The sequence below is a fragment of the Protopterus annectens genome, chromosome 7.part0, assembly GCF_019279795.1.
Source record: "Protopterus annectens isolate FY-2018-M chromosome 7.part0, PAN1.0, whole genome shotgun sequence".
NCBI classification, from domain to species: domain Eukaryota; kingdom Metazoa; phylum Chordata; order Ceratodontiformes; family Protopteridae; genus Protopterus; species Protopterus annectens.
The window spans coordinates 470,837,458-470,909,546 of record NC_056739.1 but is presented as its reverse complement, the minus strand read 5'-3'; positions in this window follow the sequence as shown (position 1 = coordinate 470,909,546).

Sequence of the window (72,089 nt, the reverse complement as noted above, 5' to 3'; positions counted from 1 at the left end):
CATTTATTCCTGACGTTTACAATGCAATTACATATACAGGCAGTACTACCATTACTGTATTTTTGATTTCTTACTGCTAATATTAGGAGGAATTCTGTACTCACCATAATTCTGATGCAGCCAGGCCAGTCACTGGGCATGAGCCTTGACATTCTGGGACCTCTCTGCAGCAGCTGTATGGGGAGACATGACACATTAATCACACCCTCACAGTCGCAAGTTGAACTTTTTCCATACTTAGAGATACATAAGACTGCATACTTACAGACATGTGGTACATCCTGTGCTCGGGCTTCTTGGATCCACTGGTCCAAGAGTACACCCCTCCTCTGCTTCAGGTTGTTATGGTGGTGACATACATGCTCACCAGTCTGGGGTATGCTAGTGGCACTGGTGAGATTGCATGCAAGCTGGTCCCAGGCCTCAGTTTTGTACTGGGAGCCCTGGTACTGGCCCTGCAGCAGCCTGGCATCATGTTTTTTTTACTAGGAGCCCAACCATGACCCTGGACTCCTGGATGCCCCAACGTTGTGCTCGGAAGTGAACACCTTCACCTACATCAGACATTTTGGTCCTGCTGTGAGCAATTCCAAATGGTTATGGATTATTCCTACCTGTGCAGTTTAAATAGGGCAGTTTTCCTGCACTTTTTCTTGATTGACTGGTTTTAAAATGCTGAACTATGCTTAGCTCAGCACAAATCCGCATAGCAATGCTTAACCCAGATAAGCACAGCTGAAAGCCAGTAAGCAATGCTTACACTAGCAAAGCCTTGCTTAAATTTTTTTTTTTTTCATTAAATTTATAAAGTATTTTTTACATTTATATTTTACATATTCCCACCCCTACTGTGCTATGCATGAGCCATATGATTGACATCTATCATTCAAATTCCTTAAAAGTTTATTAAATAAATTGGCAGAGGGGGTATTAGAACTGAGCATGTTTTACATGCTAAAGCATGGCAGTAGCACTATGCTACAGCAGCTTGATGATGTTTTTTATCACAGTAGCACTTGTCTATCATTTTTTAGGATTTCAGCCAGACTAAGCATAGCGGCGTGCCATGCAAACAAGCTGTGCACCACTTAAATTTCAGATTTATTTAATGAAAAAAAATGTTTTTGTATTTTTATTGCTTTCCTCTTGCCCTACTGCTTTCATGCATGTAGGGCAAGCGTGCATACATTTGGGGGTGTGCACTTGAAGGCTGCTGCCTTCTAGGTGTGTTTGTGTTTTGTTTTCTTTTTATTTCAGTGTCTGCAGACACTAAAATGTTAGCTACTTACATTTCAGTGTCTGTGGACACTGGTTTAGTGCATAATATTAGAGCCAGGCTCTAATATTATGTACATTGACATTCATCTGTGGCACAAAGTGCAGTACGGCACTTTCTGAGCGAAGGGGGCATGTTACATGTGCAGGCACTGCTGACACATGCCCCCTGTACCCGTGCATGATTCGTGTTCGTTTAGATTAAACAGCAGTGTGCCTTCATGCATATGCAAGGTGCGCTGCTATTCTAAACAGACACTAACTACTCAGTGCAAGAATAGTCTTATTCTTGCATGGAGCTTCGTGATTCCCAGGGATAGTGTTTAATATGGATAGACCTATTGTTTTTAGTTAATTATTATAGCTGAATGAAGCCTCAGGATGAAAAAGTTGAAGTTTCTAATAAATAATTCCTTGTTTTAACTTTCTCCACAGGGCAGAATTTCCCAACTCCAAACAACAGGCAAACAGAAAGAAAACACCAGCAGGTCTTCCTCAGAGAGGCTGGGGAGATTTCCAACTCCTATTAAGTCTCAGATTAAAAAAAAGACATCTTAATGAATCTTTTTTTTTAACTCCCACCCAAAACATATAAAGAGACCCATGAAGCACCTATCTAATGCATAATCTCTGAGACAACCAAGCCTCAGAAAAAGTTGTGTTTGCTATCAAAGAGTTTCTCATTTTGTCAAGCAGTTCTGACCAAAATATATTTTCAGACCCAGACTAAGTTCAACCAACAGGTTGCAAGATACATTAACAGTTGGACACATATTATGCTTCAGATGCAACCATAAAGGGTTAGTGACTCTGGTCTTTTCATTAAAATGATTGATTCACCTGCTTGTTCTGTATTAAGCTGCTCAGATACTTTTTAAAATAATTTTACTCACCTTCTTTGTTTGTATTAGTACACCTAAAGTTGTTTACTTTCTATTTATAAGATATCTAGTTTGACTGTGCATAACTTTTATTAGCCGTATCTGAACTACCTTTAGCCCATGTATATATTTACATATTTCCAAACATGAGATCTCCACAAAAATTTAAAAAATATATATATTCCACATGGAGACTTATGAACCTTTTCTATAAAAGGATAATAACATTTAGTACCACTATGTTTTCTCATGATGTATTTCCCAAAGTATTCATGGATTCTACCAGCATTTCATGTTGTTATCCTTTTATTACTTGTTTATCTTAGGTCACCTGATATAAGTTCCCAAAATCCCTTTTCACCACTGATGTTATTGTTTGTTTGCCTCCACAGTTCACTGCTAAATATTTTTTGCATCAGATTTTAAGCTGTTGTGTTTTAGATCACTCCTCCTCAAATATTGCTAAGTCTTTTTTTTTTCATTTGTTCTCTGAGTTATTGAGTAGAAGCCTTTTTCAATATATTTATGCAATCACAAATCCATTTTTCACTTCTGCATCATATGTGGTGTTGTTTATAAAGACATTGAAAAGGACACAGTCCATTAAAAGAACTCTACTGTAACAGTCCACTGTTAAATAATCTTTCATAAAAGGAGTACATGTTCTATTACACTCTGAATCCTGCAGCCAGGTCTATATTTTATGCAGTTTTCCACCTTATGACACTTTCCCAGGCAGTTTAATATGTTTGCTAGTTTTCTGTATAGTATTTTCTTAAATGTACAGCAAAAGATTATCTACGTCACAAGTACAGCCCCCTTCTACTAAACCACCCTGGCCAACTGGACCAGGAGTTCTTTATGATTTGATTGGCATGAACTGCCCCCTCTGATGCCTTGGGTTGCATAACACACAGGTGTCTAGAAATGTATTTTTCCCCCATTAGCATGAATTTGAAGATTTTATTTACACCTGGGGTCAGACTGTCTGGTTAGTAATTTCAAGCACCTATGTCACTTTCACTGTATTGTGTCTTTGCTGTAAGAATTCTGCACAGGAATTTATTTGTAATCATTCAACTTAATTAGATGAACAGCAGTAAGACATAGAAACAATGCCCATTGGTATAAATAATAGCATTGTATATCAAAAGTCATGTCTTAGTAGGTTCAACAAGACATGGATAAGTAGATGAATTGAAGAGCAGCTTTGCAACTGACAATTTATTATACTTATTTTTTCAAAAATAAATTTTATATGTCGATACTCACCAGTTTGGTTGGTGATTTCTCCTTTGGAACAGGTTAAGCAGAAAAAACAACAGAGGGGCTGCCCTCGACGAGAAACCTTCTGGTATCCAGGTTGGCAGCTTTCAGTGCAGACAGACTGTGGTAGCTGTGAAAAAATAAAAATAAAACTTTTCATTTTGAAGTCTTGGATCTGGTCCAAACACTAAAGACTGATCAGTAATACAATTTGAACAGACTTTGCTATGCAGTATAATCTAGATAGCATCAGTGTAAGAGTGAATGAATCAGAATGTCGAGGTTAACATTTAAATACTTCAAAGACACGTATTACATTCTGACAAGCACCACAGTCCAGAGACTACAATTACAGAATGGCTGAAATTCTATTGCATCAGAGAAATTTTGATGTATCACTTCTCCAATTTGATCACTGACACATTATTGACTGATAAAAATGCTCTGTCTGTGGAGGAATATGTCTCCCAATCATACCTTTCAACCATACCGAATCACTCGGTTATTTCCAGGTTTTGAGTTCCAAATAATGGGGTGCCATGATTCCAGAGTGGCACCCCCTAATTGCTGAGTTTCCCAGCCTTTTTTTTTTTTTTAAAAAAATTTTTCTGTGTTTTTAGGACTGACATCATTGCACAGAGGCATGCACAGTGACATCAGCTTCGTGAGCAGCCTGTCGGAATTTGGCTGAGGGCTGCTCTGGGCTGATGATAGCCTTAATCCCCAATTCTCCATCCCCAGCCAGCACCAACACTATCAGTCACATTATTCATATAGTAGTACTAAGCAAGCACAGCACCACACACTGCTGCATAATAACTATGTTGTTAATCTTGCGTGGGTGCAGACTAGGAATAGTGAACAATGAACATACATAACACAGTCAAATTTGAGAGTAGTACCTAAGTGCACAACCACAAAGTTAAGTTCTGTGCATCTGCTACTACAACTACTCAATGAGTCTGAAGGCTTGCTCTGTTTAATGTTTTATAAAAACTTCTTCTTTCATTCTCTCTCTCAACATTCATCCATCCATTTATTATTTCTCATACACATGTTTTAATGGTCATGGGCAAGTCTGCACTCTGTGTCTATCCTTGATTCCTAATGGTCAACAACAACAACAATGAGGGGGCAAGTGCCAAGTGGGCAAGATAAATACACCACTATTTGAAGAATTCACAGAACGCATGCACCATAGCCAGGGTAGGACATAAATCTGGAGAATGCAATTTGGGTGTTTGGGGACTGAGGAGTGAATAAAAGCACACAATGAGAGAGTCTGCTGGCTTTGCACAAAAGGCACAGAACATGCCAACAATGTTTTGTTGAAACATTATCTTGGTGTGCCAGCCTGAGTGAGTGAGTGATAGGCGAGTTTGTTTACTTTTACAGCAGTGCACGTGGTGTGCTTGTCTCGTCCTCACTCACAGCCTGTCTGGGAAAGGGGAATAAAGAGAGAGAGGGGTGGGACAGATGCAGAAGTTGAACACAACTGAGGGAAGGGGACCGTTACCAAGCCAACCAACTAAGTCAGTATAATGGACTTGGAGCAGTGTGGCAATTAGACAGAGATAGATAATAGTCATACTAGGCTAGCAGACTATAGTGTGTTTTTTTATTATTTAAAATAAGAATAAGTGTGTGTTACAACTTACAACTATGTCTGTCTGTGTTGTCCTGGACTCCTGGTTGAAACTCCTTATCCAGTGATCCTGTCCTGAGTCCTGAACCAAAACCAACCTGTCCCCCGGCACCGGCAGCATTCAGAGCAGCAAAACAAGAGAACAGAACACAATACACGAGTGTAACAGACTCGAGCTATGCGCCATGATCTGATCAATTATGAAAAAAAATATTTCCCCCAGCTCCTCCACCAGCAGCACCGGCAGGTAAAAAAAGTAAAATAAATAATATAAAAAGCTGAAAAAGATAAGAAAGAAAATGAAAAGTTTTGAGTCATAGTAGTAGACTCACTGAGCCCCTGCACTAGAATGTGTGGATAAAGGAAAACTGAAGTCAGGAAAAGATTTCTGGCAGACAGGCACTGAGATGATACGTAGCTCACTTTATATGAGTGTAGGTTACCTTTAAGGTAGGAAGAAATAATGAGATTTTTAAGAAGTGGTTGAGATGTTCTGCACACAGTTTAGAGCTTTTTGTCTGTATGTGTCTAAGAAAGAATCTGCAGCATGTAACCCAGGTTATGTGGTAGATAGGTGTTTTTTCTAGATAGAAATATAGACTTCCAAACTGGTTGTAGCATATGCTAGTCCATTTTTAGAAACATCATTCTCCCACCCACCTGAACTACGATGTGGATATTAAAAATAAATTGCAGTTTAAAGTCAAAGTGCTGATGTTTATAATCTTAGATTGTATACTGGAGTTGACTTCCAATCACATTTTCAAATATTTTATAAAGCATGGCTGGCACACTATTCTGTTAATTGGACTCCACTAACACAAAACTACAAAATAAGCATATACCTACATATTCTAACTTACTGAGGTGAGCTTCATACAGTCCATCAATAATCCATGTACTACATGTGTATGTATTTTATACTGTTGCCATCCTTGCAGAATAAAATTTAAATTCCTTTCTAAAATGCACACTGACAGCTCACAAAGAAAAAAACAAATGATTTGTGCATTATTTGCTATTAGCTAAAGATTAATTTGTAATTAGTCAGTTTTCTGAGTCAGTATCTGTGCAGTCACAAAATAAACAGTGCAGTTTTCCCTTGGAAACAAAACTACTATTTGCCTTCTGTCTCACTGGAAGCAAGATCAAGAATCCCAATGACAGGGTGGATCAAATGCGTATGTACTGTACTTCTTAGTTTATGCATTTGAAGAAAAATGTGTCTGGAGAGCCTCTTCCATTCCATTAACTCATATTGTCCCTTTTTATTAGGATACATCTTCAAGCTGGTTATTGCAGGATTTCAATAAATTAAACCACTAATACAGAAATAATAAATTGCTAAATCTTATTGCAAAATCATAATAGCTGGGAAAGCTTTAATAAAATATTGTTGAAATATACCTAATTAATTTTAGTGCCAGATTGGGCCAAAGGGCAAGGAAAAGAATGTGCATAATACATTTATGTGTAAATCAGTACTTGTTAGAATTTCTTTGTTTTATACGTGTGCAGTAGTAAGAAAGTAGACTAGTTAGTACAAGACAGTAAATTTTATTTTTATATAAGATAGCTTTATTTTAGTTTTATACAAGTTCAAAGTTCTGTGTTAATTAATAATATATAAATATTTTATTCTCTGCTTTATATTTTATGATATTTAAAGAAGGCTGAAGGCAAGCACAGCCTCACCCAATGTTATTTTTCTAAAGAAATATTGCATTTTAGTTTTGCACAAGTTCAAATATTAATATAAATAAAACACTATTGCTCTTCTTATTTTGTATTTCATGATCATATTTTGGTTTTCTGTTCTTCAGTTTGCATTTAAAAGTTGGTATCCCACAATTCCACTGGAGTGGGTGGGGCTACATAATTATATATGCAAATTTTATGTTAATAAGTGTACAGATTTGTACCTATTTTTCATGGGCTTTGTCCATATTTTTGATGTTTTCAGGTTGAGAGGTATGGTCCCAGCCCTTACAGACCATGGCCATGGTCAAAAGAACACAAACATAAATCCTCTAGCACTTCTGAAAACTTTCAATGATTTAAAATTTCCTGAAGCTGTAATCCTGACAAACACTCTAGTCAAAGTTTTATCTCAAAGAAACATCAAAAATATTTGTAATGTGGGATGCCAGTACCCCCCCCCCCCCCATTTAGGGAACTTCACCCTCATGCACCCTGCTTTATACCTCTGAACTCATCAGTCACACAACTTTAGAGAAAACAGAAAAACCCACACATTGTGTCATGGCTGACAGGCAAATCAAAACCATGCCAGCAGTGACTTCCTGTGGGAAACAGCAACCGGGAAGCTCATCATTAGAGAATTGCCCTCATTAAGTTTAAGCCTCATAACCAGTGCGTAATCAACCATGTATAGGGTAACACCTATAACACTACATTACCCACTCTTCATTGTTTTCCTGATCCCTTGATTTTCTGCAGATCTTCTAGAAACTCAGCATATTAAAACATTCCACATCAACCCCGATATAATTCTCCTGTAATATATCCATACTGCTTCTCTGAGATTCAGAACAAATTCAAAGGCTGTTAACTAGTGGTCTACTCACAGAAACAACACTGCCTGCTTTTTGCCCTAATAAATCTAATGCTGAGTTATAAGACATGTCAGCTACATATACAATGACTAGTAACACAGCTGCCATGTGCACAGACACCGCTAAATGGGACACATTTCATAAAACTATCATAAGAATTAGGAACATATTGTCTCATGAAGTAGAATGTTATGGAGTTATTCATCACTAAAGGTGACTTAAAATGTGAAATATCCTGATACATATAATAGCACAGTAGCTTGTTTTGCTGTGAACTATTTAAAATTATTCCAAACACTGATAGTAGCAAATATCAGAAAACCAAAGCAAGCATTTTTGTTCAGCTACAGTTTTCTATGGAAGCTCTGCCTCCACTACAGCCCCCCCCCCCCCAATCAACTAAATATATCCCTCTTGGGTTACATTATTGTCTCACTTAGCAACAACCCATGGATGGGTGTGTGTAATGCTTTGTTTATTCATGGTTGGAGTGGCTTGATCATGAAGGCAAAGCCTGTAACCAAACAAAGTGTTATGGCTATTATATTATTCTATTAGGTTTATGTGATATTGTGTTTTCTATTTGTTTATTTATGCACACTTCCAGTTTATTGTGTAGAAAATAGCTCTACACTCTATTGCTGTCATGTATGGGGAAATTGTAAATGTAGATATATATTTAGGCTGTTTTTATTTTACTATCTTTTTATTATGTTTATGCATAATTGTGTTAAACTTACTGCTTTACATTCTGTGGATAAGCTGTTGTAGTCGGCTTCCACAGACTGTAAACCAGCTAATAGTTCATGTTGATGGACTAATGTAATTCTCTTAGATTAGTAGTATACTTCATAGTTTATGCTTAACGTTTACATCTAATATTTCTTAGTTTTCATGTGAGAAGTATAACTTTTTGCCAGTGTTAGTAGTGGAAGCACCATTAAGTTGTCTGAGGTTCAAAAAAAAACATGATTCTCTGAATCTGATGAGCGAAACTGTCTAAAATCCTTCTCTGAACTGGCTTAAACATTGTTCTGTTTCTGTTTCGGATAAATAGAACACTAACAAGTCCGTTCTTAAATAGCAAAACGTCACATAATAAAATATGTCACATGGTAAATTGCAACGTATCAAACCAAGACAAACCCACCTACTTAAAAATATACCACATATTAAAAAAATATTGTATCAAAGAAGTATATAACCCAAATACTATACATAATAAATGTCACTAGTTAATATCCATCATTTATAGAGGAAATAAACTATAAATAATTCAGTATACATATAAATGTAAAAGATGACAAAAGTCATCTTTTTAAACTCCTTAACTTCAGTAAGCATGAAATATTACAAGCCTCATTGAGCCCTGGACTAGTGAAAGCATTCAGCCTTAACTGCCATACTAGTTCACATTCTTCTAATAACAAATTAACAGGACCCCCCCTAGTATCCAGGTTTATCTGATCAATTGCCTTAAATAAAAACATATGGCCTACATTGAAGCAAGAATGTTAAGCTAGAGAGTTATCACCCTTATTCTTATCAACTGCATTAATATGCTCATAGACTTGTTCACGGAGTCTGCGTTCCATTTTACCTATATAGTAAGCTGTGCAGGATGTGCAAAAAGCGATATACACCACTAATTTCGAATTACAATTGAGTTTTGACTTCAACTCATATTTATTCCCTCTAATGGTAAAAGTTTTACCAATATCTATATGTTTGCACATTCTGCACATACCACAAGTAGACATACCTGCCAATCTAGTTGTGGGTGTACTCATATTTCTTTCAAGGAGATTTTTAAGATTCGAACCCTTTCAGAATACCATTCTGGGACTACAACCTAATTTTTCTACTAAGTATTTATCGTTGTTAATAAACTCTCAATTTTTGTATAGTATCAACATTACCACTTCACTATCACTACTAAATGTAGTTATAAAACTACTTCTAAAATTAGAATTAGAATTTAAGGAAAGTGACACTAGAGATGGACATACATCCATAGTATCCAAACTAGTATTACTCATCTCCATCACATTCATTACAGCAGGTACACTCAAAATGGGCTTAATAAATCCATTTTGTCTTTTAGATTGAACTTCATCAATAAGTGTATTTATAAGTCTAATAGGGTACCCCCACTGTTGGAACATTCCACTTAAAAAAACTACATTCATCAATGAATTCATTGTTCAAAGTAACCATTTTAGCCGCTCTAATTAACTGTCCTTTAACTATAGAACGTTTTTGTGAAAAAGGGTGGCAGCTGGAAAAATGAAGAAATGAATTACAGTATGTAACTTTTCTAAAACTTTTTGACACATATCTATTATGTTCTATATCTTTATTTAATCTGATATCCAAGTAGTCAATAGTGTTGTGGTCAAAGTTGAAAGTAAACTCAAAAAATTCAGTTGGATTATTCAAGTAGTTAACAAACATGTCTGCCTGGTTTCTATCACCTCTAAACACATAGTAGGTGATTAAGTGCATTACCATCTTCTTTCCTCTGTATTCTACTTTTTGATTTGGTGTGTCTTTGCTCTCATCCTTTCTGTCTGGAGTCTTTCTTGTTCTGAAATTTTTTAATGTAATGCCCTGTTTGCATATTCTACCTCTTTATTGTCACTCACCAAGTACAGAACTTTACACTTGGATGGATTCAAATGTCACCATAAGACCATGCCTCCAGTCTTCTTAAGACATTCTTCAGTTTTTTTCTGATCTGCTACCATCCATAGCCCTAGTGTCATCCACAGAGATTAATTCCATTTTCCATGTCCTGTATGAGGTCAGAGATGAATACATTAAATAACCCAGTGGTCAAAAACATGGGAAGAGCATCCATTACAAATTCAAGTACTATAGCAGTGATCCCCATAACAGTCAATATTTAACTGCAAATAGGGAGTGATATATGCTAATCCAGAGAGTCTGATGTCTCAGATTTTTCTCATGCTCCATGGTAGAAACAAAACACTATTTTGCCAGAATCTCACTTAATTTTGTTCCCATCGGGAGCTTCATGGGAAACCTCTCCCCAGTCATCCTGTGTTTCTACTGGTCAGCCATTTCTCCTCTGACCCTCATTGTTTTCTGCCCAGTGTTATCCCTCTGATCTTTGAAAAGAACATGAAGTGTGGAAAAAAAATAAAGACGTTGCAGTACTCCAGGTAGCTAATATTAGGAGAGTTATGTCTGTTTATTGCTCTTGTGGCATACTTACAGATCTGAGTCAAAATAGTCTCACAGGACCCACCTATTCTTAATTTATGTTGGAAAACATTAATAATGTTATTCAGTACCAGTAACCTTATATAATTTGACTGCAGGACTGCTTCTGTCTTTTTTTCTCGAAACTGTTAGTTTCATACACCTGCTGTTCTCTGATCTGTTCCTTGTTCTGCCATTGCAGAAAAGCACCATAGCTATTTTCTTTTACTTGTCTGGGATTACTTCTCCCAAAGACACCTGTTAAATCATTGTATTAGAGGATATATCAAAATCCTAGGCACCTACATTAGGATCTGCACTGGAATCTAGTTATGTCTCTCAGCATATTCTCCTTCATACTCCTCAGTGACATTCTTAGCCTCAGTCCCATTATAGCCTCATCTCTCCTTCCTTCCCCTCCCCTGCCCCACCTTGGCCAGTTGGTAACATCCTGTCTTCCCCTTACATTAATAATGTTATGAAACCTTTTTGTTAAGAATTTTCATTTGTTTCTTAGTTTCTTAATGACTTTGTTATTTTCAGGTTAATTCACCCATTTCTCTTGATACTTCGCTGCTTACCACTCTGTACATGAAGGCTATTGTTAAATATTTCTCCATTTCTTCCTTAATCTTCTTGACTTATTTTAATAACCTGTTTCTAAAATACATGTAAACCTCCCAGTTCTCTCTCCATTGTCCAATAAATGTATATCGCCTGTCCTTTTCCTTCATAGGTATTCAGTTGAAATGGAGTTTCTTTTTAGCTTAAGAAGCATCTTCTTTTCAGCATTTCCCACAATTGTCTTTTATGGTATATTAGAGTTCTTCAGCACCTTTGGTTACCTCAGCTTTATAGGCCCGTGTCTGTGTACCCACTAGGTATTTGATTTTCTGCCCTCTATAATTGCTGACCTTTGTGACTCTTTCTAGCTCCTTCATGCTAATGCAAACCTTGTCTGTCATCACTATTAACCAGTGGAGCTCAAGCCTGAAGACTGTTCACTTCACTCCCCCTTATATATGGAATGAGATTGATGAATCTTCCTTTCCTCTGCCCAGTCAGAATAATTTCTTGAAATGTTGCTCAAAAACTTAAGAGAGTCTGCTTTGTCTGGTCACTTAAGATGTTATAATTCTCTATTCTCTCTGACTGAGGTCTCCCTTTACATCCATTCTTATTCTTCCGGTCCCTCCATTATTTCTGATCATGTCTAATTTATCATACATCATGCTTGATTAGGTGGCACATATATGGTGCTGATATAGTACATTTGGTCTTTTGTTCCAACCAGTTTTAATAATAGAAAGTTTACCTTTGACTCTTTGCCCTCATCAAATGTTTCCTATCATCTTGTTTGATCTTTTACTGTATCACATTGGCTCACTTTCTCATCTTCTACCATCTCCCTTTCTAGCCATTCCTTTAGCTGTGCTGTCACACTTATCATACTATATGTCCCAAATCTCCATTATCTCAACATCATTTGCCAACTTTCCATTATTTGTGCTACCATTTCAGCTGCTTTGTTGTATCTGCACAAAGTAAATTAACTGATATCTAATTAGAGCAGATTAACAATAATGGTATGCAAAAAGCCATGTCACATGCATACATGCATTTAATTTCACCATAAGATGATATAAGGATTATGCATCAAACAAGCAGGGTGCAGCGACAATGCAGGTTTTGTAAAAGTCACAGCCTTGTCCTTGAGCAACTTATGAGATGTTACATTGTCAATGGAGTCAAAGGACAATCATCCTATATCACACATATCCCGCATTACAGGCATAATGGGATCTTACAAGACATTCAGGATGTACTATTCCAATGGGGAAAAAGATGTCTCAGTCTGCATCCTAGAAAAAAGACATTCTATTGACCTTCAGGGATACTGAAAGTATGTCACTGATACGTTCCCCCAAGGTACTAGAGTCACCCTTTGACATGTTACATTTAAAACTCCTTTATAATTCCCAAAATGTTATGCCACCACCATGCTAGCATTCTGCTCCATGTATCAGGACTACCCATATAATCAGTACAACGCACTGCATAAATGTAGGCATAAGGCCCCATCTAGCATTCTGTCCCATGTATCAGGACTACACACAGTAATTAGTACAGCAGACTGTACAAATATAGGCAGTAAGGCCCTGTCTAGACACCAGAGGACGGCATATATAAAAAATAAGAAATACTCCATCTTCCAGCTTATACATACAGCCAATGGAATCATCAGGAACTCCTACCTGAAACACATTGGAAACCAGCTTGATGTTCACAGCTAGTAAATACCTTAACGCTGCCAGTCATTTGTCCAGGGAATGATGATGCAGGGAAGTTTTACTACTGTGCACACACATAAGGAAGAGTGTATCACCATGTGCTAACAGAGATGTTTGTACAGGAGCATGCAAATACAGTTTTGTGGGAACACATACAAGAAGAACACCACAAAGATGGCAGACTAATAAAGTATGCCATAGTGAGCATGTTCTGTTCCATAAGAGATGTACCCCTGGATTCAATAAACTCCTTACAGGAATAGTGCTATTCCTACATGGAGTGAACCTTGTCTGTTTACCCTTAGCTTAAACAGCAGCACACCTTGCATATTCATGAAGGCGCACTGCTGCTAAGGCTAAATGGACACAAACACTACTGAGTGCAGGGGATGTGTTTATGTAGTGCACACACATCTAACACTCCTGCTGCACTCAGAAAGTGATGTGCTGAGCTTTTTAAAATTATTTCAGTGTCCGCTGACACTGAAATGAAATAAAATCAGTAAAACAGTGTCCGTGGACACTGAAATAGATAGGGGAGGAAGAAAGCAATGCAGGGAGTGTGTGACAGGTTCTGTCACACACCCCCTTCGTTATCAAAGTGCCGTATGGCACTTTGCAAGTGCTTTCAGTGACCGCGGACACTGAAATCACTCATCTCAATAGGAAGCAATGCAGGGGGTGTGTGACAGGTGCTGTCACACACACCCTGCATTATGGCCATAGTCCTCAACTGTAAAGGTTTAAGCAGAATGCCCAGATGCCTACCTCACATACCTCTCAATCCCCTAGAGCAAGAAAGCTGTACAAAGCCATAAATAATGGGGGCCCAAGGCCCAAAAATAGGGACACTTTTTAAATATTGCACTTACAAACTTGGAAAGTTGATGGAATAAAAGGTTTGCATTAGCACAGATTTCCTGAAGGGTATGAAGTCTGAAACCCAAATGTCTGTCAGTATGTTCTGACTTAAACCCCAATTGATTTGCCAATGATTTTCTAGAAAACCACAGTCACACTTTGTAAGTTTGTAAGAGCAATAATTAAAAATTTATCCCTATATGTCCCTTACAATTTACCTTAATCTGACTGACAAGGAGTACGGATACCTGTAAATAAACTGGGTTGATTAATTTATTTTTTTTTCATTCTCAGGTATGTTTAAGCATAGCTGAGTGGGTGTGCGCGTTATGGCCCTCTGCTCAACATTGATTAAACATCCCATAGGAGATAAATAAAAATAGACAGCTAAAATCTTAACGCCGAGATAGATGGTTAGAGTCCCGGCTTTGCATGCAGGTGTTCCAGTACCAAGACAGGCACTTTATTTTTTACATGGGAAAGGAGTGTTAAAAGTATTATTTTGATTTTTAAATTATGTAGTAATTGATATTTATCAACCAGGGAAGTGTAGCTAATCTACAATGGAAGTGTGAGTGCATATAACATGTGAAATCACCTATGTATACACAAGTGTCCCATACAGTATAGTCACACCCCATGGTAATGTAATGAAAGCACATAGAGGGACGTCATGTAAAATAAATTATATACACTTACTAATATGTCAGTAATGATTAATTAAAAGTCATTATTCTGATATTCCCTCCCTTAAAAATGAAACGTGAGCAATGGGAAGCAGTGCTCAACAATGCCTAGCTGGTTTAAGCATTGCTTAGACATAAATGCTAAGCAGCAGTCAGCTCAGCTAAGTGGATTTCTGCACTGTTAAGCAATGCTCAGCAATTACCCCTTTAAGCACTGTTCAACCCAGCTTAGCAGATTTGTGCACTGCTTAGCTGAACATAGCCTTTTCAAAATGGTTCAATGATGGCAAAGGGCAGGAATATAGCCTTATTTAAATGGCACAGGGGGAATACAGCCAGAATCTGTTGTAGCTTTCTCTGAGTAGGAACTATATCAGGTGTTGGTGAGGGCTTGCACTTTTGGGTGTAGCGCTGGGGCATTTTGGAGTCCAGAAGCATGGCTGGGCTCCTTGAGCAAACCATGATGACAGACTGCTGTAGGGCCAGTATCAGGGCTCACAGTATAGACCAGAGGCCTAGGACCATCTGGCACATGAGCTCACCAGTGCCACTGGCATCCCTCGAACTGTTGAGCAGGTACAGCATCACTATGCTGACCTAAAGTGGAGGAAGGGGGTGCTCTTGGACCAGTAGATCCAAGATGCTCAGGATAACCATGCGCTAGCAGTTTGTAAGTATCCCAGATATAGATGTACCACATTATAGCCTAAGTATGTGATAGACAGGTATGCATAATGTTTGTTTGTTTTCTCCCCCTACAGCTGCAGCAGAAAGGGCTAGCAATGCTGAGGCCCATGCAGACAGACTGACAAGGCTGTGCCGACAGGTTGGTGACTACAGATCTACCTTGAAGTATATAGTTAAATAAATAAGGAATAAATTGTTTACTGAGTTCTCTGTCTTAACGATTAAAGAAATGTTTGATAGACTAAAAGTCATCTACAGCATATTATGCAGTAGTAGAGGACTGTGTCATATAAGTACAATTAAAACCTAAACCACCAATTGTTATATTTATTCTGATATGTTGTTGTTGAAATAGAATGTGTACAGGTTCTGCACAGGAAATATGGGTTTGACAGCATGAATTAACAGAGGTTGTTCTGAGAACCAGCTAGTATGCAAAGCAGTAGATTGTGGAGCTGTAAATCAAGATATGCATGAAATATGACATATGTTATGCACTAAGACCCAAACCCTGAATACTAATGTCAAATGTATTATGGTGTGTCCCCTGCTGAAGTGCCTTGTGTTAACCTTTGCTTTCCAGATCGTGTAATTTCAAAGGATGACTACACAGTACACTAACTATTTGTCATGCATGAATCTCAGGATTACAAGGTCAGACTGTCTAACCCACAATGTATTAGGCAGAAAACAGTCAAACAAGACACAACACTTCCCCAGTAGCTCAGTGTGATGAGAAACAGCCTTGTAGTTCATTTTAGCACACCCAGACACAGTTCGAATCCAGGGAGTGATACTGAGATATGTGCATATATACACTCAAGAAATCTTGAATATCTGTAGAAACAGTCAGATAGTGGTAACAGACATTTTCTCCACAGGTCTTACAGGTAATGAAATGATTGTAGTAGCTGTTTGAAGGGTATAACAATACACCATATACAACTGTCCCATTGTCTAACCCCATGCCTGCAAATGACATCAGGATAGGTGCATACACCGTGCCCTCTTCCCAATACATGTCTCTCAAGTGTCACACTGTTATGGCTAGTAGTCACTGCTGCCAATCACCTTGGACATAGATAGGAATCCAGGTGAACTATGCTAGTAGCAGACTCACACAAGATCATTGCAGGGTACCCCTTCTTTGTCAAGTATGTAACCTGACATGTACAAGCCCCCTCCAGTAAAGTAACCACAGTGTATTCAGTCTACCCCATACCATTAGAGGCTGACAGTCTAACAGGTATGTATGTGTCACAGAAGCTATGGGGCATAGGTAGATGTAAAGTGAGGGTAGACCTGTAGATTTTTGAGCAGTACTGTTGTGAAAAATATAAACCAATATAGTTGTTAATGGGCTTTTTATTCTCTCCCCCACCCGTAATCTGCATCAGTAATTATTATTCATGTACTATGGATATGTTGTTCTCAAAACCTATTGTTGGGACATGTGTTCTATTATTGTTCATATATTTCATTGGTTGCATATTAACATACCTTGTTCAAATACCATTATTAGTGGCCTGTTGCCATCAATGTAACTTGCATGCTGTTAAATTTCTTACTGTTGTTCCATTTATGCATGTAGTCTGTTTGCTATGCAACTGTTTCAGATCTGTTGGTTTGGGTTAATGGGAACACCCACACATACTGTTATAACTAATTTTGAAATGTGTTGTTCATGCCTAACCAATATATCTTGGAAAACTACAACACCATAGCATGTTTGGGAAGGCAGAACCCAGTGGATCCGCTGTCCCACCCCATCTGATGTGGCACCAGGACCCAGCATGTCTGGGATTCAGCCCAGAATATCCTCCTCTGCTGGTCCTGCACCACCTTTGGGTGGAACTGCCTCAGGGGATGGAGCCCATCCCCCTCAGGCATGGAGAGGAGCCTGTCACTTGCAGAATGTTCCAGGGTATGGTGCACAGCATCATCCACTCCAAGTTGGGTGGGCAGCTGCGCCAGATGGAGGGCCACCTGGTGCACCCCTCTTGTCCAGCCCCCAGCACAGCCACCTTCAGGGCCGTGAAGGTGCAGTGGTGACTGACCATGGGTGGGGACCTCACTCCCATTGTATGCATTTAGGGGCTCATGGGCCTCTGATTCCCAACCACCCTCCCTGTTCAAGGTGTTTACCCCCTCATGTGTCATATACTGTCCCATCTAATGTATTGTGTGTCTTGTCTGTCTGCAAATGTTACCTAGCCTACCCAACCTACCTCCCCAAACATACCTACAGCCCTTCCCCAACATCCCACTCTCACCCCCAAAAAAAGGGCATCTGTCCAGCATAAAAAAACATTGCCCCATACATAGCTCTACATTTTGTACATGTACAGTGAAATTAATTAATCTACCCACAAATTATTCTACAAATGTCTGTCATCAACACCCCTCCCTGTGGGGTGTAAGGCTATAAATTCCAAATTCTACACATTATCCACATCTGTTACTGCAGAAGAAATGTAGAGCTATGGTCCTTTTCTACAGCCATCCTGCACATCCCTAGTTGGCTTACCTAATGTTTTACCCCCCTGCTTGCTTCCGTTTCACCACTTTTCTATCACCCTTTTATCTTTTCTATAATTAAAATTAGTGTGGGTGTAAGCGGGAATAAACACTGCTAAGTGAATCTAAGAGGACTTAACTGTCTCTTGGCATCACTTAGCTTCATGAAAAACAATGCAAACCAGCTTACAACTGCTTAAAAGTGCTTTAATTACTCTGTCGCCATCAGGCCTTGTTCTACCCAGCAACAAAACAATCAGCGCTGCCAAGTCTTGAACCCAGGACCCTGTATACTATAGTCAGAGCAATGTAATACTATGCCATTTGTGCTGTAAGACTTTCTGATGCTTTTTCAAACATATCATTCAGTAGAGTCATTCAACAGTAGGGAAAAAAACTCTGTGGAATCAGTCAAGTCTTGTAAATATACATACACACACACACACACACACACACACACACACACACACACACACACATATATGTATGGAAATACATATATATGAAAACATATATACATACCATATATAGATGGATAAATAGATAAGTATATAACATGCAATGCAGTCATACCTCAGAACCATACCTCTCAACCTCTTTATGCAGGAAATCTGGACAAAGGCTATCAAAATGGTTGGATAATGGACAGAAAATAGGGACATAATTTAAATAATGCTCTTATAAACTTAGAAAGTTGCTAGAGTAACAAGGTTTGTTGCAGCATACATTTTCCAAAAGATATGAGGTCAGACACTGAAATGTATGTCATTATTTACTGATAGAAATTCTGAGATCATCACAGTGATTTACCAGAAAAATACAAATAATTTGTGGAACTGAACAGAAATATGAGCCAAAACCCCGGACATTCTGTGAAATTCTGGGCATGTGGGAGGTATGCTCAGACCCCCTTAGTGCAACAAATCTGGACCAAGCCTGACAAAGTAGGGGGATGAAGGCATGAAAATAGGGACATATCTGAAATACTTGAGTAGATAGGCTGAGAAAGTTGCTGCAGTAACACCATCTGTTCTAACATATATTGTCTGAAATCTCACAAGTCCGGGACTCAATTGCTTCTCATTAGTTAGTGACTTCAATCTGCACATCATCCCACTGATTTGTCAGAAATACACAATAGTTATAGGGACCAGACCAAAGATATGAGCCAGACAACTGGACATCCTATGAATATGTGGACATAACATAAAATTAGGGAAAGTTGGGAGGGTGCAGCAAAAACAACAGCAAAGCAGCAAAGCAACAGCAGGAAATACAATGAAGAACAAAGACCAAGAACCCAGTGAATAAAATGTATTCCTCTCTGACGTCACAGCAAACACTGCTGGAATACACAGTTACTTCACAACACACACTTGTTTTAAATATACTACTACATAGGCAATTAAACAATAAAGGCATCAGTTAATACCATGAAACTCTTAAAAAGCATTTAAAGTAATACATGCCAATTAAAATCAACATTCATACCCTTTGGAAACAAAGTATCAAACATTAATATATACACTGCTTCTTTATACAGAAGTTTATTCTTACTGATGCCCCCCCCAAAAAAAAAGGGAAAGTTGGGAGGGTGCCCTAATGGTTAAGGTGTTTGCCTTACAAACACAAGGTGCAGGGTTTGAGTCTCACAAGGGATAATTGGCTAGGTTTAAAATGGCTCATAAGGGCAGTTAGCTTAATACTAATCTATAAACCTATGAACCTACACTGAGCTGCCAAGCATGTCACCAAGCACCATCCAAACTACAGTCAGACTGGCACAACACTACTCAAACTCAGCTATGGGGAATTGCACATACATTTGTAAATATATCAGGCACTACAGGGATGTAACAATAGTTAAAAAAAAACAGACAGCGGTATGAAAGTGCATACCCACAACCAATTGCACTGCAGTCACAGTGACATACTGGTAAGCCAACTGAATACTACAGTATAATGACTGTGTAAACAAATATATCCTATCCCTACAAATACTGTCCAAATTCACAGTGTAGTAGGAATCCTGAGATGGTATGGGACATGTCTCAGTCTGTCCCTACAAACATATGCAGCTGATAGACCACCAGAAACTGGAGAAATAGATAAAAAAGGACTCACGACACTCACATCTACCCCTCTCCTTACACAGCCCAACTAACATTTACACACTACTCTGCTACACAATCCTGTCAGCCTGTTAACAATGTCCAGACATACACAGACCTCTCAACTGTACAGATTCCCACAGAATGTCCAGGCTTTGACCTTATATATATATATATATATATATATATATATATATATATATATATATATATATCTATGGCCTCTTCCTCATAACAAGTCTGGGATTCTGCTACATCACTGGGACAATATCAGGAATGAAGGCACTAAATAATGATATACCATACCTCTCAACCTCTTAGTGCATGACATCTGGACAAAGTCTGACATAATTGGGGACAGAGACCCAAAAGCAGGGGCATATTTGAAATATTGTTGTTATAAACAGAGAAAGTTGCTGGTGTAACAGGATTTGTTGTAGCATATTTTATCTGAGGGATATGAAGTCAGAAACACAAATGGATGTTAGCATTTACTGACTGCAATCTCCACAGTATCCTACTGATTTGCCAAGGACAAAAACTGTCTGAGGAACAGACCAAACATAAGAGTCAAACCTTTGGCTACTCTGTGGATAGCCCTACAGTTGAGAGTTATGTCATCCACATAACACTGTCAGACCTGAAATCATGCAGAAAATGCATGTGCACACAAACCCTGTTAATCTAGCATTATTCCAACTGTATAACAGCAATACTTACATTCTGTCCCTAAGTCTGGAACCTTCTCCCCTATTTTGTTGGGCTGTTTCCGCATGTCGTGTTTAAAGAGGTATTTCCACATACCCTCTGTGATGCTGTAGTTCACACACCTTCATGATGTCCACCTCACAGGCAAGGAAAAGGGGCAATGCCTACATGAAGTACTCAATTATAGGAGTGTGCTGTCATTCCATTGACAATTGCAATAACAACACAGCTGTTCTGCATGCAATTAGCAAGTGAGGGACACCAATTGGTGCACAGGCCATCACCTGCTCATGAGCATTACCTACAAAAGGCAAGCTGCTGCCTATGCAAAACAGGTCTATACCTCTACATCTGTAGAGAGAGAGAGAGTGAGAGAGGAAAACAAACAAACAAATTAAATACAGGAATACTTGGAAAAAAATATGTATGTCATACAAATAAGCATGTAATGGAATGCAGTAGGGTGTGTGCAATAATGGGAAATGGAAAGTTAAATAAATATGTCTCAGAAAGACTTGCTGTACTGATATATTGCTGAACAGCATTTATGGCCATAGCATCTGGCTCTGTCTGCAGTGACATACATCACAGCTCAGGCCCCTGAGTCACCCCAGGAAAGGATAGCTCACATATGAGTACTACTGGAGCGTCTGTTGAACAATACTGACTGTGACACTGCTAGGCCAGCTACTGAGATGTCATAAATATCCATGTGTTAATTGTGAATACAACTATGATACACATTTGTCTTACAAATCTAAGAGACTTATACAGGGTATGTGCGTAGTAAACTACTGTCATAGGAGTGTGTGTTGAACTGCATGTCATATACTGAGCTCATACCATTCAACTGTCCAGTGTTCTGCACACTGACCACATGTGTGTCTCATAGTTGTAGTAATTTCCTCATAGAGTTGTGTCATGCCTGGCAAATCACTGGCACATCTGTGAAGACTGACATCAGCATATAATAGCATACATATGAATGTTAGACATTCTTCAGGGCATTTATGTGAATGCAAAGCCTACTGCGCTATCAACTGACTTAAGTGTGTTACAGCAATATTAATAAGATGTCACTAATTTTGGCCCATCGTCCCCCATTCATGTGTGCTGTTGCCAGATGTCCTGCTCTAACAGGTTGAGAGGTATGACTGAGAAGCAAGTGTGCAAATACAGTGTGCCATACTGACATAGAACAGAAATGTATATCAGGTATTACCTGTGCACATGTATGTATGTGTAGGTGTTGCTTGAAGCCTCAAAACAATAGACATGAGATGCAAAACATCAGGTAATTAAGCTGTACATGTTGTACATGTGTGTAATCATAGTTTCAGTGCATCTAACATACATAAATGTCTACAGCTGCTGGTTGTTGCATTGCCCTGACACAGAAATGGGTACTAGAATAAGCATGATTATCAGGTTAAAATTGGAGAAATGTCCAACCGTGTTATGACCTCATGTCCATGCCTAATACAAACAGCTATATGAGCACCTACAAAGCTGTATGGGATCAGCAATGCCTGACTCATAAAACCCACCTCCACCAAGGTAGAGTAATCCCCTTTAGTAGACAGCAGCAATACACAAACCACAGGATAGGTTGCTATATTGGCTGTACAGGGCCAAGTAGGAGCAGGCACCAACCTGGAAGCAAGTCCACCTATGTCTGAACAAGCATATAAGGTCACAGGTGAATTACTGTAAGGCTAACTATGAGTACTAATTGGACACATCCACCAAGGCCAATCATAAGACCATCATCACATATGTCTTCAATCTCAGAAGCAACAACCCAAACCACCCTGTACTGGTGTGCAATCACGCCACATACACAGACAGTATAGCTATAGCCAACCCGCTGCAGACAAGTTAAATGAAAACATCATCTGTCTGTCCCCCCATCAGTATAGGTGGTTATGCACAGCACCCACACCCCTCTCCTCATCAGCAAGGAGCAGGTCCATAATGCCTACTCAAAGGCAACAAAATTAAGTCTTCGTGAGACCTGATAACATCCCTGTTTGCATCCTACATGAACTCAGGCATGTGCTCCCAGATCCATTACACACTGTAATCAAACAAAGCCTGAGCACCATTGACATGACATCTGCATGGATGACACCCACTGTCATCCCTCTATACAAAAGTGAATGATGAATGGAGCAGTATGCAATTTACTGGCCCTCATTGGGGGGAGCATGACACATCAGGTCCAGGAGTACAATGCAAGCTCATACTGTGCTGATAGATGACAGGGGTATGATGTAGTCATAAGTGGTGGCTAGTGCTAGTCAATGTTGATGTGCAGGCTCTGTAAATAATGTTGACCAATGTACGAGGTCCTGTGATGTGTTTCCCTGTTTATGTCTTCCAGGTGACATGCAGCATGCCAGACAGCTGCCATACTCAGACACAGAGACATCAGCTATCATTGACACAATAGTGCAGTACTATGGGGTGATGTTTGGCCATAGCCAAATGCATCTGTGATAGCGGACTGCCCTGTGGGACGACCTTGTCCACAGGGTAAACAATGTGGGTCAGCACGCACAGACTTACGAACAGGTCAGGCATCGTGCGACTGACCTCATCCATCATGCCAGCCAAAGGGCTGCTGCTGTGTCCAGGGACCACACAGCCACAGGTGGGGGTCCTGCTGTGCAGGCCCCACTTGGACCTATGGAAAAGCTCCTTGCCAATTTTGGGGTACCCACCACACAACAACAGCAGAGTCAAGACACCCACATTGTGGAGGTGGGTGGCACCCGGACACCAAGTGAGGAGCTTGCAAATACGGTCCCAGTGGATATCAGTCTACTACTGTAGCAGCCATACTGGCATCCATAGAGTATCTAGATGCATATGTCAGGTCAATATGCAGTTATAGGTGGGGTTTGTAATGCACAGAAGTGCACATGTATGGTGAAGGACAGCAAATTGTGTAGTATCAGAGCTTGTACTGTACATGTGCAGAAAATCAGCATTCATCTTGTACCAATGCCACATGTCAGTCTGCTGACAACATTTTTCTCCCACAACTACATATGTCTCTCTGATCTGGATGTGGGACAGCAGCCTGAAGCTAGTGAGTATGGAATTGTCCTGTTATGGCTCACCAATACCCCAGGCATGTCAACGGCATGCATTTTACTATGCACACAACTGTCACTCTTAGCCATATTGCGATATGTGCATGTTCACTTGTGGTGGGGTTAACTGAATGGCATCACAGACGTCATCACAGGGGCCTGTTTGCAGGAGATGTAACATAGCTGTAGCATACCTCACAACCTGTCAGCACAAGAAATATGGACAAAGACTGACAAAATGGGGGGACAAAGGCCCAAACCTAGGGACATGTTTTAAATAATACTCTTATACAGTGGATAGAAATGGTTACATACCCCTGTTAAAATGGCAGGTTCTTGTGATATACAAAAATGAGACCACAATGAATAATTTCAAAACCCTTCCTACCTTTAATGTGACCTATAACCTTTACAATTCAATTGAAAACCAAACCAATCTGTTAGGGGAACAAATATGAAAATAAGTAATGTACAATAAGCTGGATGCATAAGTGTGCATAGCCTTAAACTAATACTTTGCTGAAGCACTTTTTGATCTATTTACAGCATCCAGTCTTCTTGAGTACACCCCTGCCATCAATTAGAGACACTCTGATTAACACCTAATAATGGTCAGCTGTCCTAGTAAGATTTCCCTGACATTTACTCAGTTGCCTGCTACAGCTAAAGCCATGGTTCACAGAGAGCTTACAAAGCATCATAGGGATCTTTTTGTTGAAATGTATCAGCCAGGAGAAGGGTACAAAAACATTTTCACAGCATTGCATATACCATGGAACACAGTGAAGACAGTCATCAAAAAGGGGAGAAAATATGGGGCAACAGTGATGTTGCAAAGAACTGGACATCCTTCCAAATCTGATGAAAAGACACAACAAACACTGGTCAGGGAGGCTGCCAGGGGACCTACAGCAACACTGCAGGAGCTGGAGGAATCTCTGGCAAGTACTTGCTGTGTACTACATGTGACAACAATCTCCCATAGTCTCCATATGTCAGGCCTATGGGGTAGGGTTGGAAGATGAAGCCTTTTATCACATAGAACAACATCCAGGCCTTGCTAAAATGTGAAAACAATACATCAAGTCCCCCAAAAGCATGTGGGAACAATCTGTTATGGTCTAATGAGACCAAGGTTGAACTGTCTGGCCACAATTCCAAAAGGTACATTTTGCACAAAAACACTTTGTATCACCAAAAGAACCCCATCCCCATGGTGAAGCATGGTGGTGGCAGCGTCCTGCTTTGGGGTTGCTGTTCATAACCTGGAACTGGAGCATTAGTCAAGGTGGAGGGAATCATGACCAGTTCCATATACCAATCACATTTGGCCCAGAACCTTCAAGCGTCTGCTAGAAAGCTGAAGATGAAGAGGACTTTCATCTGTCGACACAACAATGAACCAAAGCATACATCCAAATCAACAAATGAATGGCTTCACCATAAGAGAATCAAAGTTTTGGAATGGCCCAGCCACAGCCCAGACATGAGTCCAATAGAAAATCTGTGGGGTGACCTAAAGAGGGCTCTGCACAAGAAATGCCCTCAGAATTTGACAGAGGTGGAGGGCTTTAGCAAGGAATAGTGGGCAAATATTGTCAAGTCAAGATGTACCATGCTGATAGACTCATTCCCAAGAAGACTGAATGCTATAATTAAATCAAAACCTGCTTCAACAAAGTATTAGTTTAAGGGTGTGCACACTTAGGCAACCAGCCTATTGTACGTATTTAATTTGTTATATTTTACCCCTAACAGATTTGTTTGTTTTTCAATTGGATTGCACAAGTTATAGCTCACATCAAAGGTGGGAGAGTTTTTGAAATTATTTATTGTGGTCTTATTTTATATATCACAAAAACCTAGCATGTTAACAGGGGTATGTACACTTATTATATCCACTGTAAGCTTAGAAAGTTGTTAGAGTAACCGGATTTGTTTTAAGATACATTTACTGCAGGCTTTGAAGTCTGAAAATGAATGTATGTCATTAATTAGTGATGTCAATCCCCAGATTATCGCAGTAATGTGTTAGACAAACTCAGGATTTATATGGAACAGACCAAAAATCTTCTTCTTTCGGCTTTTCCCAGTTATGGGTCACCACAGCAAAACTCTGGTCCGCTAATGATTGGCAGTGGATTTTTACGGTGCCGAGTTGCCAGCCTGATGCCCAACCTTCAAAGAAGGCACACCCATTCACGCACACTCCTACCTGCATGTCTTTAGATGTCAATCGACTGTGGGGAGGACATGCAGACTCCACACAGAAGGCGCTCCAGCCGATAATAGAACGGGAGAACCTCTTGCTGTGAGGTGACAAAGCTAACCGCTGCACCTCTGCAACATGGAACAGACCAAAAATATGAGCCAGAAATGTAGACATCCCGAGAAAGTCTGTACAGTTGAGAGGTATGTTCTGTAGGAGTTGCCACTGTGCTATACAGGTGAACAACAATAATGTGTACATGGGTGCAGTGTGTGCTTGGTGAGGCCCATCACCTACTAACACTACTCACCTATCCCAGAGGTGTATATTAGTAGTGATATTAAGTGGAACTGCCTGCACTGCATGATGTTTAGGGTCTCTCCAGAGTAAGTATGTTGTGGTCTGACTGTGTGTCGTGCATGTTACCATTTGGATATTGTGAAGATGAAGAGGACTGTGTAATGCCTTTGTGCCACCTCACCTGTATGTGTCTGTGCATGTGTGTGTGTGTGTGTGTGTGTATGTGTGTCTGTGTGTACCAGCACATCTTATTGTGCAAGTATTAATTTGCATATGTTGTTTTTCCCTCACAGGAGGACATGATGGTCATGGTCCCTCCCACTCAGAACCTGACGTCAGTGTTTGTGCAGATTCTGATGATGATGGTAGTCATAGTGAGGCACAGGTGGGGTTGTCAGGGGTTTAATCTGTGTCATCTGTTGGCATTCCACTGTTGCCCACAATGTCCCTGCACACACTCACAATGCCGACACATACCCCATCCCTAGCAGCCACAGATAATGGACACTTGGTGGGTGGAGGCATGAAACAGGCTAGTGTGGAGACTATGGCAACTGTTAGTGTAGACATTAGCCATAGCCAGAGAGCAGATGAGGTCCCACACAGGTGGATGGACAGGGGTGCTCGAAGGAGGACTGCTGCCCATCAAGCCCCTGTCACAAGTACCACAGCAGGTGTCACCAGATGCATGTTTTGGTCCATCATGGAGGCACAAGCACATATGGAACACAACACCAGACAAATACTCAGGATATTGGATACAACTCTTCCTGGCATCCGTGATGACCTATGTGTCCTTGTGGATGTCAGACGTCACAATACCTAGGTCATGAATAGACTGTGGGGTGAGGCCTTGGCAATCCCCAACCATAGAATTGCTGTGCTGGAGTGTGTGGTGAGGGATTGGCGTCAGCCATGTTGATGTAGGTCAGCACCAAGATCAGCTGAGAGTCTATGGGGCCATGCACCTTCACACTCCCATAGCGACAGTACCACCAGCACTACCGAAGGGGGCTGCTATCCACATCACATTGGAGTAGACCATGGGCACATTGTCCTGCATGGTCCCATCAGGGACATGGATCCAGCAGACAGCAGTCACCATCAGGGAGTAGTACTGCATCTGGCCTTGGGCCTGGTGGTGCCAGTGATACCCCTGGCAGGACCAGTTCCCATGTCCGTGGACAGAGACAGTGAACTGTATATCCTGCCATGTATAGTCCACAGCTCATAGGTTCATAGGTTCATACTAGGCTATCTGCCCTAGGGCATTTATAAGCCTAGCCAGAATGTGTTTGGCTTTCACCACCCATTTTAAATTAATTTTGCTATGCCCTTTTTCGAGGTTAGTATACTGTGCCTCTGTCTAACAGTGACACAGAAGTGATACCCGGGGTAAACCTACGATCTCCCATCCACTCATAAAGATTCCTCTTGAAGAGAGTCAATGAGGGACTCTGCCTAACCTGGACTGGGATTTTATTCCAGAGTGAAGGGAGCCTCTGGGTTATGAATCTGTCCCTACAGCATGTCCTATTTATTTCAGTGCTGAGGTTCAAGTCTCTCGAACGAGTGGCTCGATGGGATTTGGATTTTCTGAGGTGCAGCATGTCCATTAATTCCGGGTTGGACATTGCTTTATACATCAGGCACAGATCGCCTCTGAGCAGGCGGTATGCCACTGAGTAGAGCTGGAGTTTCTTTAACAGGGCAGCATATGGCATCTATTTGAGCCCTTTGATCCTCTTGGTGAGGTACTTTTGGGGTCTTTCCAGTTGCTGCAGGTGTCTGGTAAGGTACATCCCAAAAGGGGCATTGTACTCAATTATGGGCCTGATGAGGGATGAGTAAAGAGGCACAATGACCTCCCCTGAGCTAGATGTGAATCCCTTCATGATTAGGTGGGCTATATAAAATATTCTTCTAACCACTTTGGCCACGTGGTTGTCAAATGAGAGATTGCTATCAACTTGGGTCCCCAGGTCCCTAATTACTTCTTCTGTACTTAATGGATTACCACCTATGTGGTAATTTGTGGGCACTTTGTTTTTGCCAAAGGGGATGACTATACACTTTTTGGCGTTTAGCTTGAGGCCATGGCTCTGGCACCAGTTGTCTGTTTCTATGAGGCATTTTTGGAGGATGCTTGTGTCGGCTGGAGAGTCGATTATGGTGCCCAGTTTGCAGTCATCTGCGAACTTGGTCAGCCACAGTCCTTCCATGTTGGCCTGTACCTCCGAGAAATATATACCGAACAAGAGAGGTCCCAGGACTGAGCCTTGTGGGATGACACTTGTAACTGGTTTGGAGTCTAACATGGCTCCAGCAATTCTAACCATGTGGGTTCTGTCCTTGAGCCAGTTTGCAACCCATCTAGTGACATAGGGGTTTATATTTAAGCTGGTGAGCTTATCTATAATGCCCAAGTGGGGTATTGTATCAAAGGCTTTTGCGAGGTCCAGGTAGGCTGTGTGGACCACCTTCCCCTCGTCAATGGCCTTGGTGACTGTTTCAAAGAAATTGACCAGGTTTAAGAGGCAGGATCTGCCCTTAACAAAGCCGAACTGGGTAGGATCCAGTGTCTGTAGGGCCCCAATATCTTTATTTATGAGGTCCATGATGATCCTTTCCATAGCTTTTCAGACCAAGCTAGTCAGGCTTATGGGGCGATAGTTTCCAGGATCCGTTGAGACACCACCTTTGTGGAGAGGGTCCACTGTTGCTGTACGCCACTCTTTGGGTACATATCCTGTAGTAAGGCTGAGATTGAACAGTAGTTTTATGTTTGAGTTTAGCTCTTCTTGGAGTTCATGTAGGATGCAGCCCTGGATACCGTCTGGTCCCATTGATGCTGTGTTTTTTGCTTTGGAGAGGGCGGCTCTTACCTGAGCATCTGAGATGTCGGGGGCAGCACTCTGCTGGGATAGATATTTGCCCTTTTGGTGGGGAGGGGGGGAGAAGTTTGTGCTGAACCTGTCAGCTAGGATGTTGGCAATGTCTGTGGGTTCGGTGTATTTTTTGTCATTTTGGACTAATTCTGAGCATATCTGGAAATTCCCACCCAGGTTCCTAACATAACTAAAGACAGCCTTGTGATTATCCTTAGTGTCCTGTGCAATTTTTCTCTCGAAGCTGGCCTTAGATGATTTTATGAGTGCCCGTAGTTTTTTGATAATACTGATCAGAGATGCCTTCCCTTTTTGGGATTTTGCTCTATCATGTAGTAGTTTCCTCCTTCTATTGTATAGTTTGCTTATGGCTGGGATCCACCAGACAGGACGTCTGCCTTTGGAGGATTGGGTCTTGGTTTTATTTGGGATTGCATGATCCATGCATTCCTGAAGGTGTTCATAGAATGCTGTCCAACATACCCTTGTGTAGGGCAGCCATATGGTGTGATTGTGTGCATACAAACTCACACACATCTCTATCACATGCAGGTCACCTCCAGACACATACAGTACCTCTGCACAGCCCATTTCTAGGACACCCCTCCAAACACACACACACACACACACACACACACACACACACACACACACACACATACACACACACACACACACACACACACACACACACACACACACACACACACACACACACACACACACAAATTATGTCAACCTGATGGCCCAGCCTAGGCCTCTGGCAAACCCACTCCGCACCCTATGCATATGATGATACCTGTGCCACATACCTGTTATCCATACAATCGATGCAGGGACATGCTAATATGGGTCTGATACACAGGATGAATATAGTACAGTGTAGCTATGTAATGCTGTGTAAGATGCTGTCTGCTTGCATTTGTTATAGGTACACATCAATGTGTATGTACCTTATTAACCATGATGCATTATTGCTGTTAGCACCACTGACTGAGTGTAGTCTGACATGATGTATTCTGTTTGTGTTCCAGGTGTCTGTGTATCTGCAGACTGTGACCCTGCAGACATTACCAATGTGGAGTATGGCAGAGTCGAAATACATAGACCATTTCATAGCCAAGGTACAGCTGTATATGTACATGTTTACCAGGTGTGTATGCATGCAACAGTGTGTGAAGAACACTGTTGGCAGACAGTGTGACCTTGCATACATACCCTTTGTCACAGACAGCTAGCCTTCATACATGTCACCTCAGTGTTCTGTAGTACCACAGGCTCATACATACAGAGGAGGTTACCGGAGTACTGGCACTAGGTCCCTCAGAAGCCCAGCCATGACCGTAACACCAACAGATTCACCTATCTTGTGAGCACACAGTAGTCACAGGGCCTTCTCATGTCTACATATTGCACACACATGGGCAACTCTCAGTGTGTGTGTGTGTGTGACAGTATCAGTTGTGGAGTATGGGACACAAGTTGTAGTAATGTGACAGTTGGCAGCACATTGCATGCCCAAGGCAAATACAACATACAGGATATCCTCTGGTATGCTAGTATGACACCTTCTTTGTGTGACATTGTATTCACTTACAGTATTTCTTATTACAATAAGGTGCTTTAGATGTGCAATCACGTCTCTATGCAAGCAGTACAGACCTGTATGACATGTCTCTTGTTCCACAGTTCTGGGACCTCTTTGTTTCAGTTGTCAGCAGAGGTACACCCTGCCAAACATGGACTGCAACCTGCAGGGCGGTTCAAACATACCTGTCAACCATACAATTTGCACAGACTGTCCTGATGTATGCCACATATCAGTAGTCCATTTTATCATACACCAGTGTCTGTCTGGCATATTGTTGCCAAACCATTGCGGGCTGCAGTCATAACATAATGGCAGACATTATGAGTTGCAAACTTCATACCATTCAGACCATCTATGCTAATGTAAACCCTGTTATGCTATCACCAGTATATGTTTGTAGGAGCAATATTTGACAGGTGCCCTTATTATGTGTCCTTTGTCACCCCATTATATATAGCTTTGTGAACAGTCCTTGCTCCGACAGCTTGTGAGGTATGGGTAGAGATGGTGGCCATACCTCTGACCTTTGCATATGTGTACAGATTGCCCTGATCTCTGACACATGATTTCTTCACATTGCTCATGTACATGTGGTTTTCTGGCCAACATCTGGTAAGACCATGACAGACTGCCACTGTAGGTTAATGACAGTTATTGTTATGTAACAACACATACACTTTGGAAGGTGCATTCAATTGCATGGCCTGTTCCGCTATCTATTTCCCATGTATGTTACAGCAATATGTGATGACTGTACCCAGTGTTTTCTGTTTGCCCCAGCTTCACATATGGCATTCACCTGATGTCTGTCTGTAGACTGCTGCAAGGTGATGTGATACAGTGATAGGGTAACAGTCTATCATCATTATGTTTCAGACAGGTATGAGGTCTGCTGCTGCCATGTCTGTCACTACAGTGACTTTGACAGTTTGGCAATGTGTCTCATAAATGCCCATTGTTAGGGGTCACAGACAACATACTGGTTGCAAACATCAGGGTATTCCATATGCATATGTACAGATGGCTGGCATGGGCTGTACAGTTTAACATGTTGCATGTACAGCAGATGCCATTAACTGGTTCTGCAAAGTAATGTCATGGTAAGGGAGTCAACAGTTCTTAAAATGGTATACTGACACACAACAGTCACAAGGAATATGCTTCTCAGGCACACACACACACACACACACACACACACACACACACACACACACACACACACACACACACACACACACACATACACACACATATTTGCCAGAAATGAGGCTAGATTCCTTGCCTATCTAATTAATTGTATTGTAATATTACACAATTATTGCATGCAGCATGGAGCTTATAGGGCTGAGATGTGTATACAGGTACTTATATGGTGAATGACATCAGCAGCCCTTGTAAAGAGGGCAGTGGGAAGTGTAATGGATGGAACACATCTCAAAATGGTAAAACCCATGCCCCCAGAGAATATGGCCTCAGCCACACACACACACACACACACACACACACACACACACACACACACACACACGCACACACAGTTGCCAGTATTGAGTTTTGAACCCCTACCTATCTAGTTGTTGGTACTGCAGTGTTATGCAGTTATCACACATGCCACAGAGATTATAGGGTTGAAGAGTGTCCCAAGGCACTTCTAAGGTGCATAACATCACCAGCCCTTGTAAAGTATGGCAATGGGGAAGTGTACTGGGAGAGAAAGGCCTCAAAATACTGTACCCTAAAAATATACACACTTACAAACACACACTTACATTTCTCAGAACTGAGATTAGTACTCCTACCTATCTATATTATACTGTTACTTGGTTATTGCACATGCCATAGAGCTTTTATGGCTGTGAGTTGTCCAACAGTACATTTAAGGTGAATGACATCAACAGCACTTGTAAAGTAGGGCGCTGGGACATGTTGTGTATGGGAAGATCCACAAAACACTTTGTTCTACGAACCTGCACACTTATACAAATGCTTACACACACATTTGCTAGTACTGAGAGTAGAACACCTGCCTATGTAGTTATATATTCTATAGTGTTACACAACTATCTCATGCACCACAAAGCTTATAGGGCTGAGGTTAGTCCAAGGGTTCTTCTAAGGTGAATGACAACAGCAGATCTTGTAAAGTAGGGCAATGGGAAGTGTACTGGGTGGGAAAGGAGTAAAACTCTTATTACTACACACACACACACACACATACACACAATTATACATATGCCAGGACTGAGGTTAGAACCCCTACCGATCTAGTTATTTATACTATAATATTATGCAGTTATTGCACGTGCTACAGAGCTTATAGGGCTGACAAGTGCACAAAGGTACTTCTAAGGTGAATGGCATCATCAGAGCTGCTAAAGTAGGGCACTTCATCCTATAAACATACACACACACTTGCCAGGGCTGACATTAGAGCCCGTTCCTGTCTAGTTATTTGTACTATAGTGCTATACAGTTATTGCATGCGCTACAGAGCTTATAGGGCTGACAATTGTCCAATGGTACTTCTAATGTGAATGACAGTAGCAGATCTCCTGAAATAGGGCAATATGAAGTGAGTGGGAACAGCCTCCTAACACTTAAACCTACAGACACACACACAGAAACAAACGTGCACACACACACACACACACACACACACACACACACACACACACGCACACACACACACACACACACACACACACACACACACACACACACACACAAAGGCAGGTGATGTGATATTATAACCCCCACCTCAGTACTATTACACAATGGAGCTCACCTTCATGCTGGCATGTGCAACTGGTTATGACTGGTATGCTACTGTCCACAGCACGATATCACTCTATGCCATTCAGGGTATCCATGTGTATGACTCACTCGCTGTGTACCCCCCTGTGTGTGTCTCTCTATCATTGTTTGTCTCTCTCTTCCCTATGTCTATGTGTGTGTATGCTTGACATACTGTTATCTGTTGCCCATATATATGTCTGTGTATCACATGCAACAGATGCAGATATATCACATGAGGGTTACCTACAGCTAGCTGAGGGTAATCCTGTCTGATGGGTGTGTGTAGGTGTGTAGGGACAGTTAAGGTATACTTAGCTGTCGTATGCAAAGACATATATGCAAAATACAGTTATATAGTCTGATGTGGGTTCCAACATGGCCTGTGATTCTTTAAGTGTAGGAGCATACCCAATATAATCTTCTATAGTGCGAGTGGGACTCCATTCCAGAGATAGTTGTACTCCATTCCGGGGGTTTGTGTGCTACAGCCATACCTCTCTAAAGTAAACAGGACTTTCCTAGAGGTACTGGGTTTGTTTTAGTAGACATTTGCTGACATATCTGAAGTCTGACATTGCAATGTATTGTGTCATTACCTAGTGACAGACATCCTCAGATCATCGCAGTGCTTTACCAGAGGAAAACAAGATGTATGTTGCACAGAGCAATATTATGAGTCCAACTATATATATATTCTTGCCCCAAAACGCCAGTTGAGAGGTGTGGCTACAGCTGGTTGACTCATGAAGCTGTGTAAAGAGTCTAGCAACTTGGTGATATACTGGCTGTGGTTCTCCTGCTTGTGTTTCTCCTTACCTGCAAAGTCATATCCTGGTGTGGCCATACCTCTCAATTGTACATGTTTTGGCAGATTCCGCAGGTGTTTGTCAAGACGTTTCGTCCAGTCTACATAAACTTTGTTTCTATGGCAAGTTAATTGCATATAATTGAAGACTGACATTACAAAATAATGGCAGACATTAGTGTTTCAGACTTCATAACTCTCAGGCAATTCCTGCTAATGCAAAACCCCTTATTCTACCAATGTTCTCAGTATGTAAGGGCAATATTTACTACATGTGCCTATCATTGTGCCTTTGCCCCACTTTTCTTTATGACTTTTCCAAGATGTCTTGCTGTCAGAGGTTAGTAGGTATTGGTGTGGGTACAGAGTGCATTCTACTGTGCAGAAATTGCCATTATATGTGTAGTATATTCCACATAGCACTGTGACTTCCAGGTATGTCAGTGGCAGAGCAGTACAGAGTAATGTGGTGAACCACTGACAGTTGTGTATAGGTTGATAGGTTGCTATGACATTAGTAGGGAATTGGCCCTGAAGCCCTTATAACCCACGCAGATGAGAGTGTAGCACATGGTACAACATGTCAGCACACAGAGCTGCTGTTCAGCAGGGACACAGGTGGGATCACAGAACTGTATTTTATGTTTCCAGTGCACTTATACAGGGAGCACATCACTAGGGGTATTGAGGCACTTGGCTTGCTGTTGACAGGCAGTGTATTCCAGAGATGAGGGAGTGTGTGGGGCATGTATCTGTCACACCAACAAGCCATACTGATATCACAGCCCAGGTTGATGCTGCACCTACAGGTTAATGAAGTGGGCCTTGAGTTCCAGATGTGCAACAGTCCCATCAAGGCAGGGTCTGGATTACTTTGTATGCCAGACAGGGTTCACCTCAGCAGAGTCTGTATGGAATGGGGTAGAGGGACAGTACTGTTAGCCTATCTGTGTAGGGTAGGTGTTTGGGGTTTGGGGTAAGGCCTTAGTGTTTGCAAGACCCTAGTGTGTGGAGTCTACATGGTCTGTGGTGTGTAGGTTTGTGGAGTACGTATGTGATTTTGACTCTGAGTTATCCATTGTTTGGGTTTTGTTTTGTTACAGACCTGCACTTACATGGATGTGCGTTGTGAATTTGCAGGTGATGTTTACTGACTCCTTTCACTGTATGTCACCTATGTTACTGCACAATCTGTTGTGGTGTGCACATTCTCCATTTGTCTGGCCAGTGGTTCCCCTTCACCTTCCCCTTATGTGTGTCTCTTTGTCCTTCTGTAGTCCAGTCATAGGCTTTGGCCACAGTGGCTGCTGTTATGTATATGCAATTCTGATGTGGGAGGGGTACATGCCTTTGCATCACACACAAGGTTGTGGGATTCACACCTCTAAGTGTATCTATTTAGCAGGTTGGCCATCATTGCACCACTCCATTTGCTGTGGTCCTTAGATGGTTTGTGTTGCTATATATTATTATGAGGCTACATGTGGGCCTTGCTGTCATACCATCACAGACTGACACCTGGACAAGCCCAAATATGGCACTCAGACAAAGGCCCACACATGAAGACAGGGTGTTAATAATGTCCTACCAAACATAGACAGTTGGGAGACTAGTTTGGTAATTGCTTGTTTGCTCTTATGGGTATGATGTCTGCTTCCCCATTGTCTGCCATTGCTGTTTTGGCATGACCCTTTCTTGTTTTGCAAATAGTTGGCAGGCAAATACAATGTTAGGACAAGCAGAACAGACATGCAAGGCATACTTGTGCTCCTTCTGTAACAACCTGTGTCATTCCAATGGTATGGCTGTTGGCCAGTGACATGTTGTCAGTGCTGACACATAAAGGTGGCAGCCTTTTATACACTGGCAGTGCACTGACTTTCAGGTACCTGCTGTCCTACTAGACACCATACCTTTCAACTTTGAGAGCCAGACATCTGGACAAAGCCATAAGTAATTGGGGCACAAAGGCCTAAATATAGAGACCATTTTATGTATTAGCTTTACAAACCTAGAAAGGTGATTTAATAACAGATTTTGCTTTAGCTTGCATTTTTCTATAGGGTATGAAGTCTGACACTGCAATCTGTCATTATTTTTTGACCTTAGTCTTACGTTATTTGTCAATGAATTGCCAGACAACCACTATTTCATGTTATACAGACCACAATTATGATGCTAACCTCTGGACATTCTGCAATAGGTATGTATAGTTGAGAGGTATGGTAGGCACTGTGTAGGTTACTCTGAGCTGTGTACTGTCCATATGTGTGGCCCCCTGTCCATGACCTGTACAGCTTTCCTGGATTAACAGCTATTGACATCTGGACAGTGTGTACAACTCCTACCATAGGTGTAGCTGACATGCAGAATAGTTGGCACTACAGTTCTTTGAACATGGCCCTGTCAAAGACAGCACTGTACCTAGGCCACTATGACACAACAGCTGGGAGTAAGTGCTGGCCACATTCTGACAGTATTAACCACACATATACATAGCTCATTGACCCGTGCATATTTTGGACATGCAACAAGTTATCATGTTGATTGGGACAGCCCTGGCAATATGTGCTCTGCTGCTATTTCCCTGCAAACATACATGTTACTTTCTATGGGAATATGTGTGTGGAGGGGGCACGCCTGTCAACTCTACACATTTGCACAGACTGTGTTGATATTTGTTTCACATTTTGATTTCATTTAGCATAGTATTGTGCCCTGTCTTGGAGACTAGAGGCATATCACTTAAGACCACAGGTCAGATTGTAATGGCATACATTGGAATTTCGGACTTCTTACCCTTCAGAGCCTTAATGCAACTACAAGACTTGCTGTGCTATCACTGTGTAAGTATGTATGGGGTATTTCATCATTGTCACCATTTGTGAGACTTTGCCAGACATTTCTTTATGTTTTTTTACAGCTGACTTGCTGGGTGAGGCTGAGGGATGAGTATGGGACCCCCACATTGACATCCATGCATGTGACCTATGACCCCCATGTTAGTTGCCCCCCACACACACACATTATACTGCAGTAGGATTTGTCACCTTGGGCACTGCTGCATAGTGTGGTGAAGCCAGTATTGGGCAAACATTTCCTGGTGTCCCACATAGCTGTCAGTTGTTGGCTGCTAATCCCAGTAGGCCCCCCCTTTCTCTTGCATACATGCAGCGATACCATAAATATTCTACCAGGACATACTAATCCATTCATTTATTCTTAAAAAGACTGACTTACCTTGTGCCTGCAGCAGTTTTGAGGAGAATGCTTGAGGGCTGCCTATATGGGATGCACACAGTACATGTCTATACATGGTAAGTTACAGGTAGGTGACGTGTGTGGTATCCATTTTACTGTGTGTGCGAGTTGGAAAGAAGTGTCAGTCCCTGGGTCCCTACAGTGTCAGTGTGTGTGCTATGCATTGCCTCTTTGCCAAAGCCATGGCATACTGGGCACACCTCCATCTGCCTACAGGGGCTGGCTCAGGATGTTCCTCCTCCAAGTCCCTCTGTGCCTGTGGTGACCTTGGCAATGGTGGGGAGCTGTGTGGCCCTTCCCCGTGCTGTTCCTGCTGCAGCTGTTTCCACAGGCTCATACTGTGTAACATGGCACATACTTTGAACATGTGTGCACATGTGGCTGGAGAGTACTGCAAGGATCCACCAGATATGTCAAGGCTGCAGAACCATGACTTGACCATCCCAAACACATGCTCTATAATGATCCTGGTTTGTGCGTGTACCTCATTATGGCATTCTTGAGTGGCTGTGTGTGCATTTCTGATGGGTGTCATCATCCATGTCTCCAGGGCATAACCAGCATCCCCCACCGGATGGCCATATGGGATGTCCCTAATGGCAAATCCCTGATACAGCTGTGAGGAATGCCAGATGTGGGAGTAGTGATAGCTTTCAGGGCTGCTAGCGCACACATTAATGATAATGCCTTGGGGATTGCACACAACCTGGCAGTTGATGGAGTGAAAGCCCTTGCAGTTTAGGTAGACCCTACCCTGCTCATTGGGAGGTGCTTTGATGTGGATGTGCATGCAGTCTATGGCACCCAGTACCTCCAGGTAGTCTGCTACATGGTGGAAGAGGTGCATTTTGCTGGTCCTCTCCTCATGGGTGCTGGGGAAGTAAATGTTCTCACCAGCATGTAGTAGCATGGCATCCAGGAACTGATGGAGTACACTGGATGCAGATGCCTGTGAGACCCCCATGATGTCCCCAGTACCTAATATTCTTAAGGCTACACATACCTTGGTATCCACAGGGATGGGTTCCCCTCTATTGGCTCTGGGTATCAGGTGAGACTGGCACAGCTTGAGGATTTGCTGAAGTATGCCCCTGTTTGCCCTGTAGTGCTCTACTTTCTCTAGATCATGTAGCTCCTGGTAGGTTACCCTTGGTCTGAACACTCTTCTCTTCCTCCTCAGTCTAGGGTGGTTGTCAGCATTATTCTCCTTACTGCCCTCAGCCTCTAGCACATACTGATGTATCAAGGTGACAGCAGCCTCTAACATTTTGTCGGTTAAAATTCCCCCACGTGTGTATACCAATGGTGCAGAGTTTGTGGGAAAAAACAGACTGAATAGTGTTTGCACAGTTTATACTGTTGTTTTGAAGATGCTGCCTGTATGATTGGCTGACTATGATGCAGTCAACCTGCCAGCTATGTCATTTGTACTTGATTGCTTTTATTCTGCTATTTCCCTTTTTGTTTTCTTTTTTCCCTTCCCATTTCCACCCCTTTAAAGCCCCGCGGCATGCCACGCAAACCCACTGCCCAAATGTAAAACATTCTGCTATTTCTGTTTTTTTATTCTTTTTTGTTTTGTTTAAGTCCCAGTGCAAACCACACAAACCCATTTAGCTAAAGTAAACACTTTGAAGCAGAAATGTCCCTCCATGGATGGGAACACACTCTTCATTTTATGGAATAAGTAAATACAGCCTCAGACACACACCCTTGCTTAGCTGTGCTTAGCTAAGCTCAAATGGAAGCTATGGAGCTCCAATGTGCTTACACCAAGCATGATACACACCTTTTTCATGTCAGCTGCTTCTCCTGCTTTACACCACTGCCTTATATCTCCTACACATTTTGTGCAGCCAGAGAATGGTCTCCCATTTTGTGATTCAATAAATTTTGCTCATTTGCATACCTCACTGCCTTAGTCTCTTGCTACACCACTACACTAGAGCCTTTCCCCTTAGCAACCAGTTGTTATTGTTTGTGTTTCGGCTTTTCCCAGTTAGGGGTCGCCACAGCGGAACTGCGGTCTGCTAATGATTGGCAGTAGATTTTTACGGTGCCAATTTGCCAGCTCGATGCCCAACCTTCAACGAAGGCACGCCCATTCATGTATGTCTTTCGGTACGCTACTCGACCGTGGGGAGGGCATGCAGACTCCACACAGAAGGCACTCCCCTCACTCCAGCTGAGAATCAAATGGGAGAACCTCTTGCTGTGAGGCAACAACACTACTGCTGCACCACCGTGGATCATTTCCCCTTAGCAACCAGTATTACCTGTTATTGTTTTGATTCTGCATGCCATACACTATAATGGCAAATTGCAGATTTCACTTAAAATTGTCTTTTCACATTTTTTTATTTTCGGCATGATCTTGTTTGCATGCCACTGCACTATCCTTAAACAGCTGAAATCGGCGAAAAAAAACTTTGATTTTCATATTTTTGCAACTCTTTTCTATGCAAATGGCCATATTTCTGGCCTTTGGCATGCCTAATGATTATAAAACATGCTTTACTTTGAGCTGTCATGCCCCCGTTTTGATTTTTGTAGAAATGTACATGGTCAGTAACTGAATACATTTCTGCAACGGACACTGTTCTGGCATGAATGCCTGCCTGCTTACTGAATCTCTAATTCACTTCACTTGCATGGTTTTCACCAGCAAATGAGGTAATTAGCATTATGCAGTGGTGTCCATGCCAAAATCGTGCTGGCAGGCTCGTGCACGCCCCTAGCCTTGTTTACTGAATTGCTCGGTGGCCATATTCCATGCATGCGCTGCTGCACTATTCTTGCACTGAAAAAAAAACTTTATTGAATCCCGGGGTAGTCTTCTTACTACAGCAATGGATAATGACTCTACCATCCCTAAAGTGCTGTGAATAAAATATTCCTCTCGTAGCATATGAGTTAACCTGGGCTATATTGTTGGTAAAAGTGAATGACATGTACTAAACCTTTGATAGTTATAAATTTCAGAGATAATGGATAAATTCAATGTTCTATTTTAAAATGTTCCAATTTCATTTAGTTTCAATCACATAATAATTATAAACAAAAGTATCAAATCATTTAATGCAATAAATATTCTATATATCATTTCACAAAGGATTTATGCAATTATAAGACAAACTCAAGACAATGTTAAAATCTGACATTTTTTAGTACACACATGTGGTGGCAGTGGTATAGAAACCAGCACTTGTGGCCAACTATTGTGTTTCATTTATTTATTTATTTATTTATTTATTTATTTATTATTATTATTATTATTATTATTTTTTTAAGTTTGACATCTGTTTGAAGTTTGATTACCCTTCCTGGATCTGAATGGATTTTCTTTCTTTCATCCAGTTTCCTGTCACATACAAAAGGCATGCTGACAGATATATGTAGCTACATGTTGGTGAAAGGAGAGGGATTTATCAGCCTAGGTTCCTAGAATTCTTACTAGATTTTCATTTTGATGTGGAGTACTGTCAATGCTGGTGTTGGGAGAATAGTTTTTCTGCTAAATGTGACAATGTTGCATAATTTAGCATTTAATTTAAACACATTTTTCAATCCACTCTTCATTTTTAAGTGTAAAATTCAGATGGAGGGTTGTTGTGTCAAAGGGAGATTTCACAGTAATTCCCACTCTGCAGCCATTGACAAATGTGGTTAGTCACAGGAGTTGGTTATTAGTCTCTAGTCACAGAAGTAAATACTGAACAACAGCAGTGACATTGTGACCACTGTCAGCAGTTTGTGTTACCTTCTCAAAGAAGTTACCAAGATTCATTAGACATGACTTAACTTTCACAAAACTAAATTGCTGATGACATAGCCTGATGAGATTTTTAATGTCGGTGTTAACCATGTTTGTTATAATGTGTTGCATGACTTTATAAATAATACTCATCAGTCTGATTGTAGTTTCCTGGGTGGCCGTGGTGGTGCAGCAGTTAGCATTGCCGCCTCACCGTAAGAGGTTCTCCGGTTTCATCTTCGGCTGGGGTGCCTTCTCTGCAGAGTCTGCATGTCCTCTGTGTGGTCGCGTGAGTTTCCTCCAGGTGCTCTGGTTTCCACACACATCCCAAAGACATGTTGTAGGTGGATTGGACACTCTAAATTGGCCCTAGGTGTGAGTGTGTGCATGTGTGTGCCTTCTGTGGAAGGTTGGGCACTGGGCTGGCAACTGGACACCATACAACTTCACTGCCAATCATAAGTGGACAGTTGACCTGCTCTGGTGACCCCTAATCAGGAAAAAGCCGGAAGAAGAAGTCTGATTATAGTTTCCTGGGTTGATTATAGGACCACCTCTATGGAGCAACATCCTTAGTACTGTACACCAGATTTCCAGGATTGAGCCAGCACCAGGCTCAAGCTAATTAGCTTATGTAGATTTTCCATCAAGGTGAACTTGGTACTGGTTATCAAACAGTCAGGTGGGTTATCTGGTCTCATGCAGGAAGTGTTCTTACTCTTGGAGAGCACTTTCAGTACATAATCTTTAGTAATGATGGGGGTGGGTTGCAAGTTACAGGGCTCATAGGGATTTGAAATGTCTCAGGAGTAAAATTTGCACTAAATTAATTGGCAAGGATATTAGCAATGTCCACTGGGACTGTGTCAGTTTCATCATTTAGTGTGAGCTCTGTACAATGTTGAGTGTATCTTAGATTTTTAACACAACTAAGGAAGGATTTATAGTTGTGCTTGGCTTCAAATGGTAGGTCTAATAGTATTTTTAAAATGCTTAGTTAAAGTCCTAATATTTTCACTTAACTATATGGATAGCTTAAGAAAAAACTTGTCTTTAGTGTCAAAATCTTCATTAATAACACACATTCATCTTGGAGACTTCTTCAGAAAAACATCTCATTCAGTAAAACACATTCTTCTAAAAGAACTAATAACCAATAAGAATAAAGTTCCAATTATCTATCAATTAAACTTTAAAACAGCAAAGTGTAAACAACCTGTAAAAATGAGCACAATAAATATACATTATATATTTAAAAAAATATTTTTTCATAAAACACACAGAACATGAAGAGGTAGATCCAAAAAGTACAATTGGTTAAGTACTTTCTGCCCTGAATATTTTGTGGGATGTCTTCAGAACCATCAGCTTAACCATTTATATCTAGATTTCTTTTTGGATTTTTCTGCCTCTTCATGTTCTGTGTGTTTTATTAAAATATTTTTTTATACTTTGGACTTAGTTTTTTTTTTTGTGAAGAGAATCCCTGTTGGACTACAAAGGTATTTTATGGTAATTTTCTGCTCAGTACACATAGTGTGAAGTTTTTTCCTGTTTACTGGTTTTGTTTCTACTTCACATATTCACGCTGGTTTTTCTACATTATATATTTAAAACATTATACTAGCATATCAGTAGCCCTAGTTATTAAATTTATTATTTTTAGTCTTTTTTCTTTAGGAAAACATTTTATATTTATAGGCTCATCCATTCCCAGAAACCTACCGGCACTGAGTCTAACCTGCCATTCTGTCTCAATAGTCCCTGACTTATTTTTATAACAACCACCCCTCATGTCTAAGGGAACTTGTTCAATAACTGAAAATAAAAACTTTTTTTTACTTATTGCAGGTAATAGATTGCTTGTATATGGCATTATTATATTTAACTCTAATAGAATAAAGGTATTCTTTAATTCTCTTTTCAAAACTGTGGGTAGTCATACCTACATAAAAGGATTGACATCCAGAGCATTTTCCAATATAAACTACCCCTGTAATCTTAAAAGTACATCTTTCTGCAATATTAATAGTATAATCTAGATGTTCTAAGGCTATATAAGGACTAACATAAGTCTGCCAGAATAGTATGACTTCTTATTTATGGGGAGTTCACCCATGTCTTTTAGGAGCCTGATAAGTTTCTGGGTTCATGGGACAGCGAACAAAATGATAGTTTATTTTGTTTAGTCTGGTTTGAATTGTGATAGGTTAAATTTATAGGTCTCTGGGAATCAGTCTAAAGATGATATGTGGTCTCTGACAAATATGAATACCTCACCACATTTGCCATTGGGTCTGAAAGTGTGGTAGGCACTAAACCCAGCTATGGATTGAGTGCTTTCTAGGCATTTAAATCAGGTTTCAGTGATTGTAAATATATGGATGCCTTCCAAATGCAGTAGTGTCTCAAGGTCAGGCAGCTTGTTGTTTAGACTTCTGTAACTGAACAAGCCTCCTTAATTGGACCCTGTTTTGAAATTATTAAGTTTGCTCTCTTGGGATATTCACTAATTGAACTTTGCCTATAAAAGACAGAGGCAGCAAAGATTTTAGCCAGTGTGGAAACATTTGAATGTGATGTATAGAATCATCCCTTGAAAACAACTAGGACAGTCTGGCATTTCATTCAGTGCTTTCACATACTGGACCCCCCCCCCCCCCCAGAGTGATACCAATTATGTTGCCAGTTACTAAAGCTAATCCTCTTTTCTTTGTACCCTGTATCAGTGTCTTGCCTGCATGTGTGACATGCATAGTGATCTCAGATATGTCACTCTGCATCTCCCCCAGGGATTTTCCCCCAAGTCATTCTAGCTATATTCTAGCTATTTGTCTAGTGTAAAAGTGTTAAGGACCTGGCATCCAAAACCAGCTCACTGTTATCCTGTTTTTATCTGGCCTTGAGAGATAATAATCTATGTATCTCACTACAGCGTCACCATTCACTGAAACATTTTTGTTTATGGAGTGGATTTATGGACTGGAATTGAGACCCTTTGTCTTGTGTGTCTCTGTTTAAAGTGATATACTATGTACTTTTTTTTCTTGCTGAGGCATAATCCTTATGGATCTAGAAAACTTAATTAAGGATTTCTTTATAACATCAGCATATCAGCATATGATATTACATTATATGTCAGCTTTGGTTGTATAGCACATTATGTATTACTGCAATGTTCACAACTTGCTTTTTTGTTTGAGTGAGGCCTTCTTATCTCAATATTTGCATATCTCAAACTTATTTGTACTTAGTAAGAAATCAGTATTTGTGAACATGAGCCATTTGTAATACTGCTTTAGGATGACTAATACTCTGAGGTAAAAGGCAGGAAACAAGTAGGCTGACCTTCCGTATTGTCCAGTGTAAAGTAAAATTTCACTAATTTACAGAGAGTTGTAGAGTTTAAATAACATAGAGATATAAGGTCTATTGAGATATTTATTGGTTAAGCACTAGATGGTGCATTTGCATATATATGTCTATTTAGGTAAATATCTAATTTGCGTTTACATGCGACAGTGGCAACACAGCTTGTGTCTGGGAACCCTACTTAGTAGAAGTGTTGAGCTATTTGTAGTGGTTGTGTGTAAGTTGTATAATGCCATTAAAGTCTGCTATAATCTACTTTTTAAGGTAGAGAAAGAATAAAATGAACAAAAGCAGGCTACTGACTTAATAAAAACAAGCACCATAACAAAAACAAAAGCCAAAAGTCAGCCGGATGGGTTCAACACTCTTTAATAAAAATAATAAAAATATATATAAACAATGAGCACTTTCACATCAAATGTTACTTCTTCAAATCTACCATAAAAATCAAACACATAGTATATATATCTAATTAGCACTCCCAGATTAACACAATCAGCATTTCAAACCTCTGGATCTCAGTGATAGTCTTAAAGGGATAGTCTCATTAAAACCTATTCCCCCTGTTAGCTGCCAACATAAAAATCTATTGTTTTGTTTCTGGAAATGGGTGGGGTAACAGAGGAGATATAGCTTTGACCAGTGATTGATGGTGTAGAGAACATTTTAAGAGATACCAAGCATTTTTTGAAGAGATTGACAATCTAGTCTGATAGTAATACTGTTGATGAGTATTTTCTGGTGACCATGGATGTTGTTTCATTATTTGCTGTGATCCCTAATGACATAGGGATAGATTATGTTAGACACTTTCTGACTAGGCATTCTGGTTATTCATTTAACAGGATTCACTTGATTTGTTTTCTGCTGGATCTAATTTTATCTAATAATATTTTTATGTTTACTGACAGATGTTTTCTTCAGAAGGTAGGGGTAGTGATGGGCACAGTATGTGATAATAGCTAGGTAAATACAGTACTTGCCCAATGGGAAACCTTATATGTGTTTAACAGTGGTAATCATTTATTAGATTCGATTCTGTACTATGCTTGGTTTGTAGATGATGTGTTTTTTGTGTGGGCTGGTAAATTACTTCTAAATTGCATGTGCCTGTGCTTGGTGCTTGGAAAGTGTGTGTGTGTGTGTGTGTGTGTGTGTGTGTGTGTGTGTGTGTGTGTGTGTGTGTGTGTGTGTGTGTGTGTGCGTGTGTGTGCGTGTGTGTGTGTGTGTGTGTGTGTGTGTGTGTGTGTGTGTGTGTGTGTGTGTGTGTGTGGGTGTGAAATGTGATGGGTTGATGTCTCATCTAGGACTGGTTCTGTTTTTTTACACATGCTTGCTAGTAATGGTTGCATCCTCCTGCAGCCAAAATAGGATAAAGAGTGTATTAGACAATATATGAATGAATGAACAAAGTAATTTCTAGTGTGCACTTTATGTTCCTGGGGAGTAAGCCAGTTGATTTAGGTATACAGAGTCCATCTTCATATTGAACATTTATTGGGTTTTCATCAGATGTCAAACCAAATGAAAGGCTAGTTAGTGAGGTAACTTTCTCTAACATTTGTATATATCAGTAGCTTAAAGGTTTAGGTTGATGTCTGGAAAAGGACTAAATTTAGTTCTGGGGCAAAGGATGTTGTGCCCTTTGTGGAGGTGGCTTAGGTGGCTTATAGCTGTTATGATTTTGTCTTTGCATTTTTGTAGAATTTGTTTTCAGCACTTTGGGCCGGATTCACAAAACTACTGTGTAAGACTTAATATGTCTTACTCGGAGGCTGCAGTTGAACGGTATGATGTCAGCGTGCCATGAATATTCATGAGGGCATGCTGACTCATCCGTAACTCTTACACGGACTGAGTAGGCAAGCAGAGGACGTGTCTGACTGCCGAGCAGTCTAAAAGTCCATGCCCCTGTAAGGTTTTAAAAAGCATAATGTCAACAGACAAGAGCGAGTCCGCTCAAATGTACTTGCACCCAACACCACACTCCCTGACACTGTAAACCCCCATCAGAGTTATAAAACGGAGAATATATATATTTTTTAAATCCACAATATAGCTGCCCATATTTGCGCTTGTTTGCGCGGGTGTGCCCATTACTTAACCACAGTTAGCAATTGTGACATTGAAGAGCATATAAGAAGTACTTATGCAAATTAATCCAAATAGCAATAGCGTAATGGTAGAGCGTATGCACAAAGAGAAGGCATTCACGCTTTGAGTCCCACCACTCCCCTTCTTATTTATGTTTTAAATGAGTATTTGAAATAATACCAGACAAATATGATTAAAATTTTATTAAAAGCAGTGACATGGCCAATGTATCAGCGAACAAAATATATATTTTGAAAAGACCCAGATATATAATAGCCTGCCGTTAAGCAACGTTTTACACAGCTAAACACAGGTGCCCATAGTTTAATAGTGCTATACCCATCTAAACAGAGGTGCCCATAGTTTAATAGCGCTTTATCCGGCTAAACAGAGTTGCCCATAGTTTAATAGTGCTTCATCCAGCTAAACAGAGTTGCCCATAGTGTAATAGCACTTTACCCAGTGCAATAGAGTTGCCCAACATTTAAAAATGCTTTACCCAGCACAATGTGGACCCGTGCCAACCAGGGCACCGTAGGGCACTGGGGAGCAACGTAGAGCTAAGTTGCTTAAACGCAGCCACACCCCCTAGCCTGTCTAGACACTATTAAAATAAAAGAATGGCAAGGTTTGAACTCAGGACCTTTTGCATCATAATCAAAGTACAGAACCACTAAGCCATGACAACATAGGAGAAACAGCCACTATTAACATTCATAAACTTAGGGATGGTAGTTTAACCATTATTGAGCAGGTCTGCAGTCAGCCGAGAATTTTACAAAATGGAAAATCACAAAAAAGTGCGGGAAATGTGGCATATTTAAGTACCAGAGGTGGGAATACACGCCGTAACTGATTGTCGCTCACATCTATGGTCAGAATGGCTGGAGTTGGAGAGGGAGTGTGCTTCCGAGTGCAGAGATGGGGCACTGAGGAGTCCAAATACATGGTTTGGCTCCTAGTCCACCATCATGAGGCAAGACTCCTGCAGATCCAGTTCCAAGGGATGGAGTACAAGGCAGAGGCTTGGAACCGGTTAGCTCGTGACCTCACCAGTGCCACAGGCATTCCCCAGACTGGTGAGCAGGTCCATCACTACCATGCGACCAGAAGAGACAAAAGGAGGACCACCTGAACCAGTGGATACAGGAGGCCCGTGGGATGTGGGATGCCCCACAACTGAGTATGTAGCCATGGGATGCAGTATGTAAGGATTTAAAATGGAGTATGTATAATGAATAGGAATGTCTTAATATCCCTTAATTTACTTTACAGCTGCAGGTGACCGTGTTAGGAATCAGCAAGCCTATGCTGATAGGCTGCTAAGGCTGCACCGCCAGGCAGGTTAGTGATTATTCTGCATGTATTGTTATATAAAATATGGGAGAGAGCATGAAAGAAAGTGTTGTAGTCCAATAATACAGCCATAAAATGGACTGAATAAGTCCTCTGCATGTACTGTCAGATAAAAATGTTAGAGAGGCAGAAAAAGAGTGTAGTAACCCATTAAGAAAGGTAACAAATGTCTGGAATAATATCTCTGTAGGCACTGTCATATAAAATAATATGTGAGTGAGCCTGAAAAAAGAGTGTGCTAACCTATTAATAAACGTATAATATGTTGTGAACATGTCTGCCATATATACCGTTAAAACAAATAAAGGAGTGAGCCTGTGGAAAAGTGTGTAATGTCATTAATAAAGGTCTAAAACCCAGAGTGTGTCTGTTTCACTTAGTATGAAATGTTGTTGTACCCTTGCATTATACAAATAGTAATGTGTTAGAAAGTGCTGGCAACCCAGAGTTCTGCAGTCCCATCTAAAGTGGGTGATGGAAGTGCTAGTAGCTGTGAAGTAAATATACAGTCCTCAGCAGTCAGTTACTGGCTGGCATGCATAAGTAAATCTGGCACATGAGTATCATGCTAATATGTTCCCCAGAAATGTAAGTGTGCTTCAATAAATGCAGGGTTCTGTACAATTTGAAGTGAAAATGTCATGTGAAAACATCCAGATATGTAGATAGATAAATAAATATAAATGCAACCATGAAATATGTAGCAGTAACATCTGCATCCTGGACAGTTAGTATGTGAGATATAGGTCAAGTATAGATTGAACTAGCCAAACCCATTACACAATCTAATGCATGGTGGCAAGTGTAATAATACATGTAGAGAATATACACCAGCAGTCACTAGGACTGTAGTGTAGAGTAAAAGTGTTTATAAGATGTTAACGGAGGTTTTTTCTACACCCTACTGTTTGTGCATAAACCATGCAATTCCACACCTCAATGAGTATGTGTAATCTTAAATATTTGTCGGGATATATGTCCTATTGTTCTATAAATATTTGCACTCATGTTGATGCATGTGCCCTGTTCAAACACCACGTTCATGGTGGCCTGTTGCTACCAATCATCCTTGCATGCGGTTGGAATAACCACTGTTGTTCAATATATGCATGTGTTATGCTTGCTGTTCAACTGTTGGAACTGTTGTGTGTTGGGTTAATGGGAATATTACTGCATGCTGTTACAAGTAATCTGGAATGCTGTTGTTTATGTTGTAATGAAACACACCTAATCACAGAACGTATGGGAAGGCCAGTCCCAGCAGACCCACCTGTCCCTCCTTAGTTGGCGAGTGCACCTGACAGCAGTGGCTCTGGTGCCCAGCCCGGACTCACCTCCTCCATTGGTCCTGTGCCACCTTCGGGTGGAAGCGCTGCAGGGGATGGGGCTTGTCCCCCCCGTACAAGCGTGGGCAGAGAAGGGCCACCCGTCACCCTTAGAAGGGTCCGGGTTGTGGTGCATAGGGAGATCCAGCGTTCAGTTGCTGATCCCCTATGCCAGCTTGAGGTGAGAGTGGCGCGTCTCATGGGTGAGCCTGCCTGTCCTACTCAGCCCCCAGCACAGCCACCCCCGGGGCTGTGAAGGTGCAGTGGTGACTGCCCATGGGTGGGGATCTCAGTTTGACTGTTACCATCTATGGGCTCATGGACTTGCGATTTCCAAACAACCTTCCCCGTCAATTGTGTTCACCCACCCCATGTGTCAAATTCCACCCCTGTATGCGTATTGTTTGTCTTGTCTGTTTACCTCCCCAAACTACCTCCACAAATATACCTACTTCCCCTACCTCACTTACCACTCTCACCTGAAAAAAAAAAAAAAAAAAAGGGCAATCTGTACCTGAAAAAAAATTACACCCCATACATAGCTTCCCATTTTGCACACATGTCTATAGGACATGTACACCAATAATTCTAATTGGCAGTGCAACAAACTATGTTGTCCTCACCCCTCTGTCAGGGGTGGAAGGTCTCAAAACTCACTCCAAATTTTCAACATATGCACAGCTGTTGCTGTTAAAGAAATGGGCAGCTATGGGCCTTCCCTACACCCTTCCTGCACATCCTGAGCTTGTTTTCCTACTGTCTTTCCCTCTCTGTGTCCACTTTCTCACCACTTTCCTATCTCCCCATTTTCTTTTCGTTAAAAGAAATTAGCACGGGGGTTAGCGGGAGTAAGCACTTTTAAGCAGTAGTTAGCGGGGGTGCGTGAGTGTGAACTTGTGTGCACTTAGCTAAGCATCGCTAAGCGTCATGCAAACCCACGCAAACCTGCTTACAACTGCTTAAAAGTGCCTTAGTCCCTCTGTATGACAAGGCCCTTGTACTGCTCAGCAGCAAAATAAAAAACCTTGTCAGTCTCGAACCCGGGACCTTGGACTCACCAGTCTGCATAAAGTACCACTACACCACAGCAGATATACAATAATTTAGTGCTGAAAGCAATTTATCATGCATTACCATGAGTGAATGTAAAGGGAAAATAGGAATGGCATAACACAAATCCTGTTCTCTGGGCCTTAACCAGCAGGTTGTTGAATTGCATGACATGACTGTGAAAAGAGAATCAGCCATGCTAGTAGGGAATAAGGTTACAGTAGCAGCTTACAAATCCCACACAGTATCAGGGCAGGATAAACACTGGCATATTTACATAGGTCACAGCCAGACCTCCCAACAGTGACTGCTCTACAGTGATGACCCTGATTTGTAAACAAATGTTAGCTGTGCCCCCTCTGACTCCCTGTGAAATGTACTAACAGTAGGCAGAAAGGTGTTGAATCTCACTTAATAACAAATGTCAATAAGTGAGAGTAGACACCGCTTGCACGTCAGAAAAGGTGTAGTAATAGAAATGCACTGAATCACCCAAAGTCTGAACTGCAAAATGTCTGAACTATATGACAGGTGTATCCCAGTTATATGTACCTTTCCCTGAGGCTGTTCAACTATATACATGACAGTATCTCAGGCCTGGAAGAGTCAGAAACACACAGGCATATCAGCTTGTCTGCTGTTACACACTCTGCAAATAGCTGTAGAATGAATCCCACAAGCATGCCCTTATGTAGTAGTATAACATAGAAATAGCAAAGGATGTAGCCATGTACTGCTAGCAACCACCTGTGACAATGCCATTGTTCAGGTGCTGAAAATACTGCTGTGGTGCACAGTCAAAGAATACTAGGCTGACCTCTGTCTACCATCTGGATATGTCCACAGGTGGGAGCTACTCAGACAGACTACAAGCCTTCATAGACTTACAGGTACACAGCATCTCTGCATGTTCAGTAAGATAAACATCACACAATACTAAATAATGCACACTGCAGTTCTGCACCCCTACCCAAAGGTACTATATACCATTGTAGTCAGGCACAACCAAGGGTGTAGGAAGGCATACACAGTACAGAAATATGTCCAGTTATCCTGAGCAGACAGTGCTAATGCCAACACAAACCATAAACTGTTCTGATGTGAGTAACATACTAATGACAGTATAGCAGTTCACAAACAGTGCATGTGCCTGATATTCATAATTGGTAGTACAACATACTTAGATGTCCTCACCACTCTCTCAGGGGTGGAAGGTTTCAAATATCCCACCTAACGTATTGCATATGCACAGCTGTTGCTGGTAAAGAAATGGGCAGCTATGAACCTTCTCCACGCCCATCGTGTACATCCCAAGCTAGTTTTCCTACTGTCTTCCCCTCTTTGAGCACCCTTTATCACCACATTCCTATCTCCCCATTTACTTTTCTGTCAAAGACATGAGCATGGGGGTTAGCGGGAGTGAGCACTTGTAAACAGTAGTAAGAGGGTTTGCACCAGTGTGCGCATGTGTGCACCTAGCTTAGCATTGCTAAGATATGATAAACTATGCCAAGCTTAGCTTACTAGTGCTAACATAAAATAAGCTAAGCTAAGCTTAGCATTGCTAAAATATAATAAGCTAAGCATTGCTTAGCATAGCTAAGCATCACGCAAACCCATGCCAACTCGCTTACAACTGCTTAAAAGTGCCTTTGTCACTCTGTATGACAAGGCCCTTGTATTGCTCAGCAGCAAAATAAATACCCTTGTCAGTCTCAAACCCCATACCTTGGACTCACCAGTTTGCATGATGTACCACTAAGCCACAGCAGATATACAATAACTTGGTGCTGAAAGAAATATAACATGCATTACAAGGAGTGAATGTAAAGGGAAAATAGGAAAGCCATGGGAATACATTGCAATAAAGAAATATGACATGCATTACAAGGAGTGAATGCAAAGGGAAAATAGGAAAGCCATAGGAATACATTGCAATAACTACTGTTGTATGCCAGTTAATTCCCTAATTCCAAAAGAAAGTACATACTCCCATGTATCCAGTGTTAGCATTAGGAGGTATGAGTAAACTTACACACTGAGAAGAGTGTACAGGAAGAAGCAACAGTCAGGTTTCAATACAACATGCATTTCACTGGCTACAACCCAGCTTCAGATATGAGACATATACCAACCTTCTGACTGACACAACAGTGTCCACAGCAAACAAACATGCCCCCCCACCTTGCAAAACTGAAAGGCCTATGCCTAACTAACCTATCATTTTATAGCAATGTCCTGAAATCACAGTGACAACTGCAATTACCACACAGCAGGCTGCATGCAATTACTAAATGCTGGGCACCAATTGGTGCAGAGGCCATCACATGCACATGTGCAGATACCTACAAAAGCAGCCTGTACTTGCTGTCCACACATGCAATAATATCATTGCAGCAACTGGAGAGAAAGAGAGAGAGAGAGAGAGACAGACAGACAGACAGACAAACAAACAAACAAACAAACAGAGGCAGTTGGAGATCAACCCAATAAATAACAACAAACAGAGGCAGTTGGAGGCACCAACCCAAAAAAAAAACAGAGGCGGTTGGAGACACCAACCAAAACAAAAGAAAAACAACAAACAGAAGCTGTTGGGGACATCAACCAACCAAAACAAACAAACAAAAAAAAAAACAGAGGCAGTGGAAGACACCAACCTAAACAAATAAAAAAAAACATCAACAGGTACAACAGACTGAGGTGAGAAATACAAAGGTAAGGTATGTAACACAGATGTATTTGCTGGCATCCGAATGATGTGTCTGAAGGGTACTCTACATTCTGTGAACACTCCTTATGTGGTAGCAGTCCGTATCTATATGTATATGGAGATGTGCATAGGGCAAGGTACATACTGCAACTGTTAGTGAAGGCCGGACATATATATGCATTTGAAGGTTGCTATGTGCACATATAGGTAGGTTGTAGTGTGTGGCACTGAAAACAGCAAGCAGTGCAGGTATATGTCATGTGGTGGTTAAATGCTGTGGGACTGAGTTATAGCCAGTGAGGTCTGCTACGGCTATACGGCCTGAGGACAGCGAAATGCATTCTGCACAACACTGTGCAATATTATTACATAATTGTATGTCTCACAACTGTTCCATAATTGATATTCCCACCATGAAATGTGGGCAGTATATATATATATATATATATATATATATATATATATATATATATATATATAAGAAAATAATCCACCCAATATACCAAATGAATGCAGAGAAACCAATATACCCTGAGGGAGCAGACCTGAAGCACAGGAAATAATGTACTCAGGAAGTAGCGTACTCAATAAGATGTAAGGCGATAATCAAAAACAACCTTCGTCTTAGAAGGAAATGCCAATTTGCAATTAATAAAGTTAAAAAACGCCCAGTTATTACCAGTAAGGCAAAAGCACAAAATGGCAAAAACAGTCAATGTGAGGGTGAAATATCAGTACCTTCAATGTAGAGAAAGGAAAAACACTGTTGCAACATCAAAGTGAAAGTTCCCAGTGTAACACGATGTTCTATAGCAGACAGCTGGTTAAAAAGAACATAATCCAAAACGAAACAAATAAACCATTCGGTCCAAAAATTAGAGTAAAAGTCCTTTATTGCAGTCTCCACAACCTGCAATACTTGAAATAAAAATGTATGATTATCACCTTCCTTCAGAGTGTGTTTAGCCAATGCACTACAATCCTGTAGCCTATTCAAGCAATAACTGTGGTCGCGTATACGCTCCCTAAGTGACCTGTTGGTCTTCCCTACATAGAACGAGAAACATTGTGTGCAAGATGCCACGTACACGACATTCCTAGAAGTACAATCACTATCATAATTAATAGTCCAAAGATGCTTTGTCTCTGGATGTCTGAAATAGTGAGACTCATCAATGTAGGTACATTACTGACAACTGCCACATTTTTTAGTTTTCTCAAAACCTGTTCTAAGTATAGGAGCCTGAGGCTTGCAAAGGTGTTTTTTAAGATTGTGCATGCTACTGAAGGTAAACGATGGTACATGACCCACCAAACTGGCCACCCTATCATCAGCAATTAATATATTCCAATTTTTCCTTATGACCTCTTGGGCAATATCAAGTTTGCCTCCAAATGGTAAGATGATGTTAATTAGACGATTGTCTGATTCAGTCTTTGTATCCCTGATGTTATAATTTGAATCAGAGAAGTAAGGTTTCGCCCTTGTTTGTCTTAAATATTCCATCTCACTGTATGTTCTATCAATTTCAGTTTGAGAGTATCCTCTAGTCAACAACCCTTCACGTAGTCCATTTAATCCCATATTATAATCTGCAGATAGCGTAGATAAACGAGAGATATGCATAGCTTGCCCTTTAACTATGTTATTAAAAATATGAGGGGTATGCATGCTTTCCCTATGTAGGAATGAAGGTCTATAGCACAATTTGCGATGAATCTTAGTATTAATCCCATTACTGGTCTTGTATACAGTAACATCCAAAAAATCAATATGGGTATAAGATGAGTCTCACTATGGGGAGCGTATACGCGAGCTTAGGGAGCGTATACGCGACCACAGTTATTGCTTGAATAGGCTACAGGATTGTAGTGCATTGGCTAAACACACTCTGAAGGAAGGTGATAATCATACGTTTTTATTTCAAGTATTACAGGTTGTGGAGACTGCAATAAAGGACTTTTACTCAAATTTTTGGACCGAATGGTTTATTTGTTTCATTTTGGATTATGTTCTTTTTAACCAGCTGTCTGCTATAGAACATCGTGTTACACTGGGAACTTTCACTTTGATGTTGCAACAGTGTTTTTCCTTTGTCTACATTGAAGGTACTGAAATTTCACCCTCGCATTGACTGTTTTTGCTATTTTGTGTTTTTGCCTTACCGGCAATAATTGGGCGTTTTTTAACTTTATTAATTGCAAATTGGCATTTCCTTCTAAGACAAAGGTTGTTTTTGATTATTGCCTTACATCTTATTGAGTACGCTACTTCCTGAGTACGTTATTTCCTGTGCTTCAGGTCTGCTCCCTCAGGGTATATTGGTTTCTGTGCATATATATATATATATATATATATATATATATATATATACATACATACATATATAGATATATATGGATATATAGATATGTAGATATATAGCTATATACATATCTATATATAGATATATATATATATGTATATATATATATATATATATATATATATATATATATATATATATATATATATATATATATATATATATATATATATATATATATATATATATATATATATATATATATATATATATATATATATATATATATATATATATATATATATATATATATATATATATATATATATATATATATATATATATATATATATATATATATATATATACATATATACATATATAGATATATATAGATATATAGATATGTAGATATATAGATATATACATATATATATATATATATATATATATATATATATATATATATATATATATATAGCGATATAGATATATACATGTATACATATATAGATATATAGAGAGATATATAGATACATACAGATATATATGGATATCTATGGATATATATATATATATATATGTGTGTGTATATAGATATATATATATAGATATGTATATATAGAGTGATATATAAATATATATGTATATAAATATTTATATATATATATATATATATATATATATATATATATATATATATATATTTATAGTGAGAGAGGGAGACACAGGGTCAGATGTATTGCAACAGGTGCCTGGTGACCAAGGCATGGACTGACCACCAGTGTTGATACTGCAGTGCTATACCCCATTACAAAACACTTTACCCACTAACTACCAGATAGGTGGCTGCCTGACTAACACTGAAGGTGTCAGAAGGGAACATGGGACACAGGTGGACAGTAGCTTCCCTTTGATATTCACAGTTCCACACTAGTCTTGTAATCTGTCTACGTGGTACGTGTCATCACAAACGATGTGTCATGTATGGAAATATAGGTCAGTGTTCCCCTGTACTCATCACAATGCCCCATGTGGTATGTACCTCACATGACAACTACAGCAAGTGGAAAGGCCACAGACATACCTCACAAAGGGTAATACTGCCCTGAAACATATACCCTATGCAGACTGACTCACTTAACCACAGCTACAGTGCGTTGCATACCAGCCACCCAGAGGTTACCTCTGCAGAACACACAGAGGTATGCCACACCCATAGCAGTCAAACAACCACCATGTCAACACCTCACAATCCCACCGGGCTACACGGCCTAGGTCTCTAATCCCCGCAACCTCACTAAACAGCACATGCTGGAGGGATAGGCTCCCATTGGCAAATATGCCATACTCTGGAGTAAACTACCCAGCATGAACAAACAAGGCTCTTCAGTAGCAGATGTCAGACTTACCCCTGATGATTGTCTGGGGGATAGGTAACACGCCCTGGGAATCACCTCTGTGTATCCAGTTGACAGGAGGAAGTGAAATCTAATTACATGTGTGTCAAAGGCCAGGGTAGCATATGGCTCGGCTGCTGTAGGCCCCAGGGACAATAGCGTATTACCTACTTATGACACAATGCACACAGACAAGTACACAGTGCAATACCTGCTATGTGAGGTGGAATGAGTGTGACAGTGAATGTGTGCAAGGTCTGTAATGGTGTGATAGCTAAGTGTGAGGTTGTGTCTGTCATGGTCGTTTGTGTCCTAAGTGTGAGGCCAGAGAAAGATGTGTCAGTTATTGGGATGCAGACATAGTAGGATGGTATATGTTGTGACGTAGTTCCTTGTGTACGACTGTGGTGTCCCATCATAGGCTGAAGCAATACATGTATGCTCAGTAAGTGGTACTGCTGGTGAATCCAGCCGACATTTGAACTGTTGTACCACCTGAAGCTGTAGGCCTAAACAGCACAGTATGGCGTATGTTCACATTCCCTGGTAACACTGTCTTGTGCGTTTCCTGTAGTCTGCACAGATTACATTCCTCAGGCATAGGTATCTGTAAGTAGGGGCACACAGTACTGTAAGGTACACAGGAAAGGCTCATCTGTGTCAGCATACATTTGTGTGTTGTATGAATGTTTGATGTGTGTGTAATGATGCCTGTACCATGTCTGCAATCACATGTGTGATGCAGGGTTTGCGTATGTACCTAGCAACATGTATACTCTGTTACAGCAGTATGCCAGCTATATTAACAACTGTGCACATATGTTAGGTAGGGGTATGGCATCAACGACTAGGGTGGGTTACTGGTTATACTGTAACTGTACTTCACATTCATTGCAATGGATGACATATTTCTGCATGCATTAGCTTGATATGTACCCCCCTGTCAAGGTTGTGCATTGGATCCCAAACAGTGAGCCGTGTACTGGTTTATACTGGTGTGTCATACGGAGTGTGGCAGGCACTGTCATCCAGTTGTGGGCTGAGCACTGATATGGGGTATTGAATGTGTGTATCCTCTGACAGACAAACAGATGCTATATATGGCAGTTAACTGATATCTGTACTGTATAATGTTACGTGTGCCACATGACTTGCTCACACATATCGTTTACTTGTCTTCCAGGCTTATGGCTCATCACAGGAATCCCTGCTACACAGCCGCATAGGAACAGAAAATCCACCAAAGCCTGGTTCAGCACTATACCCTGCTGTTTTCCAGGAGCATACTGCACTGTGGCAAGAACTTGTTTGTTGGGTAAATGACATAGGCATGCATAACCAGACATATGAGCAGGTACGCCATCACTGCAGTGATTTAATTAGACATGTCCAGCAGTGTGCGTCTGATATCCACAAACAACAGCTTGCCACAGGTGGTGGGGTGACCATACATCCCCCCTCACCAGAGTGGAGGAACAGCTGCTAAGTGTGGTGGCTCCTTGCCTACAGCAGCAACAATATCACACATGTGTCATCATGGAGGCCGGAGCCACCCAGCATGGTGACATGGAGCATGCAGGTAACATGCCCTAGCTGTAGACTACTGTTACCTGTATTGTTAGATTATGCATGTGTGAGATGTTTACTGTGTTTAGCAGTTGTGCTGCCTATTGTGTGCAATACTGATAATTTGAATAGTATCTGTACACCTATACCTGTTGTTCTACTGTAGTTTAGCACACTCACAGTAGCGATGCCACAGTTGTGGCCACTGCCAAACTGTGTCATATTCTTGCAGGTCCCTCTGGTGTGACAGCAGGGCAGACGTTACATGCTGGTGAGTGTGTTAACACTTTAAACTTGGTATTGAACTGTGCATGTCATAGGTGAGGTGTAGGCCATGTACACATAACACAGCTACGCATAATGCATGCTGTGCATGTTTGCTGTGAGACGTGAAAAATCTCAGTAATGTCAGTAGCTGCCTCAATCACATGCAATGCACAGAGCATCAGACACAAATGTGGCAACACTGTACTGTACATTGTATAGGCATAGTTGACACACATGTACACAACATAACACGTTTGTCATACGCAGTACACCTCAACATGCTACATATAGTGTAACCGGACACCCGCTGCTAGGTCACACTTCAGTATCCCACATGTCATCCACACACCACACATAATATACCTGAGGGGTAAGGGCCTATCATGGTGCTGTGCAACACTTCTGAACACATAACACGGTCATGTTAGGCAATACTTCCTATTGGGCACCTCACACACCTTTGTGCAACATGGCTGTGTAATTGTGAACTTAGCCACGGCACTGCAGTTCAGGTACAGCATGCTAGGCGGTGGTCTAGCACACTTTAGTGGCCTTGAGTGACCACGTGATGCATGATGATGATGGCTAATGGTACTACACCCCATACTGTTACAATGGCCATGTCCAGGATTGGTATCCCATCATGTATACATGCACCACTCATCCTGTGTGTGTACATAGCATGAATGTGCTACACCTGTGTCCACAATTATCTGCTACAGACACAGACACTGCAATCAGACATGGAAATCCATTTGACACACAGATAACACATGCAGCCATGGTATGTATACCTGTGTGTGATGGTGCACAGGACATTGCAGAGCTTATAATACTTGCACAGAAATGTTGTGTCCTTGTACACATTGTGTTCCAGGGTGTAGGAAATCACCGAACATGTACACACATGCACCACAGCCATGTACACTGTCAACTATGGCTGTCTACACTCACACTGCATGGACTTGATCAACACTTATTCTGTATGCTGACACGTGTGACATGACTGTTTGCCTTGTGATACTGTCACCCACCTTCAACCAGTATTGAGTATGATTTGGATTTCTGTTGTGTGTGTGTATCTGCTGTAGTGAGGAGTGTACATGTGTTCCTGTGTTCCTGTGTGCATGTGTTCCTGTGTTCCTGTGTGCATGTGTTCCTGTGTTCCTGTGTGCATGTGTGCATTTGCAGACCATAACATGTGTTTCCTGTCTTCATCTCACAGGTGCTGAGGTACGGGTTGGCGAAAGCAGCAGGCAACTGGAAGCCACTGCCACGGATAGTGGTGATGATGACACATGTATTTTGGCACAGGGAGATTTGACAGGGTCTGTCGTTGGTCTGTCAATCGACAGTACACAGCGTTCAACCCCATCTATGCGCACACTCATACTGCCATTACATTCCTCACCACCAATGGCCATAGGGGAGGGACAGCATACAGCTGGCATTGACCAGGAGAGTGCGATACCCATGGCACTTGCATCCCCTCACAGCAGCCATAGCCGTAGACCCAGAACGGTACCACATAGACAGAGGTCCAGGGGTTCTCGGGGGAGCACCACTGGATGTATTGCCCATGGCAGGCATGCCCTCACAGGTCTTACAACGACCACTATGTTCCAGGCTGTACTGCAGGCTCAGGCACGTATGGAACAGTACACCAGGCAGGGACTTAGGGTGCAGAGGGCACATTACACCACTATCAATGACAGCATCCGTGACCTTGCCGGTGCCATCCGGACGTACACCGAGGTCATTGATAGACATTGGGGAGAGACAATAGATGCCCTCCACAACATGTCTTCCTCGAGCCAGGACCATGTGGGACGGTTGTGACGTTGACGCGGATGCATGCCAGCAACAGCTGGCAGTGGTCGCAGACGGCTCACAGTTCACAGCCGCTCCCGTAGTGGCAGTACCAGCCCCAGCAATGCTGGGGCTGGCCTGTACATTGTCCATCCCAGTAGACCATGTGCACGTGGCTCTGGCCAGTCCCAGCAGGGACATGGGTCCAGTCATCATACCTATGCCTCTGATGACAGTACCCAGTCAGGGTTGGTACCGGATACTGTCCGTAGCACTACTGCCAGGCACAGGTACTGTGTCCATGGCTGGAGATAGTGATCTGTACAGCCAAGCAGGTACAGTCTGTGGCTGTCCCACAAACCACCATATATGGCAGCCACATGGTGGAGCTGTGTGCATGCAGACACACACACATTAACCAAACAACTAGGGCTCACACTTACACACACACATTACATCAACATTGGCCCATGCTGTACTGTTGTTCCTCACACACACACACACACACACACACACACACACACACACACACACACACACACAAACATGTCGATTGGATGGGTCAATGTCAGGCTCTGTCAAATAACAAAATGCCCTGTGCATATGATGATACCTGTGCCACCTCCTGTCATCTGCATTATCGATGGAGGGACAGGCTAACATGGTGCTGATGCACAGGATGACACTATAGCAGTGTAGCAATAATAGCAAGTTGTCAACAAGGAAGTGTAACTACATCCTTGTAGGTATATCTGAGCAGACATTATGCATCAAAGCTCTGATTGTCAATTTAGCATTGTTTACACCACTGTCAGGTCTGAGTATGTATTACCCACTCATGTGCCACTTGGCTGATGTGTGATGTGTTGCCAACATGTGTTAGTGAGTGGACAGTACGTGTGTGATGTGGGCAGTACAGATTAGCAAGTGTACATCTGTGAACATGGTGGGTGCACACTGTCTGGATGTACGTGCATAGTGGACACATGGGATGTGTGGCATACCCTGTTGTACACATTGTTAACATCTCATTGCATCTTTCAATGGCCAGTATGCATTCTACTACAGTTATGTAATAACATGAGTAAACGTGAGTATGACATGGGTTGACACTATGCTGTGGGTGATACCATTAATATCAGTCAATGATTTGCGGTCTGGTAGTATACACAACCTCAACAGCATGACTATAAGCAATCATTGGATGATGTCCTGACAAATGACACACAGTAGTAGGGAACCCAGTATCAATTGATCCTTCCGGTGCTACACTATAACACTAACCAGTGGTGATGACCGCCACCCATTACTGTGACCACACCTGTGTGTCATATAGCCCCCTTAGGTACATGCAGACACATTAGGGATGTGTCCATCCAAATCTGAGAATGCATGGATTGGCCTACAATGCATTCCCTGGATGGGACGCATATCCTACACAAGGGAATCATACAGACAGATACCCATTGTGTGATACATGCTTTACAGCAGTATGCTGACTATGGCATAGTCATCCTCATGTACTAAACATACTATCCCGTCAGTACCACACAGGTGGTAGCCCTCAACATTTATCTTGGGTACCATTGTGTACATACATGCCCATGTTATGTCATGTGTCCCTTGGTATCCACATATCCATAGGCATTGTGGAGTCCCAAGGTGTATCACATAAGACATTAGAGACCTGAATGCATATCCACAAGGCAGTCATACACCTATAAAGACTGTCCATTCTTGGCAGACTTTGTTGTGTATGACCATGTCTGACATATACCCCAGGCATATACCCTCACTCACACTACTCTTAAGTAACTGTCATGGGTGTGGGTGCCACAGATGACCTTGGCCACAGAACATGACAGTGGACAGCTGTGTCACATACATACTTATGTGACCTATGATCTGAGAAGCAGCAGCACAACCTGACAATAGAAATAAATGTATTCATGTAGTATGCAGGCTTCACACCTATATACTGATTGAGGGGACATGTACATATATATATATTTGCCATGCAGATACCTGATGTCTGCAATGCACTTATTGTTGTCATCATACTATGTCATACCATAGTAAAAGCAAAACCCACACCACGTTGACCAACAGTGACACACACACACAGTCAGTATTTGCAGGATTCAACCCCCTACCTATGTTATGATACTAGAGAAAGACACACATTAACATGGCACACTATTTGCTTTACTGACCGGTTTCCCTTCTCCTGCAGTATTTGTAGGATGGTGACATCATCAGACTTTCCAAAGAGGAATGTACCTCCTTTACTGTGTTTTCCCAGTCTCCAAAAAGGGAACACTTCTCAAAGGAAACTGCACACATAAACACCCCCCACACACACCCAGTTTGCAGGATTCAAACCCCTACCTAACTATGTTATGACACTAGAAAGAGATGCATTAACACGGTGCACTATTTGATTTACAGGCTGGTTTTCCTTCTCCTGCAGTATTTGTAGGATGGTGACATCATCAGACTTCCCAAAGTGTAATGTACTTCTTTTAGTGTGTTTTCAGTCTCCAAAAATTACACTCCTTTCAAAGACAATTGCACACACACACTGTTTGCAGGATTCAAACCCCTGCCTAACTATATTATGACACTAGAGAGTGACACATTAACACGGCACACTATTTGCTTTACTGGCTGGTTTTCCTTTTCCTGCTGTATTTATAGGATGGTGACATCATCAGACTGGACATGGTGATGCCTGTACACTTTGTTTTATGCCATTCCAGGAATGGTCCATGTGGGTCAGCAGGTGTCAACAGCTTGAACATGACCTCAGTATCCTAACCTTGTGTGATCTATCTGTGGACACATTGACATTCCGTCATATGTCAACACATATTTATGCACAGCTTCTTGGTTTTGTGGATACTACATGTTTCTGGGATGTTGATAAAGGGCTATTCAAAGTCTATGTGACATATGTGTAGATGTGTTCATTGATGTATGTCCTGGGTGGCTGCCCTGCAAACAGTCTAGCATGTTTGGGAACCATGATCCACACGTGAACATACCACAGTCGGTAGGGTTGTGTATTTGTCAGCTTCCAATAGCTCTGTTTATGACTGCAACCATGATGGACTCCATGACCTTGCAGATCAGACCTCATAGGCGTACTGGACTTGACTTCCCATGGTGTGTTGTGCACGAACACTTGTGGGGAGTGCCATATGTAGCTGTGACACATTCAACGGTTCCACATCCTGTGTATGAGGTGCGGCTCAGCTGACTGTTCAGGTGCATGATCTGTTTGTTCTGTAGTTTGTACATGACACATATTGGTAATCAATGTATTCCACCTGCTGTCATGCTTTTGGCTATGGGGGTAGCTGTTCATCCATTCTACATGTGATATCTCCTGGTATGATGATGTGGACTATTGTCAGTGGGGGATGGGTATGTACATATGGGCCTGTCTGTCATAATGTCGGCATTGACACTCAGGTACAGTTGGCCCTGACTCAGGACATATATGGATGTACATTGATATTTATGACATAGCTGAAGGAGGTGTCATGATTCAATCTGGACTCCTTCTCAGCTCCTCTTTACAAAACACTAACGAACATGAGCACTAATCCCTGTTATACTCTTTTACACACTTAACACCCTACTGATCCTTTGTGATCAGGCTACAGAGTATGTCATGATAATATCCTGGCATGTCCAGGGGTCGGTTTTGTATGTACTCTTCAGTCCAGCTGGTGGATATTGTGATATTGACACAATGTCACATCTGCCTCATGTACACACACAACCCTCTCCTCCTCACGACAAACTCAGATATATGTGTGAGATGCACCTATATAGACATACAGCGAGCTGAACTCTCTCAATCCATGAGTGGCACAGTCTATCAGGTGGAGAAGGTAACCACACACACCACATGTCAGTCTCACATATCCCCTAGCAACAGCACTCAAACCACATTAGCACACATTGACATAATGGGATGCTGTAAATGTACTCTACCTAAGCAGCAGAGACCTCCAAAGCAGACACACACTCACCTGCTACCCCACTACAATACCCACATATCACAAAGTTCACAATGTCAGTGTGCCACACAGTCACTGCCCTTTGGGCTAAACAACACACCTAATACACTTGTAATAGGTGACACTTATGTTCCGACACACTGACGTACCACTCACCAGCCCTGAAAAGGGAATAGTCACTTTGGGCTGTCTGTTGGTTGCCAGGATCTGCCACATAACACAGGCAGTCAGGTCACTCCAAAGCAAGTAAAAGACTGGCACCATCATTGTCCATGCTGGTGTGTGTAACCTCAGACGTTACTCCCTGGACCACATGACATGATACATGGAGGTACACTCTGATCATGTAGCCCAGACCAGTATGACTCTGACCTTGTCTAGCATCTTACACCCACCAATTATGATGTCACAGTATATGGACACACATATCACATTTAACAGTTGGCTAACAAATTTGTTTCATTCATAGGGGATAGTGTCTGTCAGCATATGGTGACATGCTCAACATGCCACGTAGCTTCACTATGGACAGCTTGCACCTGTCACCCTTGGACTTTGGTATGCTGGCTAAGGCTCTTGCTACCACCAGAGTGCCTTTTTAAGCAGGGCTCAGAAGACAAACCCACCTCTATAGACATCACAGGTTAAATGAAACTAAGGGTAATGCTGCTCAACAGCAGTTGTGTTAACCTCATATTGTGGCCACTCAGAACTCTCCTCAGTATGGAGGAGAGCAATATCTGCACTGACAGACACCTGGTTCAGGCTCGCTTATGCACACCAGCACTACCAGGTTATGTTTTATACCATGCTGTCTGACAACAAGACTTGGAACAGACAACACAACTAGGGGGAATATCCATATACATCACAGATACACACACCTCCAGGTTAGTAGCACAGCACAAAGCATCACAGACCATACATATACAACTACCATTGTGCAATACTGCCTTTCAGTTTGTTGCCTGCTACAGAACACACTCCCAAACTCAGGAACCACACTCGGCTTTTGTGGAAACTATGGAGAATATGAAGGTCTCCACAGACACCATTATATTGTGTGACTTCATATGCACACATATTGACTGGGGATACTACTCAAGCCCCAACAACCTCACCCAACAGTCACTACAATTTGTGGACTCATATGCTTTGGCACAACCAGTCAGCACAGCCACAAGGGGGAATACATATTGGACCTGCTCATCACCAACATGGGGAGTCTATGTTCCACACCAGCGATATACCCCTCATTGGTAAGGTCAGAACATACATGTATCTCACAGGACATACATATACCCTCCACACACCCATCCTGGGTAATCTTGGTGAACTTCTCATGAGCCAACATCTCACTTCACCAAAGCAAGGTGGTATCCTTCAGAGATCCTGAGACAGTGGCATATATGGCTCACACTGCTGCATCCTTTACGTACACATTCTATGGACACCTAGTGGACTGCATGGATTGTGCTATCCCAAATAACAACAAGACCTACTACTACAATGGCAGGGGACCTGTCTGGTAGACCCCAGCCATTAATAAGCTGTACAACATCAGGAGGATGCTACTGCATGATAGAGCACAATCCCAGACTGGGAAGGCATCTGTGATCTGTACTAGCAGACGGCTACAATCACTCATGGACTTTTCTAAGGGCCGCTTCGACCAGACAATTGCACCTGACACGTAGGACTATCACATGGCCTTCTTCAGTTATGTCAGGAACCTGGGTGGATACTCACTGATATGCTGTGAGTTACTGCATAATGACTAAACCTACCCTGAACCCACTGGCGTTGCCTACATCCTGGCAAACAGGTTCAGTGCAGATGTCTCCCACCCATCCCCCCTAAGGAGCAACTATCCATCCCAACAGAGTATAACCTCCCTGACATCACACAGTAACAGGTGAGTGCTGCCCTCCCCACAGTGTACATCACAGTATCAATGTGACCAGATGGTGTCCCAGCCTGCATCATACACGAGCATCATGACAAACGCAACCCTCACATTACATCACTGTTCAATATCAGAGTTACCATAGGATATGTACCCAAGGAATGGCGTACTGCGACAGTCGTCCTGCTCCACAGAGTTGGTGCCACAACGGACCACAGACAATATTGCCCTATAAGCCTATGTAGCCTGTTCTGCAAAGCTATGGAGCATATTGTCATAGGACTCCTACACATAGACATCGGGAACCCATAGACAGTGTGTCCTACTCATTTCAGCATTGTTGTGGGCAGATCTTGCCTCTTAAACCTGTAGGTATTCTTTAAATGGCTAACAGGTCCATCGACATAGGACAGCTGTCCACACAGCCTACCTGAACCTTGCAAAACCATTCAACACAGTAACCCACTGGGCCATTATGCATAGGCTCACCAGCGTCAATTTGGACACATATCTCACACAATGGATTGATACCTAGATCAGGGATAGCACCCACATGGCATCCCACACAGCTTGGTCCTGGGATCTCTCTTGTTCAGTATATATTTGTCTTACGTACAGGCTATCACAGGGGGAATATGGCTGAACATGTTTGCACTTGACTGCAAACTGGGTGCCATGATCAACTCTCCAGCTGCCACATGCATACTCAATCAGGGTCTCACAGAGATGGATGACTGGTGCCTGAGCCATGGCCTACAGCTAAATGCCATTAGTTGCATAGTCATCCCCTTTGGGAGTAACAACATGCCCACACATTACCACATAGGTAGTACTCCATTACATACGGTAGGAGTTGTTAGGGGTTTGGGGACATCACTTGTTCGTACTGTGGCATTTAACATTCACATTGCCAAAGTGGTTGGACACACCTTCTATGTGTGCCACCTTATCCCATATGGTTTCACATCTAGATCGAGTGAAGTCATTGTGCCCCTATACTCATCACATCCATGCTTGGCTACAAATGTCACATATGGGGTATACCTTACCTGACACCTGCAGCAACTGTACTGGCCATGGACGGTCCTCACCAAGCAGATCTAGGGACTCACACAGATGCCCTGTATAGTTCAGATGCAGTAACTCCAGCTCTACTCAGTCGCTTACCACCTACTAAGATATGATGTGTGCCTGTTGTTTACAGCTATACCCAAACCAGAATTACTGGACATGCTCCACCTCAGGATATTCAACTCCCTTGGAGCTACACACTGCAGGGACGTATACCTCAGCACAGATGTTAATAGGACATTGTGGAGGGACAGATTCTTATCCCAGAGGCTCCACTCACTACAGAATGTAATCCCAGTTTCACATAAGCAGAGCAACCCACTGACCACCTACTGGAGACATCTTGATGACTGTATGGGTGATTGTATATTTACCCCTGGGATATCTTCTGTGTCCCTGCTAGACAGAGGCACATTAGCATAAACATACATGGGCTATCTTGTGTGACCTACTATTCACACACACAGTGTAGTAATCTGACAGGGTTGTGAATGCCAAACACACTCTGGCTAGGCTTGTACATGCCCTAGGGCAGATAGCCTAGTATCGATCTCTGAACCTATGCTAATGTTCAAGATGCACAATGTTTATTGCTGATACTGTTTGCAGGTCTTTATCATCTTTGCTTTACCAGTTTCCATGAAGAACTTCAGTATCTGCAGAACATATTTGATTATGACAGGGTTCCACTTTATTATAGATGTGTCTGTTGTCCTATAACTGTGTGCACAGGGCAGATTGCTGTATAGTGACAGGTTCCTGGGTTAACACATGCAACTGCCAGATATGCGTGGCCCACTGCTGTACTCAGACATGGCCTAAGTGTGTGAGCATGCCCAGTTCTGATATTCCATGTTTTGTTGCCTAACATTTGTCTCATTTATTCAAGTGTGTGAGCATGCCCAGTGTGACCCTTCAGTATGTTGCTATCTGAGGTCCACTACATTTGCAGATGTGTGTGAACATGACCAATATTAACATTTATACTGTGTGTGTTGGAAGTCAGGTTCTGTTCTCTCTGCAGGACTCACCTTTGTGTCATAACTCAACAAGGATTATGCTGTGCCTGCAGGGTTTCCATGGAATACTTTGCATAGACTTATCAACATTCCGTCATACAGGTGGACCACTGTAATACTGTCGTGGTTTAGTGGTTCAGTACTTTGGCTACAGTGCACAGTATCCTGGGTTCAAGGCCCATCACTGCTTTATATTTTCAAACTGAGCAGATCAGACTGCTTAAGAGCCTGCTAAGCAAATATGAGCATGTTGGCTTTTGTTCATCTATGCCCTACTTACACCAGGCTTGTCTGACATTGCTCAATATTCACCAACATTGCTGGACGTTGCCCAATATCACTGAACATTGACCGCAGTTGTGCTAGTTGGTGTGTGAGATTTTGTTTGCATATACTACATGGTGATAATTGCTGTTTAGCACTGCTTTATATTGCTTAACACATGGCATTCATGCCGTAGGTGGTGCTGCAGGGCTGCCTATGTTGGATGCACATACTACACTCTCTGCACATGTTTGGAAGCAGGTAGTGTCAACTTAGGCATCCCTTTTACTTTATCTGTGAGTCGGAGAGAGGTATCATTTCCAGAGTTCCTACTGAGCCAGTGTATCTGCTATGCGTTGCCTCTTTGCCAAGGCCAAAGCATACTGGGCACGCCTCCTTCTGCCTACTGGGGCAGGCTCAGGTTGTTCCTCCTTGAGTCATGCTCTGCCTGTGTTGGCCTTGGCAATGGTGGGGGGCTGTTTGGCCCAGGCCTCAGCTGGTCCTGCTGCAGCTGTTTTCGCAGGATCATATTACGTAGCATAGCACATACCATGACAATTTGGGTACATGTAGTTGGTGAGTACTGCAAGGCTCCACCAGATGTGTCCAGGCACCAGAACCGTGACTTGAGCAGCCCAAACACACACTCTATGACATTACGTGTTTGTGCGTGTGCCTCATTATGGCATTCCTGTTCAGGTGTGTGTGCGTTTCTGATGGGTGTCATCAGCCACAGCTCCAGTGCATAACCGGCATCCCCCACTAGGTGACCATGTGGGATGTCCCCATTGGTAAATGTCTGGTACAGCTGTGTCAGATGCCAGATATGGGAATCATGGTAGCTTCCAGGGCAGCCTGCACACACATTCAGTATTATGCCCTGGGCATCACACATGACCTGGCAGTTGATGGAGGGGAAGCCCTTGCGGTTGAAGTCGACACTACCCCGCACGCCGGCTGGTGCTTTGATGCGTATGTGTGTGCAGTCTATTGCACCCACTACCTCAGGGTATTTCGCTATTTGCTGGAAGAGACGCATATTGCTGGCCAATACCTCATGGAAATTGGGAAAATATACATGATCACCGACATGTGCTGACATGGCATCCAGAAACTGGTGTAGTACCCTGGATGCTGATGCCTGTGATATCCCCATCATATCACCAGTTGGTCTCTGGAAGGTATCTGTTGCTAGGATTCTTAGGCCAACACATACCTTGGTTTCCACTGTGATGGGTTCCCCCTCTGTTGGTTCTGTGTGTGAGGCGTGGCCTGCAAAGCTCAACAATTTGCTGCAGGAGGTCTCTGTCCACTCTATAGTGCTCCACTATCTCCAGCTCATGTAGCCCCTGGTAGGTTACCCTGGGCCTGTACACTCTTCTCCGTCTCCTCACTGTGGGTTGCCCAGCAACATTTCCATTGTCACCACCCTCAGCATGTTGCATATGTCACCTTATAACAGCAATGGCAGCCCCTAACATTTCTTTGTCTCAGTAAAGCTTTTTCAGTTTTCACTTCTATTAGCTTACTGCAGTGTCTGTTGTGAGAAACATAATGGACTGTTGTTGGCAGAGTTTTAAGTGCTAGGCTTGGCTGGGCTAGTGTACTGCCTGTATAATTGCCTGATTCTGATTGTTTTCACCTGCTAGCTCTGCTAGTACTCCCTGGTAGCTTCCTACTATTTGTTGTGCTTTCTTTTTCCTTTCTGTTTCCACAGGGAGGGGGAGCACCGCATACACAAGCGCAAACACGTGCACAGCAGCTAACACGCATGCACACATGCTTACATGGACTAAAACCTGCTTATTCCGGTTAAAACGTGCGCACACCAGCACAAACGTGCTTACAACTCTTTAAACAGCCTTATACATGCTTACTCCGGCTTAAACGCGCGCACTCACACTTACATGCACGCACTCTGTCTTACTCGGGTTTACAGGTGCATGCATGCTCAGCAAGAAACATTGGTGTTATCCACGGCATACACCTTCCATTTCTTGCCTTTCCCTAGCCTACCTGTTGACACACCTCTTTCCATGATGTGTAAATGACAGCGGACACATGCCACTCTGCTCCAATGAGCTTCACTTCTTTCATACATACCCCCCTCGTGATATCACTTATCTTCTACTCTGTTACTCCCCATATCCTACTCCTACACTCCACTGACTGTGCTCATTTGCTATGTAAACTAGCGATTCACTATCCTAACACTCATTTACATAGGATTGCCTAGTAATGCTTGGTTACATGTCTTAGACTGAGCTTCCACCCCTTAGCAACCTCTACTCGGTGGCCATGTTGTCTTCAGCCTGCCATTCCCTTGCATTGTATATTACCACTTTCAATAAAATCCACATTTGTGGGTTTTAATTTGTAGTATTCTGGATTTTAGAGTGCAGCCCGTTTGCGCTGTGCTGCGCTACGCTTATACATCGGAAATTGCCGAAAAAAAAAAATAATTTTAATTTTGCATCAGGGAACATTTCCAATGGCCGTATATTTGGCCATTGGCATGCTTCCTGCACTGGATGCAACCTTTATTTGGAGCTGTCATGGCTCTGTTTTGCTATTTGCAGAATGGTACTCAGTTGTCAACTGAGTACATTTCTACAAATAACACTGCTCTTACTCGGACAGGTTCGGGTTTCCTGAATCGCAAATCTACCTCATTTGCATGCCTTTCACCTGCAATTGAGGTGATTTGCATGTCCCAGCCCTGTCCGTGTAAGAGCCATTTTAGGAGCTCTCTTACACGCCCCTACAGGCTGTTCCTGGATCGCTCGTCGAACATGATGGCTGCATGGAGTCTTACTCTACTCTTAGACTCCGTACAAGCCATCGTGAATCCGGCCCATTATCTTTTTCTGTAAAATATATTTATTCATAAAATCCACTATAAATGTATAACATGAAAACCTATTATCCCTATTATCACAGCATAGTGTCACAATACAGATAAAATATAAGCAATCATATCAGGAACGTTTGATTTTAAGACAAATCTCCTGAAACTTTAGGTGACAATGATAGGTTTTACCATAATGCAAATAAAGCACGAACAATTATTCCTAATAGGTCAAGTTCTTATGAACCTTTTTTACTAATCAGT